A 72,089-nucleotide genomic window follows, 5' to 3' on the forward strand; every position below is an offset into this window, starting at 1 on the left:
TTAACACCTTAAGTAATGGTTAAGTGCCTCTGCTTGAAGTCACTGAGAACTTCTGGCGTTTATCGAGAACCGCGAAGCGGTTCGAGATCTTAAGTTAGAATTTCGAAGTGACTTCTGCACAGTCACTTAGCCATGCTTGAAACACGAAACGCCCACGTTCTAAAATGACGAAAGACAACGAAATTTAACTTCTGGCTAAGTGGCAACCTCTGGAACTGCAGACTTTTGGCATTTTAAAATGTGCACGTGGGTATTTTAATTAAACGTCTCCAAAACAGTTTCTGAGAATTGCATACTTGGAGACTAGTCAGCTGAAAAGCTTAATGCCCACTGGGCGCTACCTGCTTATCCCTTCAGCAGGAGCATAAAAACATGCAGAAAATTGTATGGATCTGTTCCTATTGTGATGTAGAAGGTACAACAGAGGACACATTTAAATAAAAACTTTTCAAGAGATTTGTGGATGACACGGTGTGAACTGTCAAGGGGAACTCTCTAAATTACCTTGAGTATGCAAATTCTCTTGACAAAAATTCACCATTCATTCTTGAGACACCCAATGGTGATGGAGACCTGACATTCTTGCAACCGAACGTAAACGTAACCGATGAAAAAAATTAAATGTCAATTTTGACCAAAAATTGTCTGATACCAGCATAATACAATTTGCCGTAGCTGTGCACCAAAACAACATAAAAAAATGTAAATCAGGGGACGGTACATAGGGTTTCAATGCAACAATTGACTGTAAATCCTCTGAACTAAATCTTAAGAAAAATCAAAATATCTGGACTGAAATACAGCATCCAACTGAGTGGTCTTCCATTATTTTAATGAGACGATAATTTAGTCACGAAGGACAAGGTTACACCAAAGCTCACAAAAAACAACACTTAACACAATAATAAATCTCAACAAAAATAAGTTTAAACAGAAGTTGGTTTTTCAATGCAGAGGAAACATCATTCAAATTTTTGAAAAAAACTGAAAAAATTTCGTGATATCCAAATCATTTTCAAAACAAGATAATTAAGAGTTTGCTTGCCCCCCTGAAATTCTCTTTTATTAAAAATATGAAATCGAATATGGTAAACAAAATTTTAAATGTAATCGTTTTAGTTGCTTCTATGCTGGCGAAACCAGCCGAAATTTTGTCACTAGAATTCTGGAGCACGAAAAGAAAATTTCCCCTGTGAGACAACACCTCGGTGATTGTTGTGGTAGCTCGCATATTTTTGAATGGGAGAATTTACGCGTGGTTGAAAAACAGATGAAAATAGAACCGATCAACATCAAAAAGCTGATGGAGCAACTAAATATGCGCCATTAGCACCGCGAACGGGAAATGACATCGAATTATAGTTCAAATGCAAACAACTTGACATTTGAAATTCAAAAATCATTCTTGTACATGTTAACTGAAGTTTTTGTCAAACCCAACAAATAAAGAGTAATAACAGATAAGATTGATTGTGAAAACTCCTTTTCTTGAATAGAAAACAGTACAACCGGGAATTCAGAAAACTCCCGAATAAAGACTGAAATAATTTTTGGGTAAAAATTGTTAATAAAATGTTGTAAATATGAGCTTAACTGCAAATATTTTCAAAAATTCGTCATCGTTTTAACACATCTCTGAGAATTCAATAGATAGAGTCAAAGACAATTTCATTTACTTTTTAAATCATTTTACTTGACTGCCAACCTGACGATGAACGCATAGTTCGAAAGCATTCATTTTTTTAACAAATTAATTTTTAAATGAAAAATTTTTTTCTCTGAACAATTCCTTCATCTAAAAACAAAAAAAAACTACTCTTTTTCTACAATTGAAACATAACTTAGTTTTCTTAACTGACAAAAATTTGTTTATAGGAAAACGAAGAGCAAAGAAAAGAAACGATTTCAATTATAGTTGTGGTAAAACTCCAGAATAAAATGAAAGTTGGTGAGACATCGGGGACTTGAAAGATTTTGGATTGTAATGGTGCTCTACTTTCCTTCTGTAAGATCATTTTACACAGTTTTCCATTACTTTGAGTTTTGAAACAGGAAAAACAGATAAAGCTCTGCGTGGATTAAATAGCAATATAGGTTCTTTTTTCCTAGATATAGCAGAAAATCTGAAAATTTTTTCGTCAATCTGATTATTTATTTGTCAGTCTTTTTTTTCAAGTTTTTTATTGGTTTTAAAAATTTACTGGAACGAAGTTTTGCACAAATTTTTTCATGCAGCGAATTAATCGACAAATCAATTGGGGAATTAAAGTTTGCTATATGAGAAGAAAGTTTGAGTGATCTACAGATCTCCTAGTAAAATCTGACATTTTGCCTGCAGAACTTTTAGTAAGCCAGATGAGTGTTTCAAAACTTAGGAATGATATTTCATTATTGAAATCAGACGGCACTGAGTGTTTTTTTCTAAGTGGTAATGTCTCAGTAAGGAACAACAGAACTGAACAGCTAATTCTCCTAAGGTCGAAAAATCGATCATTACAAAAAAGAAGCATCCAAAATGGAATAAACTTGATTGAAGTCCTGACTATAAGATCAAGCTCAAAGTTTAAACGCATGTTAAAACAGCAACAATTCAAACTTTTAACGTTGGAAAGGAACGTTGTTGGCTTTCAAAGTTATTTTTACCTTTCAAAAACGGAACCACTATTTTTGACTTTTAACAGTGTAGTAATTTTGTATATATGTGTAAGATATATATATATATATATATATATATATATATATATATATAAAGGTATTTATATATATATATATATATATATATATATATGTATATGTATATGTATGTATGTATATATATATATATATATATATATATATATATATTTATATATATATATATATATATATGTATATATATATATATATATATATATATATATATATATATAAATCCAGTTAATAAGTGCTTTATATAAGTCGATTGAGGATTTTTTGACAAAATAGTTCTTACATTAATTTTATTAATATATATATATATATATATATATATATATATATATACATATATATATATATATATATATATATATATATAAAACACTCGCAGCTTAAATTAATTAATCTTCGGCCTGTTGCGCAACTTCATTTGCTGCAACTGAGAGAAAGAAAAAGTTACTAAAGAAGTTTTGAATTAAAGCTCACGCCTTTTGTTGATGGCGAGCTAAAGGCAAAAATAAACTATTGTTAATAATGGACATTTCAAATCAAACTTTGCTCGGTTTCATTACTCTTGACATTTGAAAATAACGTAATAATTTTAAACTTGTAATATTTAACTCCTGGGTTATATTTTCAATTTACTTTTTTAAACAAAAGAAAAGATTTCTAATTGTTCCTCATTGTTTTCGAAAATTTCAATAAAACGAATATTTCCTCGTTCGACATTGAAGAGAGCAGCTCATTTAAACAAATCTCTGAGTTTTGATATGATAATAAAAATTGAGAAATTAAATCTCATTTAATTAAACTTCCGGGTTTGGATATGATAAAAAATACAAGAAAATGAACCGTGATAACTACTGAACAGAGATTTGATATGATAAAAAATACGAGTAAATGAAACGTGAACCTAACCGAAGAACGTCGGGCGAAATGCTCTCAAACGACCGTCCAGCGGTTGGTTTCGCGAGTAGCTAGCCACGGTGCATCGGGGGGCTATTGATTGGGAGGGGGCAACGGTGGGGTGGGGGGTACTTAACACCTTAAGTAATGGTTAAGTGCCTCTGCTTGAAGTCACTGAGAACTTCTGGCGTTTATCGAGAACCGCGAAGCGGTTCGAGATCTTAAGTTAGAATTTCGAAGTGACTTCTGCACAGTCACTTAGCCATGCTTGAAACACGAAACGCCCACGTTCTAAAATGACGAAAGACAACGAAATTTAACTTCTGGCTAAGTGGCAACCTCTGGAACTGCAGACTTTCGGCATTTTAAAATGTGCACGTGGGTATTTTAATTAAACGTCTCCAAAACAGTTTCTGTGAATTGCATACTTGGAGACTAGTCAGCTGAAAAGCTTAATGCGCACTGGGCGCTACCTGCTTATCCCTTCAGCAGGAGCATAAAAACATGCAGAAAATTGTATGGATCTGTTCCTATTGTGATGTAGAAGGTACAACAGAGGACACATTTAAATAAAAACTTTTCAAGAGATTTGTGGATGACACGGTGTGAACTGTCAAGGGGAACTCTCTAAATTAATTTGAGTATGCAAATTCTCTTGACAAAAATTCACCATTCATTCTTGAGACACCCAATGGTGATGGAGACCTGATACCAGCATAATACAATTTGCCGTAGCTGTGCGCCAAAACAGTATAAAAAAATGTAAATCAGGGGACGGTACATAGGGTTTCAATGCATCAATTGGCTGTAAATCGTCTGACGTAAATCTTAAGAAAAATCAAAATATCTGGACTGAAATACAGCATCCAACTGAGTGGTCTTCCATTACTTTAATGAGACGATAATTTAGTCACGAAGGACAAGGTTACACCAAAGCTCCCAAAAAAACAACATTTAACACAATAATAAATCTCAACAAAAATAAGCTTAAACAGAAGTTGGTTTTTCAATACAGAGGAAACATCATTCAAATTTTTGAAAGTAAACTGAAAAAATTTCGTGATATCCAAATCATTTTCAAAACAAGATAATTAAGAAGTTGCTTGCCCCCCTGAAATCCTCTTTTAATAAAAATATGAAATCGAATATGGTAAACAAAATTTTAAATGTAATCGTTGTAGTTGCTTCTATGCTGGCGAAACCTGCCGAAATTTTGTCACTAGAACTCTGGAGCACGAAAAGAAAATTTCCCCTGTGAGACAACACCTCGGTGAATGTTGTGGTAGCTCGCATATTATTGAATGGGAGAAATGACGCGTGGTTGAAAAACAGATGAAAATAGAACCGATCAACATCAAAAAGCTGATAGAGCAACTAAATATGCGCCATTAGCACCGCGGATGGGAAATAACATCGAATTATAGTTCAAATGCAAACAACTTGACATTTGAAATTCAAAAATCATTCTTGTACATGTTAACTGATATTTTTGTCAAACCCAACAAATAAAGAGTAATAACAGATAAGAATGATTGTAAAAACTCCTTTTCTTGAATAGAAAACAGTACAACCGGGAATTCAGAAAACTCCCAAATAAAGACTGAAATAATTTTTGGGTAAAAATTGTTAATAAAATGTTGTAAATATGAGCTTAACTGCAAATATTTTCAAAAATTCGTCATCGTTTTAACACATCTCTGAGAATTCAATAGATAGAGTCAAAGACAATTTCATTTACTTTTTAAATCATTTTACTTGACTGCCAAACCTGACGATGAACGCATAGTTCGAAAGCATTCACTTTTTTAACAAATTAATTTTTAAATGAAATTTTTTTTCTCTGAACAATTCCTACATCTAAAAACAAAAAAAAACTACTCTTTTTCTACAATTGAAACATAACTTAGTTTTCATAACTGACAAAAATTTGCTTTTTAGGAAAACAAAGAGCAAAGAAAAAAAACGATTTCAATTATAGTTGTGGTAAAACTCCAGAATAAAATGAAAGTTGGTGAGACATCGGGGCTTGAAAGATTTTGGATTGTAATGGTGCTCTACTTTCCTTCTGTAAGATAATTTTACACAATTTTCCATTACTTTGAGTTTTGAAACAGGAAAAACAGATAAAGCTCTGCGTGGATTAAATTGCAATATAGGTTCTTTTTTCCTAGATATAGCAGAAAATCTGAAAATTTTTTCGTCAATCTGATTATTTATTTGTCAGTCTTTTTTTTTCAAGTTTTTTATTGGTTTTAAAAATCTACTGGAACGAAGTTTTGCAAATATTTTTTCAATTAATTCAAAATTTTTGGTGCGTTTGGGCGTTTTAGGGTTTATCCAGCCCAAGGGGGCTATAAGACCTAATAGAGTGTTTTGCAATAGGTTTCTGCATAGTTTTCGGGTAATGGAATGGTTTTCAAGATTAAAAAAAAAGGAATTTCTGCCACTTTTCCTCGAATTGAGATTTTTCCAATTTCCAAAAAAATTACCATATTGCGAACTTATTTACCTTAAAGGGCCAGTTTGGCGAAAAAACACGACCAAATTTGAAATTGTTAAACATTGTTTTTTCGGTAGGGGACAAGAAAATAAACCCCAAAGTCTTTCCAGATAATTGGGTATAATGATTGATTCTAAATTATTTTTTCATGAACAACTCAACAATGTCCTATGAAATATGGCCACAGCGATTAGATCCATATACCTTTTACGTTATCAGTTACCTCCAGAAGCACGATTGATACTATTCAAATCCCAAGTCCTTTCTCATTTAACATTCAGTGCTCTATTTTTTTCAGAACCTGAATTTCTCTGCAATGCAGCGAATTAATCGACAAATCAATTGGGGAATTAAAGTTTGCTATATGAGAAGAAAGTTTGAGTGATCTACAGATCTCCTAGTAAAATCTGACATTTTGCCTGCAGAAGTTTTAATAAGCCAGATGAGTGTTTCAAAACTTAGGAATGATATTTCATTATTGAAATCAGACGGCACTGAGTGTTTTTTTTCTAAGTGGTAATGTCTCAGTAAAGAAAAACAACAGAACTGAACAGCTAATTCTCCTAAGGTCGAAAAGTCGATCATTACAAAAAAGAAGCATCCAAAAATGGAATAAACTTCCGCGTGAAGTCCTGTCCATAAGAACACGCTCAAAGTTTAAATGCATGTTAAAACAGCATTTGCTCCAACAATTCAAATTTGTACCGTTGGAAAGGAGCGTCGGTGGCTTCAAAAGTTGTTTTTACCTTTATAAAACGGAACCACTAATTTTGAATTTTAACATTGTAGTAATTTTGTATATATAAGTGTAAGATATATGTATATATATATATATGTATATATATATATATATATATATATATATATATATATATATTAACCATTTCCAAGATTTAAAACTATTCTTGCAACTCTGTTTTTGTGTCTGATTGGGCAATTATCTAACTTAGTCTCATTTCTTATAAATATTGTCATTTTTCACTGAACTGATCATACCCTTTCGTTGGTTATGTATTTTGACTAATATCTTTAGGACTTAAGCTCTCATAAGAAATTTTCTGAGTTTTCAATACTGGTCAATAATACATGATTTTTGTATTTTTTTCGTATAGCCTGATACACACTTACTTTTATAATGACTTTTTATAATAATTTTCAGAGTTGCTCCTCGGGTTGAGAAAAAAATGCAAAAATATGTAAGATAAGCGGTGAAAAGTTAGTTTTTTCACCGCAAATTTCGTACATAATTTTGCGGTGAAATGCGGTGAATGCGGTGAAATTATGTAAGTTCACCGCTAGACTAAGCGGTGATCTTACAAAAATTCACCACAATTCACCGCTAAAATATGTAATTTTATCGCCCTTACATGGGTCCGAACCTCTCACCTCCTGCATGTCATCCACTTCTTCTTCCACTGCGCCATCTCTCACCAAGTTCTATTCTTTTTTGTTTGAATATAAATCGAATTCACTCTACTTTCTGCAAAACATGCTCGGTGAATTTTTGTAAGATTTGCAATTTTTAGCGGTGAAATTACATATTTTAGCGGTGAAATGTGGTGAATTTTTGTAGGGTTCACCGCTTACTCTAGTGGTGAAATTACATAAATTCACCGCTTAGAAAAAGTGTCAAAAAGATGTAATATTAAGAGGTAGTTTTAGTGGGAAGGCAAATCTAACAATTCCTCCCATACTCACCATTAATTTCACCGCTTTCTTTGCTGATCTCAAACATCTTTAACAATTTTTTCTAAGCGGTGAATTTATGTAAGTTCACCATTAGGTTGAGCGATGAATTTATGTAATTTCACCGCATTCACCGCTTATCTTACATAATTTGGACACTTTTTTCGAAGCGGTGAATTTATGTAATTTCACCGCTAAATTCAGCGGTTAATTTATTTAATTTCAGCGCTACCAGCCGATAAAGTTTTTTTGACCGCATTCACCGCCTGATTTATGTAATTTCACCGCATTCACCGCTTATCTTACAAAAATTTCCGCATTAACCGCTTATCTTACATAATTGTGCGTTGAATGGCGGTGACACCTCGACCCGGGTCTGATGTATAATTGCCATCTCACTAGGATTTAGAAGAGATTTTGTGACAATTATATTTTCGTTACAATATAATTAGTTATTATCGGGCTATTATTTGAGCGTTTTTGGATGCAATTTTTTAATGCCTTCAATTTTTTAATGTGTACAAAAGCCAATTTTTATCATTATTTTCATTATTTTATAGTTTGGGAAAATACGCAAAAGATCCAATTCAATCTTTTTGAGTCCAATAAAATTAGCCCAAGTGAGAAATATATTTGAAAAATTGAGAAAGTTTCTTTGTTTTAGTTAATCGAGAGTATTCTCAACTGGTCACTGGCTTGCCCTCATTAGTTCTGATGGTCGATAATTCCGCAGTTTTTCCTCTATCTGTAGGCGACCTTGTCATATCAGCATATTTGCTATCTTTTATCAGCATAATTACTTCACCAAGTGTATAATTTTTCTTGTAGTATTTTCCAATTATACAAATTCGTCTTCACTAAAAATTGTATAAGAAGATACAATCCTAAATGGAAATAAACTTCTCAACATGGCCTTTAAACTTCTTAATTTCAGCATTTAAGACTATCATATACGGATATAAAGAAAACATCTCAAGAAAATTTGTGGCCCGAAAAAGGAGCATGAAATAGACCTTTTTCAAAGAGATTAAATGAGACCAAATCAAAAAACTGAAAAACTTCAGTATTCCATAGTTTTTAATGGTCTTTCAAAAGCGACCAACTTTATTGGCTTCAATACGGTGTTAAAATTGTGTGATAAAATTTGAGTTATGTCCGTGTTTATTTTTTTGCAGAGTTTTGACTTAATCTCACTTATATAAGGAGCAGTCGGAATCCTATGGAGATGCATAATATTTTGTTTTGAATTTTCCATTTCTACTAAAAAAACTGCCGTCCTGGGTTGAGACCGAGTGGTTAACTTTTAAGAACATACAAGTTTCTTGCAACGGATAGCTAAGTTGTAAGAAATTACAATTTCTCGCAAAAGATGGTTAACTTGTAAGATTTTGCACGTCTAATGGTTAAATTGTAAAAACTTTCAATTCTAAGGGATAACATAGATTACCTTCCTAGTGAAATTTCTAACTTGCAGTTGTCTTGCGAACTCTGTCGCATTGAACTCAACTCTTCTGGGTTAAATTTTTTAAATTTCAGCCATTTACTGTAGAAATCAAGTGGGAGTTAGTTGCTCATTTTCAATAACATAAAATAATGCAAGCTAAGTTTACAAAACGTATACTTTTTAATTTTATCAACTCAAGAGCTCCTACTCCAATTCAGTTAATAAATAGTAGATCTCTGTTACAAAACCTTCTATGCAATCTGCGACCTGATCGCGGCCTCCACGACAGTGCTGATAAGTGCGAACTCTGGTCCAAGGTGAATTTAGACAGACTTGATATAAGACCAGAACAAAATGATATTTAGGGTCTTGAGGTCCTCGGGGTTTTGTTAGGATACCAGAATTTTGTCTGTATGACTTTTAACGAAAAGATGGGGAAAACAATGAAAATTTCTGAACATTTGGACTACCTTGATGACCCTCTGTGCGCTTTAACTGTCGTACGCCACTGCAGTGACCCTCAAAAAACTGAGGTTTTCTTGCATTGCCAAAAGCCCATCAGTTCATCCAATAAATCCTGAAAAGAACTTGATGCCCAACAGCGAAAAAAAATGCGAATATGATCCGAGTTATTCTTCCAGAAGAATGTTTGACTCAAATATTCCTGGCCTTATCACTATCAGGGTTGTGTGTTGGCCAATGTCACTACAAGAAAAGGCATCATAAGTTGGGTTCTTTTCTCCTCTGAAGATGTTGTTTCAAAAATAAGCGGAAACCAAAAAAAATGCAATAATTTTTAGGAAATAATTCCAGTATAGCACAACTGGACATTCCAAACGTTTCGGAGAAGACAATCCAACATGCTTTAGGCAACCTCAAATTTTCAGGGTCTCAAACAATATCTAGCTTCTGGAAGAGAAACTTTCTCTTCCGACTTCCCTCGTTGTCTGTTTGGCATTCTGGAGCATGGTTGTCTGCTCCCGCTTTTCTAGCCCCTGGGCTAAACATTGCCTCAAATGTTTTTGAGGTTAAAGCAATTTACAAGTTGGATGTTCTTGTCCTCAATGCAGAAAGTAGGTGCCCGTTGTGTAAAGCAGAAATTGCAAGTCATGACAGAGTTCGAGAAAAATAATGTCTGCCTGCTCTTCTTTGAACCTCTTAAAAGTAGTGGAAATCAAGAACCTCATTCCCGAAAGCTAATCACGCTACGAAAACTTGCAGTATTTGATGTAAGTGTTACTTCGTCGCTGCAATACATCTCTCTCACTTATGCGCCTAAAAAGACACACACCTGATGCAGCAGATGAACAAAAATTTTGCCTCCACGAGAACTGCAGAAAATGGGAATCGCATTTCTTCCACAAGAAATTGAAGTCCTTGGAGGCACATCGGCTAATTTCAAAAAACACCCAGCAATTGGTTGTGTTTACCGATAGTCGTTCCTTCCAGGCGCAGGGTTTGTCTTTAGCATTCAGTAAACTCATTCAATTTTTATCAATCACCGCTCATCGGAGGTAAGCAACAATATTTTAGCACAGGCTTCCTTGTTGAGTATTTTATTTTTTAACTAATTGGCCCATCAGAGTGGAAATCGCTTGATCCATTGTAGGAATATTGACAATTTGCCCATACAGATGGGGGATTTTTTGATCCATTCCAGAGATATATATTCACAATTTTTACATAAACTTTTTGTCACCCAATGGGTGAGGAGTAAAAACTGAAGACTGAAGGAAAACACAACAGACAACAATCAAAAACAGTGGATAGATATAACAATCGTTAACTAATAATTTGGCTCGATTAAAACTCTGATAATTCTGCTGATCTTTGCAATAAAAATCTTCTAAAAACAAAAAAAATTTAAAAAATGTCTGGTCTGGGAGTATAAATAGATTTTCAGGAGTATTAGGGTTTTGCTGGTTTCATTGTGAATTTTGATAAAATTTAAATAAATATAGGCAGGAATTCAATTTTCAGGTGAGCATCTGAAAATTGCAATTAAGTGCTATATGGCAATACTTTGAGTACAATTACCCTGATATAAGCTTGAATGGGAAGCATCAAAGTGTTTCCATTTTTCGTAATAAAGGAAATTTCCTGGTAATTTTCCGCTCAAAGCCTCACAAAGACTGGTAAATAAGAACTAACTTCGTTTCACTTGAGATGCTTGAGTTCTCATACAATTTTAACACTGTTATCTGAGTGTTGCATTTATTTAAGTTCACCACTATGTTAAGAGGGGAAATTATGTAATTTCATCGCTTTCACCGCCTTACTTACTTATCTTACATAGCTTGGACACTTTTTTTCAAAGCGGTACATTTATGTAATTTCACCGATAAATTCAGTGGTGAAATTATGTAATTTCACAACTACCAAGCGATAAAAGATTTCTCATCGCATTCACCACCTGATTTGTTTAATTTTACCGCATTCACCTCTTATCAAAAATAATTTTGAGGTGACACCTCGACCCGGGTTATAATCCCTAATCAATACTTTACGTTTCCTATAAACTGAGAGAAGGTAAGGCTTTAGATATAATACAAAATATTCACGTATCCACATAACTAATGCTTTCTCTAAAACTCGTCGAAGAAATAATTTCTCTCAATGGACTTCTCAGACGAAGGTAATCCGGTATTTTGGAAGGACGTAATTTAAGGCTTTACAATAAGCAGTGGTTTCCTCAAAAGGAAAAGAAAGGTGCAATTGCCACCCGGGTTGAGGTGTCAACGCCATTCAACGCAAAATTATGTAAGATAAGCGGTGAATGCGGAAAATTTTGTAAGATAAGCGGTGAATGCGGTGAAATTACATAAATCAGGCGGTGAATGTGGTGAAAAACATTTTGTCGCCTGGTAGCGGTGAAATTACTGAATTTCACCGCTGAATTTAGCGGTAAAATTACATAAATTCACCGCTTTGAAAAAAATTGTCCCTATTATGTAAGATAAGCGGATAACGCGACAAAATTACATAAAAACACCTCTTACCTTAGTCGTGAAGTTACATTGTCCAAATTATGCGGATAATGCGGCGAAATTACATAAAAACACCTCTTACCTTAGTGGTGAAATTACATAAACTAAACACTTAAAAAAGTGTTAAAATTGTGTGAGATCAGCAGTCAATGCGATGAAATTACACAAATTCATCGCTTAACTTAGTGGTGAAATAACATAAATTCACCGCTTAGAAAACGCTACGATTTATCTATTTTTCAACGAAGTTAAGATACACTTTAGGAGGTGAGAGGTTCGAATCCATGCAAGGACGGTAAATTGTAGTAACCGGTGAAATGTGGTAATTTTTGAAAGCTCGCCGCTTACTCTAGCGGTGAACTTACATAATTTCACCGCACTCACACCATTTCATCGCAAAATTGTGCACGAAATTTGCGGTGAAAAAACCAACATTTCACCGCTTATCTTAGATGTTTTTCCTATTTTTTCTCGACCCGTGCATGAAATGCTTCATCTCTGCTCTTTTCCCTATTTGTTATAATACACGACAACAACAGGAAACAATGAACGCTTCCTTTTTAAAAATAAAATGATCTATTTTTTCCAGTTTGTTTTCTTAATTCGCATCCGGAGCCTGGAAAAAATGTGGTTAGTTGCGGTAAGAGAAAGGTTTCCCGGATTTTTATTGCAGTCTAAGATGTCGATTCGACGCTCTGCCAACTTCAAAAGGCATGATACAATCTTTACTAGTTTATACACTATAAAATTGGACCCTGAAAGATTTCACATGGTAAAAATTTTTGATCATGTTATTTTAATTGCCAATGAAATCAGTGCAAACGGGCTAATTCGTGTGACACTCCAATGTTGCGTGAAAGTTGTTGAAATTTTATAGCTTCGTGCGAGCGCAAAGCAAGTCAGCTTAAAAATTTTTCGGTCCGTAATGTACTTTTACAAATGTATGCTATGTTTGACGGTTTGTTACAGCAATTTTAGTCATAGGTCTGATTTATTCTCTAATTTCGGAGAAAACTTACCTGAATAGAACCAGAAATCACAAATGATGCCCAAAACTGATTTAATCAAATTGAGGTTTGGATATCTTTGTATCAAGCTAAATGTAATTTACACGTTAACAATTTTTGAAAAACTCCTCTTTTCCTAAGCAATAGAGATTACCGAGTGCGAACAATATCAAAACAACATTTAGGAGAATTAGTAGGTAGTATATAAATCAAAATGGCGTATAGACGGCGTTTCATCTTGATTGTAAGCATCCAATAATAAAACTCAAGGAAAGACTTTAAGGTTTTTTTTAAAATATCTTTCTTTTACATTTTACTTTTATGTTGTTATATTTTAATTCATTATATACCTCAATAGATTTAACAGATGTTAATTTAACTGTTTTTTAACTGTTTACTTGCATCTAGAACTAACCCGGAGATTAGTTCGAGAGCATTTCATTGCTCTTTCAAGGAAAGTAGTAACAAACCTATACACCCTGACTCACTTTTTGGCTGATTTTACCCAAACATGTTCGATCATGCGCGCGGATAGAAATTTCTTGGCAATTATTCCCTTTTAGTTTAGGATTGTTGCCTGAGAATTTAAAACACTTACCTGAAATCCAATTGAATGTGGAAGTTTATACGGAAAATTAACACACTGTGGAGAATACTGTTTGTATATCCGACAAATGCCTAAGGGCTATAAAACCAGTCTAAATTTGTCAAGAACACTTCTGCGCAGAAATCTGGGCGTCTAATGTGAATAAACTATATATTGGTATTGCGAATGCAGGCTTAATTCCTGCTTACGCAATTTTGAAGAACACAGATTTATAGGTTTATAATCAAGCGTTTACACTGTGGAGAATATTGTTTGTATACAAATGTCTGAGGGCTTTAAATCCAGTAAAAATTTTTGCGTAGAAATATCTGGGCTTCTAATGTGAATAAACTATATATTGATATATATTGGTATTGCACATGCGAATTACAATGTGACTACATGTGAAACGTCTGGGTAGGAAGCGTTCAACTTTCTGATGAACTTATTACCTAAGGGCTATTTTTAGAACACAAACTCAAACTCGAACTCGAACTCGTCTGGCTCAGACTGTTAATAGACTTCCCTTTCATTTATTACACAATAAGCCATATGATTCAGACGTATTACGTTTTGACGATATTCGTATCCGAAAACAACAAGTTCGAACACGATAAAAGGAAGTAAATGATTCTTCAATAGAATTTATTTAAAAAAGGAACCAAAAAGCATTCTGAAAGATAATAATTTACTGAAACTTTGACCTCATCAATTGTTGTTTTGTCCAGCAAAGACCAATTGACGGGGAAGACAATCTTCGATTAGAAAGAACACAAGTTGAGAGTAACTTCTACCCCCCGCAATTTAAATCAGGTTAATTCATCATTTGAAAAGAAATCATCGTTTGAAGTTATATTGAGAGTGAAGTCCTTGAGGAATCAGAAGGGTATAGAAGCATCTTGTTTTTAGTTTTGAAGGATCTATCAGAAAAACGAGTAATGTCAAGAAGAACAGTTGGGTTGAAAAACATCTTGTCACTTTGGTTGCAGAGAATACAAATACACAAAAGACGGAAAAAACCTTGTTTGAATTCCGAGCGCTTCAAAAACAAATCAGGAAGCAAAAAAGAACATCTGGAAACCAGAGAAAAAGCATTTTGTTTGTCTATCACCAGAGCGCATCCCTAAGCAAGAGGAGTGGTTCAAAACAGAAAACTTGTGCAAAGTAAGTTAAAAAAAACTTCTTTTGTCTTCATGTAGCTCCTCCATCATTTCAACCTATATAACTCATCCACGGATCAAAACAAGGTAGTCGGAAAACATCAATTTTGCTCACATAACATATGTATGAGTCATCAAAGGTCAATTGTACATCATTTTTTTCCTCTTAATGTACAAGTCCTAGAGAAAAATTTCTTAAGGAAAGATTGTTTCATTAGTGAAAACTAACACAAATATGCTTTAAAAAACATCAATTTTGCTCACATAACATATGTATGAGTCATCAAAGGTCAAATGTACATCATTTTTTTCCTCTTAATGTACAAGTCCTAGAGAAAATTTTCTTAAGGAAAGATTCTTTCATTAGTGAAAACTAACACAAATATGCTTTAAAAAGCATCAATTTTGCTCACATAACATATGTATGAGTCATCAAAGGTCAATTGTACATCATTTTTTTCCTCTTAATGTACAAGTCCTAGAGGAAAAATTCTTAAGGAAAAGTTGTTCCATTAGTGAAAACTAACACAAATATGCTTTAAAAAACATCAATTTTGCTCATATAACATATGTATGACTCATCAAAGGTCAATTGTACATCATTTTTTCCCTCTTAATGTACAAGTCCTAGAGAAAAATTTCTTAAGGAAAGATTGTTTCATTAGTGAAAACTAACACAAATATGCTTTAAAAAACATCAATTTTGCTCACATAACATATGTATGAGTCATCAAAGGTCAAATGTACATCATTTTTTTCCTCTTAATGTACAAGTCCTAGAGAAAATTTTCTTAAGGAAAGATTGTTTCATTAGTGAAAAAACACAAATATGCTTTAAAAACATCAATTTTGCTCACGTAACATTGTATGAGTCATCAAAGGTCAATTGTACATCATTTTTTTCCTCTTAATGTACAAGTCCTAGAGAAAAATTTCTTACGGAAAAGTTGTCCCATTAGTGAAAACTAACACAAATATACTTTAAAAACATCAATTTTGCTCACATAACATATGTATGAGTCATTCAAAGGTCAATTGTACATCATTTTTTCCTCTTAATGTACAAGTCCTACAGAAAAAATTCTTAAGGAAAAGTTGTCCCATTAGTGAAAACTAACACAAAACTACTCTGAAAAACATCAATTTCCCTCATATAACATATGTATGACTCATCAAAGGTCAATTGTACATCATTTTTTTCCTCTTAATGTACAAGTCCTAGAGAAAAATTTCTTAAGGAAAAGTTGTTTCATTAGTGAAAACTAACACAAATATGCTTTAAAAAACATCAATTTTGCTCACATAACATATGTATGAGTCATCAAAGGTCAAATGTACATCATTTTTTTCCTCTTAATGTACAAGTCCTAGAGAAAATTTTCTTAAGGAAAGATTGTTTCATTAGTGAAAAAACACAAATATACTTTAAAAAACATCAATTTTGCTCACATAACATATGTATGACTCATCAAAGGTCACTTGTACATCATTTTTTTCCTCTTAATGTACAAGTCCTAGAGAAAAATTTCTTAAGGAGAAGTTGTCCCATTAGTGAAAACTAACACAAATATGCTTTAAAAAACATCAATTTCGGTCACATAACATATGTATGAGTCATCAAAGGTCAATTGTACATCATTTTTTTCCTCTTAATGTACAATCCTAGAGAAAAATTTCTTAAGGAAAGATTGTTTCATTAGTGAAAACTAACACAAATATGCTTTAAAAAACATCAATTTTGCTCACATAACATATGTATGAGTCATCAAAGGTCAAATGTACATCATTTTTTTCCTCTTAATGTACAAGTCCTAGAGAAAATTTTCTTAAGGAAAGATTGTTTCATTAGTGAAAAAACACAAATATACTTTAAAAAACATCAATTTTGCTCACATAACATATGTATGACTCATCAAAGGTCACTTGTACATCATTTTTTTCCTCTTAATGTACAAGTCCTAGAGAAAAATTTCTTAAGGAGAAGTTGTCCCATTAGTGAAAACTAACACAAATATGCTTTAAAAAACATCAATTTCGGTCACATAACATATGTATGACTCATCAAAGGTCAATTGTACATCATTTTTTCCCTCTTAATGTACAAGTCCTAGAGAAAAATTTCTTAAGGAAAGATTGTTTCATTAGTGAAAACTAACACAAATATGCTTTAAAAAACATCAATTTTGCTCACATAACATATGTATGAGTCATCAAAGGTCAAATGTACATCATTTTTTTCCTCTTAATGTACAAGTCCTAGAGAAAATTTTCTTAAGGAAAGATTGTTTCATTAGTGAAAAAACACAAATATGCTTTAAAAACATCAATTTTGCTCACGTAACATTGTATGAGTCATCAAAGGTCAATTGTACATCATTTTTTTCCTCTTAATGTACAAGTCCTAGAGAAAAATTTCTTACGGAAAAGTTGTCCCATTAGTGAAAACTAACACAAATATACTTTAAAAACATCAATTTTGCTCACATAACATATGTATGAGTCATTCAAAGGTCAATTGTACATCATTTTTTCCTCTTAATGTACAAGTCCTACAGAAAAAATTCTTAAGGAAAAGTTGTCCCATTAGTGAAAACTAACACAAAACTACTCTGAAAAACATCAATTTCCCTCATATAACATATGTATGACTCATCAAAGGTCAATTGTACATCATTTTTTTCCTCTTAATGTACAAGTCCTAGAGAAAAATTTCTTAAGGAAAAGTTGTTTCATTAGTGAAAACTAACACAAATATGCTTTAAAAAACATCAATTTTGCTCACATAACATATGTATGAGTCATCAAAGGTCAAATGTACATCATTTTTTTCCTCTTAATGTACAAGTCCTAGAGAAAATTTTCTTAAGGAAAGATTGTTTCATTAGTGAAAAAACACAAATATACTTTAAAAAACATCAATTTTGCTCACATAACATATGTATGACTCATCAAAGGTCACTTGTACATCATTTTTTTCCTCTTAATGTACAAGTCCTAGAGAAAAATTTCTTAAGGAGAAGTTGTCCCATTAGTGAAAACTAACACAAATATACTTTAAAAAACATCAATTTTGCTCACATATCATATGTATGAGTCATCAAAGGTCAATTGTACATCATTTTTTTCCCTCTTAATGTACAAGTCCTACAGAAAAAATTCTTAAGGAAAAGTTGTCCCATTAGTAAAAACTAACACATAACTACTCTGAAAAACATCAATTTTGCTCACCTAGCATATGTATGAGTCATCAAAGGTCAATTGTACATCATTTTTTTCCTCTTAATGTACAAGTCCTAGAGAAAAATTTCTTAAGGAAAAGTTGTCCCATTAGTGAAAACTAACACAAATATACTTTAAAAAACATCAATTTTGCTCACATAACGTATGTATGAGTAATCAAAGTTCAATTGTACATCATTTTTTTTCCTCTTAATGTACAAGTCCTAGAGAAAAATTTCTTAAGGAAAAGTTGTCCCATTAGTGAAAACTAACACAAATATGTTTTAAAAAACATCAATTTTGCTCACATAACATATGTATGAGTCATCAAAGGTCAATTGTACATCATTTTTTTCCCTCTTAATGTACAAGTCCTACAGAAAAAATTCTTAAGGAAAAGTTGTCCCATTAGTAAAAACTAACACAAAACTACTCTGAAAAACATCAATTTTGCTCACATAGCATATGTATGAGTCTTCAAAGGTCAATTGTACATCATTTTTTTCCTCTTATTGTACAAGTCCCAGAGAAAAATTTCCTAAGAAAAGGTTGTTCCATTAGTGAAAACTAACACAAATATGCTTTAAAAAACATCAATTTTGCTCACATAACATATGTATGAGTCATCAAAGGTCAATTGTACATCATCTTTTTCCTCTTAATGTACAAGTCCTAGAGAAAAATTTCTTAAGGAAAAGTTGTCCCATTAGTGAAAACTAACACAAATATGCTTTAAAAAACATCAATTTCGGTCACATAACATATGTATGAGTCATCAAAGGTCAATTGTACATCATTTTTTTCCTCTTAATGTACAATCCTAGAGAAAAATTTCTTAAGGAAAAGTTGTCCCATTAGTGAAAACTAACACAAATATACTTAAAAAAACATCAATTTTGCTCACATAACATATGTATGAGTCATCAAAGTTCAATTGTACATCCTTTTTGTTCCTCTTAATGTACAAGTCCTAGAGAAAAAATTCTTAAGGAAAAGTTGTCCCATTAGTGAAAACTAACACAAATATACTTTAAAAAACATCAATTTTGCTCATATAACATATGTATGACTCATCAAAGGTCAATTGTACATCATTTTTTCCCTCTTAATGTACAAGTCCTAGAGAAAAATTTCTTAGGGAAAAGTTGTTCCATTAGTGAAAACTAACACAAATATGTTTTAAAAAACATCAATTTTGCTCATATAACATATGTATGACTCATCAAAGGTCAATTGTACATCATTTTTTTCCTCTTAATGTACAAGTCCTACAGAAAAAATTTCTTAAGGAAAAGTTGTCCCATTAGTAAAAACTAACACAAAACTACTCTGAAAAACATCAATTTTGCTCATATAGCATATGTATGAGTCATCAAAGGTCAATTGTACATCATTTTTTTCCTCTTATTGTACAAGTCCTAGAGAAAAATTTCTTAAGAAAAGGTTGTTCCATTAGTGAAAACTAACACAAATATGCTTTAAAAAACATCAATTTTGCTCACATAACATATGTATGAGTCATCAAAATTCAAATGTACATCATTTTTTTCCTCTTCAATTACAATTCCTAGAGAAAAATTTCCAAATTAAAAGTTGTCACAATAGGGAAGCAAAATTACTTTAAAAGATTTGTTGTCTTTACAAATTGTATATGAGTAATCAAAAGTCAACTGAACATTTTTAGTGCGTGTACGAGAAATACAAAACAGATTATTTATTGGAATTTTCCTTAGGTAAAAAATTATGCAGTTTTGAAAATTAGGTTGAAAAATTAACTCGCCAAAAAAATTCTCCAAAAGCACTTTTGTTCAATTTTCTCTCACTTCAAATCTGTGAAAAAAAAATGACATCAAAACTTTCCTACTTGAGATATATAAAGCAAATATTGAAATAAACCTGTCATTCAATCAAAGTTCTTCAACCATAGCAAAGATTTCTCGCTTAAACTTATTTAGGCTAAACGTCCATGGCAAACTTATTTAGGCTAAATGTCATTGTATTCAGGCTAAATGCGGGCTAATTGTCATTATACTTGATTAAAATAACGGTCCGAAAAACCACTATTGGCACTAATATAGTCTAATTTATTTATCGTTGGCCGTTTACAAACATTAATTGCAACCAAAATTTCAAGCCCAAAAAACATTTCTTGTAGATAATTTTTTTTATTAATCAACAAAGGATTTTAACAAAAATTTTCAAAATTCAGTAAAACCGCTATGCGCTTTTCTAGAGACTTTCACTATATTTAAACAAAACTAAACTTCTTCCTAGAGGCTCTACATTTGTGAAATTTATATGAGAACAAAAACATACCAAAGAGTTCATCTATTTAAATTTTAAGATTAAAGAAAGTTTGAGATAAAAATTTGTGAACATAAGCAAAAGTTTCTCATCAGTAAATAACTACTCATGATTTTTTGTTGAGGTTATCCTTCAAAACCATCCTTAAGCAGTTAATAAACGTTTCCAGCAGTCCGTAGAAGCAAACTAGTTCTTATTAGATGTCATAAACTAAGACATAGTTTCTTTAACTTTGTCTTTGAATGAAAAACTAAATTAAAAACGTTCAGACCATTTTGTTGAAGAAGCATTTGTTTTGCTGATTTGTTTGGCAGCACCAAAAAAGAAATTCAACAACATGAATTTTGTCAAAATTACAGTATGAACTTTGAACGATATGTACTACATATGTATCTGTAGTAACATTATTTTCAACCAATTTACAGAACCAAAAGAAATTTAGTGAGATAATAGTTGCATATTTTGTAATCAACGGAAAATTTGCGCATCTGTTTTACATTATATCATTCTGAGTACAAGGATCTGCAAGGATCTAAATTTTTGTTAAACTGACAAAATAAAAAGAACAGAAACAGAATGTTGATTGGTATGACAAAGATAAGCATGGTAAACTATGCTATGCGTTACCAAAAAAAAGCTAGTTTTTTCCCATGCTATAAAAAGCGGCGATGAAAAATCACAAAACTACAATCCAGAAATCCTTTCTCCTTCAGGAAACTATACAGCTCTTTTACAATCTACTCGAAATTTATGATAAACTTACCAAATGAAGCAAAACATTTGGTTTCTTGGAAAATAAATTGAGACAACTATATGGATTTCGACGCTTTCTTAATGTGTTCGTCAACTTTAGCTAAAATTCGTGATCCTGCAAAGTACGATAATAAATTAGTGTGCAATGAGACAATGTAAAACTTGATTTGCTCATCAGTTTTAACTTTTGGTTGACTGTTGAATTAATCGTGTTCGTCAACCACAAAAATGTTCTCAGTTGACTTGTGAGAAAATTCGAACACCAAGGTCACAATCTTCAATTTTGAAAATTCAGTCCATTTTTTCTGTCATATTGCATCTAGAGATTGCTTTTATCAAATTGTTTATTGAACTTCAAAAGCATTAAAAAGCAATCCAAATTACCAACGATTTGATTCTGTCACACTTTATTGATAACATATTTGTCTATAAAAGATTCGTGTGACAGTTTTAAAAGCAACCCAAAAAACATCAACAAAAAGTCAGTTAGAAATTTTAAGCAACTGTAGACCGAATTTCTAATCAGATATAAAACTCATTAATAGTAAAACGAGTTGCAAGTCAGTCATAAAAACATTAGGGCTTCATCTTAATTTTATCCAGTGTTCTCTGTGTCTACACAAATAGAGAAATCAATTCAACACAAAATTCAAACACATTTTATAGAGACAAGAGTACAATAAAAACTTTCCTTGCTTAAAAAATATTCATTTCGAAGCTTTCAACAACTACAGATCGGTCGTTCTTTTTTCTTTCTCTATGAATTAGTATTGACTTGTAAAAACTTAACAACAAAAATTTTATGGAAGTAAGCTTAATATTATATAATTGAATCTAGTTGTTGCAAGTGGTTGAAATATAATGAGTTTCCGATTTTTTTTCCTAAACTAAAGCAAACCACCTAATTTCGGAAAAGAAAACGGAGGACTACCAAGTTTTTGTTTTTCAATCTCCGATTATCTCATCAGTATAAGGCCAGTATTTTGAAGGTAATTTTTTGCCATACAAAACTGCATTCCCAACTAATATTTGCCAGAATTTAGGATCACCGGTAAAAAACTATGAAAAAGTTTTCAAACGGTAAAGTTTCCCCTTCATTGAAGAGGTTTACGCGTAACAAAAAAATTTGATACATGTAAATATTTAATGGAAAAAATTAGAAAGCAAACGAAAACTATAAAAGCAAGTTATTTAGTTAGATAAATCATTTTAAAGCATTCAACAACTGCAAACCAGTCGCTTTGATTGGAGTCAAGCAAATTGTTTTCCAAACTAATTTTTTGCAAAATATTTCAAACAAATTAGAAGTGTAAGTTTCTATTTTTCTCATTAAATTTTTCAACAGCAGTTTAAATATAGAAAAATACCAAGCGGAACGTCTAAATATATTCGCTTTTCCTTTTCATCTCTAAAAAAAAACTGGCTCATTTTTTCGGAATTTTTAAAATCAAGTGTACACTTATTGTTTCCATGATTCATTGTGTTAGTGAATTTCAATCAGGTCTTGTGAGCTCACAAAATTTAAAAACCACAAAAGCTTATACAAGGTCAAGATCATTGATTTCATAGATAGTATTTCTTAGGAATCTTAAGTGAATAAGTTAAGTGATTAAATTCCTTGTATGGCAAAAGTTACAATATATGATCCGTGGACGAGTCTTTTTAGAAAGTTTTTTCAAAGTGTTAATCAGTAATCAAATATTAATATACCTTTTTCTGTTTTAGATGAAGACTTTCAACTGTGACGAGTGCTCAAAGAAGTACAACAAGAAGCAGAAGCTATTGCAGCATATGGAGAAGGAGCATAACACAAAATTGGAAAAAGCAGCAAGCTATGAATGTGGACAAGGTAATAAGAAGTTCACTCAGAGCAGGAACTTGATTCAGCATTTGAAAACAGTTCATGGAAGTCAGACGTACACAAAGTGCAAGCATTGTACACAAATTTATGGCGACACTTCATCGTGTGCTAGACATGAGGAAGACGCTCATGGTACTCACAGAGAGGTTTCCGAGAAGACTGAATGCAATTTGGAGCTACAAGAGAAACAAGCTATTGGAAAGTTTTTTCAGACATTCAGGATACAAGCGGACAACCAAATTGATGTCTTTAATTTTGTTACGGAGCATCTCGAAGACCTTAAATTATTTATGAGAAACAAAATAGCAGAGCTTGGACCTTTGAAAATTCAGCTCTCTGTTTTTGTACAGATGTTGAAACCAACAGATGATACCAAAGTCGACTGTCATGCAAATACAAAGACAAAAGTTCTAACAACAGAACCATCAGATGATGAAATTTTTGAAATGGTTGACCAAATCAACAATTCAATCCAAATTTTTTCAACCGGTGGAAGTGGATTTGTTGTTCAGAAAATTGATCATTTGGATATTAACATTAACAAATTTAAACCTATCAGAGGAAGCAGTTACATTGCTACACCAGCTGCCCTAGTTGGAAACAATTTTCTCCTAAATATTCGAAACAATGACAACAAATGTTTTGCATACACAGTGCTTGCAGCAATGTTTCCAGAGAACAAGAACCGAGAGAGGCAAAACAAATACAAGCCAAATTTGCACAAACTGAATTTTGACAGCATTGAGTTCCCCATGTCTTTGACGGATGTTTCGAAGTTTGAGAAACAAAACAATATTGGAATTAATGTTTTTGGTTTCAATAAAAACAAAATTTTGCCATTTTACTTGTCTAAAATAAAAGCACAAAAAATTATTCCTTTGTTGCTGCTGACCGATGGACTGATCAGCCACTACTGTTTGATCACAAACTTTCACGCTTTCTATGGCTCGGCAGTTTGGAAAAAGGAATCATAACCGATATAAGTACTGCGAACGTTGCCTTCATGGACTTTGGAATTTAACGGCACTGGAGAAACATTTGGATTTATGTGGGGAGCATAAAGCTGTTCATATTACTATGCCAATGGAAGACTCAACAATTGAATTTAAAAACTGGCATAAAACGTTTTCAGTTCCCTTAGTGATTTATGCCGACACAGAGGCTGTCAGCCTTAAGCACGACACTTGTCGTCAAAATCCTGATAACAGCTACACCTTGAACAAAGAAACTCAGAATCCTTGTGCAATAGGTTTTTGTGCTGTTGATAAAACTGGTGGAAGTGATTATTATGGTTGTGAAGGTGAGAAATGCATCGAAGAGTTTTTTCAGTGGCTCAGAGAGAACGCCAAATCTATTTCTGAGAGAAAACAGAAGCATAGACGTCTCATAATATCTGATGAAGAACGAATGAGAATGATTGATCAGGGTAAAAGATGTGTTATTTGTCAGAGGAGTTTAAACGACGAAAAAGTAATCCATCATGATCACTTTACTGGTGAAATATACGGAGTTGCACACAACAGCTGCAATCTGAAGCTTCGTACGCAGACTTTTACGCCTATTTTTTTCCACAACCTTAGTAAATATGAAGCACATCATCTATTTAAATACATTGAAATCCAATCGGAAGAAAAATTGACAGTCATTCCTTGCAACAGTGAGACATACATCTCATTCTCGTTCTTTGTTCCTGTTGGTAAAAGCAAAGATGACAAGCTACTATATGAAGAATTTCGTTTCCTTGACAGCTATCGTTTTTTATCCGGGAGTCTTGACACTCTGGTTACAACACTCGAAACAAAGGACTATTGTCAATTATCTAAACATTTCCAAAAATATTGCGACATTTTGCAAAAGAAAGGAGTTTTCCCATATTCGTTTCTCGATAGCTTTGAGAAACTCTCTGAAAAATCGTTGCCTCAATATGGTGATCAGTGGATAAATTCATTGTCTGGTCAAATTGATGTTTCTGAGGAGGATGTTCAGCATGCTAACAAAGTTTGGAATATGTTTGGCTGCAAAAACTTTGGTGACTATCTCATGTTGTATCTCAAAACTGATGTCATTCTTCTGGCTGACGTGTTTGAAAAATGCCGAAGACTCTTTGATCAGGTATATGGATTAGACCCCTGTCATTACTATAGTGCACCTAATATTTCATGGGATGCAATGCTGAAAACAACTAAAGTGAAGTTGGACTTGCTCTCTGATATAGATATGCTGTTGTTTTGTGAGAGATCCATCCGTGGAGGATTGAATGGAATTGGCGAGAAACGGTACATGAAAGCTAACAACAAATACTTGAATGACTTTGATGAAGGCAAAGCAAGCACGTATGGACTTTTTCTGGATGTCGTTAACTTATATGGTGGAACAATGATGAAAAAACTGCCAACCGGAGGATTTGAATGGTCAGACATCAGTTTGGAAAAGATCATGCAAACATCTGACGAAAGTGATGTTGGGTACTTTGTAATGGTTGATTTGAATTATCCTAGCAACTTACATGACTGTCACAATGATTTCCCTCTGGCTGCTGAGAAGTTAAAAATCGATGCTGAGATGCTTTCCCAGTATCAGGTAGAATTGGGAAACAAGACCAGTCATATCCCAAAGCTTCTGGAAACGCTTCAGTCAAAGCAGAATTATGTATGTCATTATTCAGTTCTAAAGTTTTATTGTCAACAGGGGCTCCAAGTAACTAGACTACATAAGACTCTGAAGTTCAACCAGAGTGACTTCATGAAGTGCTATATTGAGCAGAATACAAAGTTGCGACAGCAACCCGGTATTAGCACTTTCGAAAAAACTTTTTCAAATTGTTGAACAATTCATGCTTCGGAAAGACGGTGGAAAATTTGAGATGTCGATACAAGATGGTATTTGTTGAAAATGAGGAGAAAGCAAAATTTTACTGCAACAAGTACAATTTTGAGAAGTTCACTATATTTCGAGAGAACCTTGTTGGGATCACTCTTAGCCAGAAAGAGATCAGGTGGAATAGACCAACTATTTTGGATCTGTCAAAACTACACCTGTACAGGTTTCATTATGAAGAAATGGGGCCTTTGTTTGACAAAAAAGCTCGAGTGATGTATCGTGACACTGATTCTCTCTTTTATGAAAATGATACGGATGACATTTACAAAGATCTCAAACAGCTGAAACACGTACTTGATTTGAGTGATTACCCCAAGGATCATCACTTACATAGTGAATTGAACAAAAAAGTGCCACTTAAATTATCAGATGAGCTGAATGGTGACATTGTGATGGAAGCAGTTTTTCTGAAACCAAAAGCTTACTCTGTAAAAACTTTGCAGAAAGTCAAACAAAGTGCCAAGGGTGTGAGCAAACATGTGAAAAAGACACTTCATCATGATAAGTTCAAAGAAGTGCTCAAATCAAAATCACCATTGAGAAAACTAGTAACATCTATAACTAGTGACAAACACACAGTCAACATAACAGAGTCTAACAAAATTGCTTTGAGTGCATTTGACGATAAACGTTATTATCTGAGTGACGGTATAAGCTCATACGCGTATGGACACTACAAAATTGGTCACAAGCGGAAACAGCCCTCGGAAAAACCTCAAAAGTCCTATATTGAGATCAGTGAATGTGAAACCGCCAGAGATTTAACTGAACAACTTGATACTGAGATTGAAGAAACCTTTTCACCACCTGATCCTGGGTTCTGGAAAACTTCTCAAATTGAATCCGATGAGGAAGAAATATTTGATTTCGATGCAGCTCCAAAAGAAAAGCCGTTCTCAAGATGTCCATATATCGATTTCGAAGCAGAGGAAGAGCCGCCTGCAAAGAAGCAACGCATGTCCAGCAAGCGTTAAACATTGACGATGCTGCCCAACTCCACCCCGGTTGGGAGTCTCAAGAAGTTTTGACGAGGAGATACAATAACCTGCGACTGCTCCGCGCAGGAGCTTCTTGTGACTATAACAGCTTTTATAGGGGATAGCTGCCCAACTCCACCCCGGTTGGGAGTCTCAAGAAGTATTGACGAGGAGATACAAAAACCTGCAACTGCTCCGCGCAGGAGCTTCTTGTGACAATAACAGCTTTTATAGGGGATAGCTGCCCAACTCCACCCCGGTTGGGAGTCTCAAGAAGTATTGACGAGGAGATACAAAAACCTGCGACTGCTCCGCGCAGGAGCTTCTTGTGACAATAACAGCTTTTATAGGGGATAGCTGCCCAACTCCACCCCGGTTGGGAGTCTCAAGAAGTATTGACGAGGAGATACAATAACCTGCGACTGCTCTGCGCAGGAGCTTCTTGTGACAATAACAGCTTTTATAGGGGATAGCTGCCCAACTCCACCCCGGTTGGGAGTCTCAAGAAGTATTGACGAGGAGATACAAAAACCTGCGACTGCTCCGCGCAGGAGCTTCTTGTGACAATAACAGCTTTTATAGGGGGTTACAAGCTTTTCCACATGTCCATACAACACAAATAGATGTTGAAGAAGATGCTGACGGAGAAGCAGTTTTGAATGGGTACAATTATAAAACTTAAAACAATGACTTAAAACTGAGAATTGTGTCTTAAATTTTTTATGATGCTTGTTATAAGTTGTTTATTGTTTGTTCTTAACATTGCTTTATTAATTTAATTTCTTAGTTTGTTTCATTTTTACAACTAAAGCAAAATAATAGTTCCAAGCTTCCTGTTAAAAGTACGGTTATTTTGTTTCCTCTGAGTCAATAATTCACTATCAAGAGACAAGATAATGCTTGAGTAATTAAACCATGAAAAAAGGTATCTCTCTATCTCAAAATGAAGTTCAGGTACGTCTATTACATATTCAGGCAACAATCCTAAACTAAAAGGGAATAATTGCCAAGAAATTTCCATCCGCGCGCATGATCGAACATGTTTGGGTAAAATCAGCCAAAAAGTGAGTCAGGGTGTATAGGTTTGTTACTACTAAGGAAAATGAAAGCCATACAGTGTTTGGCGGTTTTTATGTCTATGCTGAAAAATAAAATTCTCCCTTTCTCTGAGTTGAGATGATTATGGACTGCCATTTATCTGGGCAGGGCTGATATATAACAGCTTTCCATCTGCGTTAGGTTGATTAATAACTGCATTCCGTCTGGTTTGGACTAACTAACAACTGGCCTCATCAGGGCTTATTATCATATGCCTCCTATGAGGGCTGATTAATTGTCAGTAGAGAAAGAAGGACAATTTAAAATAACTTTAGATTACAACTAGTATGTAATTGTAACACTTCAACATATTTTTAAAATATATTATCTTCTATTCTTGTTTAAAATATTATAGAATATAATATAATATATTTTAATTTATTATATTATAGAAAAAAAACCTTTTTTTTTTAGATTTCTAGTCACTGGTAGATTGCTAGTCATGCTAACGTATAAACTACCAAAATCATGGGAATTGAAATCCAGCGAAAACAGCAACATTTTTGGATTTACGAATAGCATTTGATACAGCAACAATTTTGGATTTACGAAAAGCTTTTGATACTGTGAATCATAAGCACCTGTGATCTGGGCTTCAGAGGGCTGGTACAAGAACTGATGTCTTCCTAACTATCAAACAGAAGTCAGGAAGACAGGAGTTAGAACAGGTAATCAACTATCATCATGATAAACTGAAGTTGGAGATTCACAGAGATCAGTTCTGGAGCCTCTACTTTCCATTTTATATATAATTGAGATCACTCAATTTTTCAATGGTCTTGACATTAAAATGTTTTCCGATTCACACAGTTCTTCTGCATAATGAAATGAACAAAAATAAACATTATGAGGAACGCGTAAACGACGTTGTCGGTTGGTTGAATCACGAATCCCTGACAAGCAATTCTAAAAAAAAGTTGAATTTATTTTTAGTCTAAGTAACAGTAGTAATGAAGCTACCATTCCACCTACAAAATATATGATGAAACTTTTGAACGAAAACCTTATTGTAAAGTACCTTGTGGTTTTTATTGACAACCATTTGAAAGTTACCAAGCATGTTCAAAACATAATTGAAAAGTTGAACAATTTTATGGTGCTTTTAATGTTCGTTTTATGTTCGTGAATAAATTGCTGCCCTTTTCACAGTTATTGTTTTGATGTAAGTTTTATGTAATACCGATTGTTCGATATGATGTCTTTTTCATGGCACAGCGTTCATAACAGCCCTGGAGTCCCTGGAATCTTAACTGAATCATTTGGTTAGTTATATGCAGTTTGAGAATACTCGATTCAACTCGTACTGTGAGAGAACGCAATCAGAATCAAACCATAAAAGAACGGCTTTTGAAATAAATCGTGAATTTATTAGTTATTGTTTTGAGAAATGAGAGCCCGATTGAGGAAATTTAATCAATAATAACTGGTATTGAACTTGAGAAGCTATGAAAATCGAGAAGTAAATAGGGAACCAGCAAACCATCTAATAACGCAACCGGCTGTAGTTCTTAATCTATTGGCGTAAAGGTAAGAATATTACCCAACGTCATCTTAAGTAGAATCCCAGTTTTGCAAATGTATAAAAGCAAAAACCATAAACAAACTAGAAAAATTTATCTCAGTTTATCTCTTTGTGTGTCTAATGTCACATTCAAGGCAAGGCTAAACTCTTTTCAAAAATTTCTTGATCTTTATTTCTTTAAGCTTTTTGTTGTTTTTTATTTCCACTGTTTGTCAAATAGGGGAATTTTGCTATATTTTTAGAACAGTTTATGGCCAAGTACCTTTAAACTGCTTCAAGGCATCACAAGAATAGGCTTCTTTGAAGCCTATTGATGACCTGTTGGAACTGAGTGATGTGTTTTTGCTGTGTGGATAACATGTCCTTAGCTTCTGAAAATCAATCTAATAAATTAAATCAAGATCACAACTTGCCAGTGTCATCTAAAAACGCTTCCCGTCTCCCCGACATCAATTTACGCGGTGTGTAATCTGTCGTCGATACTAGCTGGCACATATAAAGTAAAGAATCTATAAAAACAAATATATTATTCCACCTTCTGAGGTAATTGCGGATTACACAATGTATCCTGAGACTTTACACCTGAAGCTACTTGGTGGAATCGAGAATTGATGGTCTCCCGTTGCTGGGTTAAGCAGCCAGGATTTCTTCGGGATCAAAAACTTAACCAGATGATTGAAAACTGTCGTCATATATCTCGTTTAATTGTTTTCCTCCTGGCTCCCAGTTTCAATATTACGAAATTGAAAAAAAATATTGTTTATCTTCTCTGAAATGTATCAGAGATGAATGCTATATCCGAGGAACTATCTTCGCTGATGTTTGGTGCAGTTTGATGACTAGTTTAGATAGGCGAAGGTTACAAAATTATGTTTCTCTCGCGTTTGTTTCAGATGCTTTTGATGTTAGTTTTGATTGACAGTTTCCTTTTTGAAATAATTCAGGCTAGTAGAATGCCGTTGTATTTTGAACTCAACGTACAGTGTCACGCTAACGAAAGCACAAAAATTGTGATTAAAGCTGTCCCATTTATCGGATTGAGAATAGTAATCAAGTTGAATATTTTAATTGTTTAGTTGTGGTCTGCTCAGCGCAGGTTGCAGCAAAACAAATAAAAGACTCAACTTGAGTACTCTTCATCAAGGGACTCCTTTGATCACAATTTGCGTGCTTTTCATTGCCGCGACAATATACGTTTAGTTGAAAAGACAACAACATACTGCTAACGGCACGCTCGCATCAAATAATTCAATTAATGTGGGCGACATTTAGTTTTACTGAAGGGATTTGATAACTAAACCCGCTCAGATGGAGGGCAAATATTCGGCTTAAAATGGCTGAAAAATGGCTGAAAACGGCCCATAACTACCTGAAAACTCAATAATGCAGCCTACTCTGAACCCCCGGGGTGCTAATTGATAGTACTGAATGGGTTTCGGGTGGTCTCAAAGCAGCCCGGGAAAGTGGCTAAAAATTAAATCAGAAAATTTTCGAAATTCGAAAATTGCACTCAAAACTTTTTGAAAAGTTGGTTGTTATTTGGGAATCAATTCCCAAGTGTTATCCAAGTCTTGGTTAAGACTTGCCAGACTTGTAAGACTTGTATTTAGACTTGTGGCTAAAAATTAAAAACGAAAATTTTCGAAATTCGAAAATTGCACTCAAAACTTTTTGAAAAGTTGGTTGTTATTTGGGAATCAATTCCCAAGTGTTATCCAAGTCTTGGTTAAGACTTGCCAGACTTGTAAGACTTGTATTTAGACTTGTCCAGTACTGGGAAACGAAATAGGACTTGGAATTAGGCTTGAACAGTACTGATATAGACCTGGAGTTCGGTCCGGGCATTCAATAAACAGCCCTTCACAGATGGAGGTCATTAAACATTTAGACCAGCTCGGATGGAGTGTTTTTGACAATTAGCCTTGCATTATTGAGGGCATTCTACTCAGATGGAGGGCATTCGATAATTAGCCCTACTCAGATGCAGGGCATTCATTAACTGCGCTGGCTCACTTGGAGGACGTTCAAAAATAAGTCTTCCTCAGAAGGAGGTTTTTCAATAATTAGCCCTGCTCAGATGGAGAGCATTTGATAACTAGTCTTGCTCGAGTGAAATGCTTTCGTTATTTAGCCTTGATTGATGGAGAACGCTCAATAATCAGCCGTGCTAAAATGGACGGCATTCACTAATTATCCATGCTCAGATGGGTATTAAATAATTAGCCCTCCAGAGATGAAGGGCATTCAATAATAAGTCATGCTCATATGGAGGGCATTAAGTAATTAGCCTGGCTCAGATGGAGGGTATTGAGTAGATGGATCTGCATGCCAGAGCGCCAACTTGTTCCCAATTAGAGCTCAGATAAAAGGCAGATTCAGGGTATTCAATCACTAGGGTGGCTCACATAGAGGGAATTCAAAAATTAGCCATCCTCAGATGGAGGTTCTTCAATAATTAGCCCTGCTCAGATGGAGAGCATTCGATAAATAGTCTTGCTCGAATGGAATGCTTTCGTTAATTAGCCTTGCTTGATGGAGAAAACTCAAAAATCAGCCATGATCAGGGTCATTCAATAAATAAACCTGCTCAGGTGGGGATATATTAAGTAATTAACTTTGCTCAGATGGAGGGCATTCGATAATAACTAATGCTCAGATGGAGGACATTAATTAATTAGTCTTGCTCAGATGGAGGGCAGTGGGTAGATGACTCTGCATGGCATAGAGCCAGCTTGCTCTAAATTAGTGCCCGGCAAAAGGCAGATGGATTGCAAATGCTCTCTTCTTTATCGCAATCTATTCATCCAAAAGTGTGACTTGAGTATAATAAGGGTCACGTCTTATCAGAATTATCACCTTGAAAGATCAAACTTTGGATCTCTTCCGTTTGTTCCCCCCCCCCTCCCCCCCAGCTTAGTGGGTGCATATTATTTGCAACCCCCAGACGCATGTGCTATATTTTTGTGCTATAATTGTTCGTGCTCCGTAACAGGGGCGCATAAGGTACGGGGTAGTGCACAAACGAAAAAGATCCCAAAATTTCATATGATTAAGCACCGATGTTATAAAAAAATTATAGTCAAAGATTTTTGAGTTAAAAGTTGAGGTGATTGTCATAATGGAGATTATCGTTACACGCTGGAAAATTTTAATAAATGCATATTCGACTTCAATTGAGTTTGCGCCCTTGAATTAACAAAATTTCAAGCAATTCTTGAAATCTAGATTGATCAAAATTGTCGAATTAAGTTTCAGCACCAAGATTTAAATTTTGATAGAATTGTTGATTTACCATTTAATTTGTGGCAAAGGCTGATTGATTTTTGTTATAATTATTTTTTAAAATTATTACTTTTTGGCAGGTTGAAATGAATAGTTAAGAATTTCTGAGAAGTGCATATTTTTCCTAGCGAAATTTCCTTTGTCCTATAATTCCTTTTCAGTTGGAGCGAAAACAGTTTTTGCATCCAATTTAACTGGAACGTAGAACAACTACTGCAACTTTTTCGCTTTTATTCAGCTAGGCTTTCTTTTTTTAGGTGGATCCAGATAAATTTTTCAACCCAAAATATTGTAAGAGATGGGGTGGGCTGTAAAGTAACAGCACTTACAGAACACGTTACAGCACTTTGCATACCTACACTTTCGATACCATTAAACACCTCAATTTAACCGATCAACTAAGATTTGTGTTACAGATGCATCGCTATCTCGTGTTAGTTAAAGCTAGCGTTTATCTTTATTAATTGTTTTTGATATCCATGAGGCGTTATGTCAAAGAATTTTAGCAAGTGAGAGTAAAGTTTATGCTTTGCAATCGCAAGTGTAACACTTTTTTGTCTGCCTTTGTGAGTCAGCCATGAGAGCTCTCATGACTGAGGTCCCAGACCAAAAGTTGATATGTCCAGATCAAAGTGAACGCACAAGAGAGGTGTCGTGCATTCAAAAAAGCACGATCTGGAAACACGAATGAACGCTCGATAATCTGGACATACGCAACTTTGAATGCACGACAGTCTGGACATAGGTAACTTTGAACGCATCGTAGACTGGACATCGGCTAACTTGAATGCACGAAAGTTTGGACCTATGCACGAAAGTCTTTGAACGAACGAAAGTCTGAACAAATTAACTCTGGAGCGCACAAAACTTTCTTGAAACAAGAATGCCAAAAACTGATGAGCCCGTGTTTGACTAAACACACTCTTAATTGAGTGCTCACTCAAATGGAAACTTTCTACGAAGAAAAACTAACTCCTTTGAGATCAACAATTTGATTTGCGATGGAAAATTTTACGTCTAGATTTATAGATCATTTCTGAAGTAGCAAAACAAAATCAATTTTTAATTACTGGTTGGCTGGCACCCCCTTGAACGAATATTTTCATCGAGCACCTTTTATTAATTTAAAATATACAAGCTGATGGGGCACTTCGTCGCAACCATCACCCTAAGATATCTGTACTTGAAATGATGCATTACCAAAATGTTTTCTATTTTTTATTTGAATAATAATGGCGATAAGTCTGGACATAAACGCACGAAAGTCTGGACATAGGTGTTTGGAACACACGAAAGTCTCGTTATATTTAATTTTGAGCACAGGAAACTCTGGACATAGGTAAGCTCGGTCTGGGCGGTCTAGACATATACATGTTTGTCTGGGACGGTCGGGACATATGAACTTATTTTTTCCGTAAATGGTCATACCTATCGGCTCTGTGAAATATGTAGAAGTAGTCTTGGTCATAGACAGCTACACTGGCTGGTTGTCCTATCACCCCACCAGTCCAGTCAATTTGAAAATATTCATCTCGAACAACTGATGACATTGGCTTCCAACTAGTAGTGTCTGCTCTCTTGTACGCTGACTTAGACGCAGAAGAGCCAGAGGATTGTGACAGAATGCTTCGCAACCACTTTTCCCAAGTTGTCTCTATGTTTGTCTAGAAAAGGTAAAAAAAATACTGGCAGTTTTTCAAAATAAATGGCGAGTAAATTTTCCGGTTGAAATCGTCCACAAAACAGAGGCGAGAGCATTTCAAACTGAATTTGAGTTTTTTTTCTCTGGTGATAAATTATGGCAATATAAAGATAATGAGAATGTTGCTCGCATGTATTGTAAAAGAAGAAACTGATCAGTGTGATCAACTCGACTGATGTACGGATTAAGAGAGTTAAGATGTATTTCAAAACGATTTTCCTTACTAAAACTCGTTACAATTGGCCATATCCCGAAAGTTGCCAATTTGCGCATGATAAATTTTTGAGCTCTATTGGTTTGCCAACCAGGATTATTTTTTTAATATAAATTGTATGGTACGCAGTTTTGTCCCGAGAAAAAAACCAAATCATGACCAGTAAAAAGTTCATGACCAGGCCCAAAGTCATCCATAGTTACAGATCAGTTTAAAATCTAGGATAAATTTTTGCAAGCAGTCGTGCGCGGGAATATGCTACTTGCACGATTTGAATTTGCCCAATACTAGGAATTCAAACAAAGTTCTAGTCCTAGGTTGAGGTGCCATCCGGAAGTTACCTCTGATCAAAAGGTGCCAGACAAAGTAACCTCTGATCAGACAATCCCAGGCCAAACTGTCCGCTGGTCCGACTCAAGTGCGCTTGAAACAACGTTTGCGCTCGGAAAGCGCTCGCATTTGTTTCTGACCAGACCTTGCCAGACGAAAATGAACCCTGATCAGACCCAAATTAGACTATTGTACAAACCATTGATCGAAAATCGGCCTAACCAAAACCTGATCATTGTGCAGACTATGTTGCGCTCAAAATTAATTCTGATCAGACTATTGTGCCTCTGATCAGACTCGTTCGAAATAGTCAGATCAGTGAATTGTTGTCACTTTCACAATGAACAAATCTTTCAAGTTTTGCTATAATAGCTTCATTTCATAATAATTGGTGTTTGCAATATTAAATTCATCTAAGGAAAAAAATATTTAGGGTACATTAGTTCATTTTTCTGACTCAATGGACGAATTTAGGCAGCTTTCTTCAAAAAACGTCGAGGTCTACAGTTAATCAAAACTTCCTCTTTAGGGGACCGTCATTTGCTGTCAGCTGGACCCCTTTGGTTCTCATCAGAGCTGTCAAACTCCAGATGTGTCTCTGATTAGAATAAAGTTTTTTGTCGCCTTCTGGCAGAACCAACATCTCGCAGTAAAAAAAATTGAAACACAAAAATGCGCTCGGAACGCGCTCTGATCACTCATAGGCCCAATTGCGCTCAAAGTCTTTTCTGATCAGACCAATACGCTCTTGAATCCGCCCCAGATAAGACCTGCCAAGACGGAAATGAGCTCTGATCAGACCATTACCATCCGGAAGTGACCTTTGATCAGACCATCCCCAGAACAAAGTGAACTCTGATCACACTATTGTGCGCTCGAACAAAATCCCAGACCCTGTAATTTGGTCTGGAAAAACACCGTGTCCGTTGGAAATGGGACCGATCAGAGGTCGCTTCCGTCTGGACATTGACTCCAAAATTGAACCCCTTTTGATTCAACTTAGAAGTAAAATTGTTCTCATTACAGGTTGCCCAGTGAAACCACGACAGATTATATTTTTTGGCGTATTTTGTGTTATTTTGCAAAAGAACGCAAAGACCTATTCGATAAAGTAAAGTACCATTCAGCAAGTAGATTTCACAGTGTTTTAATGTCGAAACTTGGAATAAGTTTTAGGCTTGACAAAAAATTTTAGGATATTATCCTGAGTGTTTCTACAAAATCATGCAAGTTCTGGCGTAATGACTCGTGGTCGTTTCAAAAAGGACTCTTTCCTTTTTCTTCGTAATTCTATGTTTCAATTACTGAGCTGAATTTTTACTTTCACATAATAACTAGAGAACTGAGTTCTGAATCAGTACATATGAAGTCCATTTATACGCATTTAGGAGAAGACAAATTCAGAAAATCTTTTCAAATCACTTTGTGTACTTGAGGGATTAAAACTTGATTTTTACCATGATCAGACAAAATTTGTGTGCAGTTGAAACTTTTGATCGTACCAAAAGAGACTGAGTAAGGAAAAATTGCATGAAAACTCGCGTCCCAAGATGTAAGGACGTTATCAGAATTGTGTGGACGATCGGTTGTGTGTACCAGAATATCTGGTTCTCTTGTTTCGCACCCCCAATCCGGAGCGCATTTTGCATAACATGCCATTACAAACTGAATAGATCCCTGGGATGGGGTTCAAAACTGAATGGTGTTTTTTTTTGGATTCTGGATGATTCCTGATTAAGAAATCATCTAGTTTTGTCACAATTTCCGTTGTTTCGCTTCCAAGTGAGATATAGTCATTATGAAAGACGTAAAAGTAGGATAAATTGAGCGAAAACATTGAATAGTTGAACTGAAAACTTTTTATGGACTAAATATTTTTTTATTGTTTATTGTAATTATCATATTAAATTCCGAGTGTTCAGCTTTATTCTGAGCATTTTTTCTGGTATATTTTTCTATTAAGAAGTTAAGCCACAGTGTATTGTTTTGATCTGTAGTTCAGAAAATAAATCAGAGAATCTAGGTTATACTGATTTTTTACTCTGATCAAAATAAATTCTGACGTGATCAAGATACTTGACAGATTAAATTACAGAACAAGATTTAGTATGATTTAGCTTTAAAAAATGTGAGTTCAGTGCTGGACCTGATATTTCAGGGCTATGCTGACACTCTCATTAGAAAAAAAAATTAAAATTAAAAAACACGTTTCACGCTTCATAATGATTTTTTTGTTGCGTAGCATAAACACAAAAAGGTCGAATTGACACATTTAAGAAGTGAATAAAATTGTTTAGTTTAGTAGTTTTTGTATTTTTCTAACCAAACGATTGAGCAAGTATTTCAATTATCGTGTAAGCTCAATTTTACGTCAAACACTACCAAAACAACCCGTCGGAAGCAGAACTCAATATTCCAGAATGTCCATTCGCTTGCGAAATTGGCTTACATCAGCAAAATCCGACACATGAGTGTATGCAGTTTGAGAGAGTCAAAAATGAAAATTGTTCTGAGAAAGTAAGTAAAGCCTGCAATTCATGCCAGTGGAATTTATGTTATGAGCTGAGGCGAATTCTGAGCCATCAGCAAAAGTTTTTTGCTAAGAAATCTAAATCTTGAATCTAAAATAAACAACACCTCATTCCCGGGTCGAGGTTTTGTCAAAAAATAATATAAGATTAGCGGTGAATAGAGGTGAAAAAAATTTTCACCGCAAAGCGCCCGCATCTTTTGTAAGATTTGTAAGGTTTGCGGTTTTTGTAAGATTTGCGATTTTTAGCGGTGAAAATTTTTTTTCACTGCATTCACCGGACTTCTCACAAGAAAGAATTGCCGTACACGGGTTCGAACCACTCACCTCCTGCGTGTCACCAACTTCTTATTCCACTCCGCCATCTGTCACTTACTTTCTTAATTATTCTTAAGAAATTAAGATAAGCGTTTGAAATTAGCGGTGAACATTTGTAAGGTTTGCAATTTTAGCGATGAAAAAATTTTTTCACCGCATTCTGCTGGTAGCGGTTAAAAATTATTTTTTTACAGATTTCTGGTAATAGCGCTGAAATTTTTTTCGCCGCATTCTGCTGGTAGCGGCGAAAAATTATTTTTCACCGCATTCTGCTGATAGCGATGAAAAAAATTTTTCACCGCATTCTGCTGGTAACGGTTAAAAATTATTTTTTTACCGATTTCTGGTGATAGCGCAGAAAATTTTTTTTCGCCGCATTCTGCTGGTAGCGGCGAAAAATTATTTTTCACCGCATTCTGCTGATAGCGCTGAAAAAATTTTTTTCACCGCATTCTGCTGGTGGTGGTGAAAATTTTTCTTTCACCAATAAAGCGGTGAAAAAAACATCTTTCACTGCTTAAATATTTTTTGGCACCGCATTCATCGCATTGAGCGCAAATCTTACATTTTTAATCAAGTTCACCGCAAATCTTACATCTTTTAGCGATTTTAAGCGGTGACATCTCGAACCGGGTTGAATTGAAAGTGGCCAATCGGCTCGGCTAAGCTAAACTGCTAGATAACAAAAATATAGCGAAGTGGCACGAATACTGAGATCGTCAATAATTTGACAGGTTATCAAAAAGAAACAAAATTAAATGTTACTCGCATTTGATTCAACTTTGAAGTAAAATTGTACTCGTTACAGGTTGCCCAGTGAAACCGCGACTGATTTTATTTCTTGCTGTATTTTGTGTTAGTTTGCAAAATAACGCAAAAACCTATTCGATAAAGTAAAGTACCATTCAGCAAGTAGATTTCACAGTGTTTTAATTTCGAAACTTGGAATAAGTTTTAGGCTTGACAAAAATTTTTAGAACATTATCCTGAGTGTTTGTACAAAATAATGCAATTTCTGGCGTAATGACTCGTGTCGTTTCAAAAAGGACTCTTTCCTTTTTCTTCATAATTCTATGTTTCTATTACTGAGCTGAATTTTTACTTTCACATAATAACTAGAGAAATGAGTTCTGAATCAGTACATATGAACTCCATTTATACGCATTTAGGAGAAGACAAATTCAGAAAATCTTTTCAAATCATTTTTTGTACATGAGGGACTAAAACTTGATTTTTACCATGATCAGACAAAATTTGTGTGCAGTTGAAGTTTTCGATCGAACCAAAAGAGACTGAGTATGGAAAAATTGCATGAAAACTCGCGTCCCAAGATGTAAGGACATTATCAGAATTGTGTGGACGATCGGTTGTGTTTACCAGAATATCTGGTTCTCTTGTTTCGCACCCCCAATCAGGAGCGCATTTTGCATAATATACCATTACAAACTGAATAGACCCCTGGATGGGGTTCAAAACTGAATGGTGTTTTTTTGGATTCTGGATGATTCCTGATAAAGGAATCATCTAGTTTTGTCACAATTTCCGTTGTTTCGCTTCCAAAAGAGATATAGTCATTATAAAAGACATAAAAGTAGGATAAATTGAGCGAAAACATTGAATAGTTGGACTGAAAACTTTTTATGGACTAAATATTTTTAATTGTTTATTGTAATTATCATATTAAATTCCGAGTGTTCAGCTTTATTCTGAGCACCTTTTCTAATATATTTGTCTATTAAGAAGTTAAGCCGCAGTGTATTGTTTTGATTTGTAGTTGAGAAAATAAATCAGAGAATCTAGGTTATACTGATTTTTTACTCTGTTCAAAATAATTTCTGACGTGATCAAGATACTTGACAGATTAAATTCCAGAACAATGTTTAGTATGATTTAGCCTGAAAAAATGTGAGTTCAGTGCGGGATTTGATATTTCAGGGCTATGATGACTCTCTCATTAAAAAAAATTAAAATTAAAAAACGCGTTTCATGCTTCATATTGATTTTTTTGTTGCGTAGCATAAACACAAAAAGGTCGAATTGGCACATTTAAGAAGTGAATAAAATTGTTTAGTTTAGTAATTTTTGTGTTTTTCTAACCAAACGATTGAGCAAGTATTTCAATTATCGTGTAAGCTGAATTTTACGTCAAACACTACCAAAACAACCCGTCGGAAGCAAAACTCAATATTCCAGAATGTCCACTCGCTTGCGAAATTGGCTAAAAAATCCGACACATCAGTGAATGCAGTTTGAGAGAGTCAAAAATGAAAATTGTTCTGAGAAAATATGTTAAGCCTGCAATTCATGCCAGCGGAATTTAAGTTATGAGCTGAGGCGAATTCTGAGCCATCAGCAAAAGTTTTTTGTTAAGAAATCAAAATCTTGAATCTAAACTAAACAACGCCTCATTCCCGGGTCGAGGTTTTGTCAAAAAATAATATAAGATTAGCGGTGAATAGCGGTGAAAAAAATTTTCACCGCAAAGTGCCCGCATCTTTTGTAAGATTTGTAAGGTTTGCGGTTTTTGTAAGATTTGCGATTTTTAGCGGTGAAAATTTTTTTTCACTGCATTCACCGGACTTCTCACAAGAAAGAATTGCCGTACACGGGTTCGAACCACTCACCTCCTGCGTGTCACCAACTTCTTATTCCACTCCGCCATCTGTCACTTACTTTCTTAATTATTCTTGTGAACTTAAGATAAGCGTTTGAAATTAGCGGTGAACATTTGTAAGGTTTGCGATTTTAGCGATGAAAAATTTTTTTTCGCCGCATTCTGCTGGTAGCGGCGAAAAATTATTTTTCACCGCATTCTGCTGATAGCGCTGAAAAAATTTTTTTCACCGCATTCTGCTGGTGGTGGTGAAAAATTTTCTTTCACCATTAAAGCGGTGAAAAAAACATCTTTCACTGCTTAAATATTTTTTGGCACCGCATTCATCGCATTGAGCGCAAATCTTACATTTTTAATCAAGTTCACCGCAAATCTTACATCTTTTAGCGATTTTAAGCGGTGACATCTCGAACCGGGTTGAATTGAAAGTGGCCGATCGGCTCGGGTAAGCTAAACTGCTAGATAACAAAAATATAGCGAAGTGGCACGAATACTGAGATCGTCAATAATTTGACAGGTTATCAAAAAGAAACAAAATTAAATGTTACTCGCATTTGATTCAACTTTGAAGTAAAATTGTACTCGTTACAGGTTGCCCAGTGAAACCGCGACTGATTTTATTTCTTGCTGTATTTTGTGTTAGTTTGCAAAATAACGCAAAAACCTATTCGATAAAGTAAAGTACCATTCAGCAAGTAGATTTCACAGTGTTTTAATTTCGAAACTTGGAATAAGTTTTAGGCTTGACAAAAATTTTTAGAACATTATCCTGAGTGTTTGTACAAAATCATGCAATTTCTGGCGTAATGACTCGTGTCGTTTCAAAAAGGACTCTTTCCTTTTTCTTCATAATTCTATGTTTCTATTACTGAGCTGAATTTTTACTTTCACATAATAACTAGAGAACTGAGTTCTGAATCAGTACATATGAACTCCATTTATACGCATTTAGGAGAAGACAAATTCAGAAAATCTTTTCAAATCATTTTTTGTACATGAGGGACTAAAACTTGATTTTTACCATGATCAGACAAAATTTGTGTGCAGTTGAAATTTTCGATCGAACCAAAAGAGACTGAGTATGGAAAAATTGCATGAAAACTCGCGTCCCAAGATGAAAGGACATTATCAGAATTGTGTGGACGATCGGTTGTGTTTACCAGAATATCTGGTTCTCTTGTTTCGCACCCCCAATCAGGAGCGCATTTTGCATAATATACCATTACAAACTGAATAGACCCCTGGATGGGGTTCAAAACTGAATGGTGTTTTTTTGGATTCTGGATGATTCCTGATAAAGGAATCATCTATTTTTGTCACAATTTCCGTTGTTTCGCTTCCAAAAGAGATATAGTCATTATAAAAGACGTAAAAGTAGGATAAATTGAGCGAAAACATTGAATAGTTGGACTGAAAACTTTTTATGGACTAAATATTTTTAATTGTTTATTGTAATTATCATATTAAATTCCGAGTGTTCAGCTTTATTCTGAGCACTTTTTCTAATATATTTGTCTATTAAGAAGTTAAGCCGCAGTGTATTGTTTTCATTTGTAGTTCAGAAAATAAATCAGAGAATCTAGGTTATACTGATTTTTTACTCTGTTCAAAATAATTTCTGACGTGATCAAGATACTTGACAGATTAAATTACAGAACAATGTTTAGTATGATTTAGCCTGAAAAAATGTGAGTTCAATGCGGGATTTGATATTTCAGGGCTATGATGACTCTCTCATTAAAAAAAAATTAAAATTAAAAAACACGTTTCATGCTTCATATTGATTTTTTTGTTGCGTAGCATAAACACAAAAAGGTCGAATTGGCACATTTAAGAAGTGAATAGAATTGTTTAGTTTAGTAATTTTTGTGTTTTTCTAACCAAACGATTGAGCAAGTATTTCAATTATCGTGTAAGCTGAATTTTACGTCAAACACTACCAAAACAACCCGTCGGAAGCAAAACTCAATATTCCAGAATGTCCACTCGCTTGCGAAATTGGCTAAAAAATCCGACACATCAGTGAATGCAGTTTGAGAGAGTCAAAAATGAAAATTGTTCTGAGAAAATATGTTAAACCTGCAATTCATGCCAGCGGAATTTAAGTTATGAGCTGAGGCGAATTCTGAGCCATCAGCAAAAGTTTTTTGTTAAGATATCAAAATCTTGAATCTAAACTAAACAACGCCTCATTCCCGGGTCGAGGTTTTGTCAAAAAATAATATAAGATTAGCGGTGAATAGCGGTGAAAAAAATTTTCACCGCAAAGTGCCCGCATCTTTTGTAAGATTTGTAAGGTTTGCGGTTTTTGTAAGATTTGCGATTTTTAGCGGTGAAAATTTTTTTTCACTGCATTCACCGGACTTCTCACAAGAAAGAATTGCCGTACACGGGTTCGAACCACTCACCTCCTGCGTGTCACCAACTTCTTATTCCACTCCGCCATCTGTCACTTACTTTCTTAATTATTCTTGTGAACTTAAGATAAGCGTTTGAAATTAGCGGTGAACATTTGTAAGGTTTGCGATTTTAGCGATGAAAAAATTTTTTTCACCGCATTCTGCTGGTAGCGCTGAAAAATTTTTTTCACCGCATTCTGCTGGTGGTGGTGAAAATTTTTCTTTCACCACTTAAGCGGTGAAAAAAACACCGCTTAAATATTTTTTGGCATCGCATTCATCGCATTGAGCGCAAATCTTACATTTTTACTCAAATTCACCGCAAATCTTACATCTTTTAGCGATTTTTAGCGGTGACATCTCGAACCGGGTTGAATTGAAAGTGGCCGATCGGCTCGGCTAAGCTAAACTGCGCGATAACAAAAACATAGCGAAGTGGCACGAATACTGAGATCCTCAATAATTTGACAGGTTACCAAAAAGAGACAAAACCAAATGTTACTCGCATGAATTGAAGAATTAAAATTACACGAACGACCATGACTAATTAAAAAAAAACATAGCTCAAAATGCATGTAAAAGTTACACAACGAAAATTTCTCTACAACTATGTAAAAATATTAAATCATTTTGAGGGTATTTTAAGTTCACGTCTACAATTTCACATCTTATTGGGGTTCATTTTAGCTAAGAAATTGCATCATAATAAAACTTTTCGAAAGTTGTTTATTTATAGAATAAAAATTCTTCGTCGGTTTAAATCCTCTTTTCTACTCGTTACCAGCATCAATGCGAAGCAATCGTCATAAAACACTCAATTTCTTGTCGACTAAGACCTTTTTTAGCGAGAATTCTCATCAACAAATTTTGTCTCAGGTTGTGCAGTCAATGCTCTAATCAGACAAGTCCGACATCAAGTGTTGCTCTAGTGCGATTTGATGCTGCAAATTTTTAATGGTCGGTATGCCGCTGTTTGGCGCATGCCAGAATGTCAGATTCCAGGAGGTCTACCCAAATTCCCACCTCATCCAACTCCCAATCCACCCCCCACCCCCCGTAGGACCGCTTAAGGTTACTGCTCACATGAAGTAAGCAAAAAAGTTTGAAACAAAAATACTGAAACTGAAACCCAACTTAAATTCGGTTTTCAATAACTGTTCAGGATATTATCGGTTTTTCAGATAGCTTGAAAATTTTTTAATTAAAACAATAAAGTAAAGTTGAATAGAGCGATATATTGAAACATTGATATCCAAAAGATCATTTAAAAAATTATATAATATAATATAATATAATTATAATATAATGTTATTATATAAAATTGTAATTTGAAAACAAAATGGCAAGTTATGAAAAATTTAGATAACCATTCCGCTAATTATTGAAAATTTGAGTTGAGAAAACACAATTTTTGAAAATTAAACAATAATGTTCCGAGGAGTAACACTTGCAAATTCTGAAAACGAATTCCGAAGTTTGAAATTGAGAAATTTTTGCTATTGCTAGGTTAGAATTCGCTTATTTTTTTGAGTTTTTTAATGAAATATTTTTATATTAATTTTGTTGTTCTCTAGCACACTGTAACTCTATTTTTATCCTCATCATTGATAGCTAACCCCAACTAAATCCCTGTTTTTTTCAGTGTTTTTGAACCGGTCGGTGTTTTGTGAGGTCGGCGAATCGATAAAAATGGAGCCAGATGAAAAAAATAGAGAACATTTTTTGAAAGTTTTTCTTGTCAAAACGTAAAAAGGCAATAATTCTAAAACAATTTACCCACGAGCCCAATGCTTTCCCAAAAGATAAAAATAAGATCCATTTAAATTATTAACTCTTTTCTGCAATGGGTATATGTCAAAACTTTTGATTGAGACCTATTAAAAATGCTAAAGGTTTCATCGCTTTTTGGATTCGATGCTTTAACATCGTCAAATTTTTAGTGACCAATCATCAGTTGGAAATTTTTGGTTTTATAGGCAAAAAAGGATCTCAGTTTCTCGTACACATTAATTTTTTTGGTTAAAAATAGCAATTATGAACAATTAAAAACTTACTTTATTTTCAGTATTTTTCCTTTCAAATTTCTTCAGACAAAGGAATGTTTAATGTTCATGGATTCAAACATCGCTAAAAACAACTTTTGAAAAATAATAATTGATCTTTTTTCTCGAGTACCTTTTAGTAACTTATATAATCTTAGATTTCTATAAAGATGTGGAATATTTGCAGTCTCAGATGTTTTACGCTCGAAAATGGTCGTTGGCTTTTAATTGACTTTTCTAACGTTTGGTTGCAAATGAAACTCTTATGCATTATTCTAAAGGACCTCTTTTAAGTGTAATTGCGAAAGACATATTTTTGCAACTCCCTGGCGCAAAAATACTATCAACATCTGAAAAATGAGCTATTTTCCCTGGATAAGGTCCGTAACCCAAAACAGGCATCCGTCTGGTTTTCGGTTTTTTGGATCTGTTTAATACCCAAATTTCTCTCCGCTCCGGTCCGACTCGTGAATACCCACATTTTTGTCTGCTCGGTCTGCTCAGTTCCCGCACATTGCTCTATTTTTGTCTGGTCAATACCCAATTTTCGGTGTGTTGGTTCTGCCCATTACCCACATTTCTTTCTGTTAGGTCAGGCCAATAACCCCATTTTAGTTTTGTCAGTCTATCCAATACCCATACGGAACCCGGGTCGAGGTTTGACGGTGAATTTTTGTAAGAAATGCGGTGAAATGTGGTGGAAAAAAAATAATTTTCACCGCGTATTTCTTACATCTTTTTGCGGTGACTGCGGTGAATCGCGGTGAATTTTTATTTTCACCGCGTCCTCAGTATTCTTACAAAAAAGAATCCTACCCACACGGGTTCGAACCTATGACCTCCTGCATGCCATCCACTGCTTAGTCCACTGCGCCGACTGTCACTTTCATCTTTAAAATTTCATGTGAATTTAAATCAGATTGAGTAAACTTTGGAAATCATATGCGGTGAATTTTTGTAAGAAATGCGGTGAAATGTGGTGAATTATTTTTTTTCACCGCATTCACCGCTTTCACCGCATTTCTTATATTATTTTGCCACAAAACTCGATGCGGTGAATTTTTCTAAGAAATGCGGTGAATTTTGCGGTGAATTTTTGTAAGAAATGCCGTGAAATGCGGTGAAATATTTATTTTAACCGCATTCACCGCAATCACCGCATTTCTTACAAAACTTCACCGCATTCACCGCATTTCTTACAAAAATTGACCCAAAATTCTCGATCCGGGAAAACCCAGAGGTTAAGCCGAAAAGGAGCCTGTATTCCACATAATGTACAAATGTGTGCTGAATTGACTGTTTTTGAAAATAACAGCCAATCATTTGTACCAAACACCTATATCTAGATGATTAGACTACTTCAATTTAGTTTCTGAATTTCGCAATGCTCTTGAAACTGACCGTTTTTGAACAAAAAATTTGAAAAAAAAAATCATTTTTCATTCTCGTACAAAAAAGTGAAACGAATAAATTATCGTTTCTATTGATTGATTCTACATGTTTCAGTGAGTCTAGCCAATGGTCTTGCCTAGCGACTGTTTGGTCTGGTCAATTGCCTGGCCACTGGTCTGGCGCAACAGCCTGACCTAAAATCTGACCATAGATTTGGAATGGCCTAAAGTCTGGCCTTAGGTCTGTTTGGCCTGTCTGAAAGTCTGGGCAAAGCCAGTTCAGTCTGGCCAATGGTGCCAAAGTCTGCTTGTTCTGGCCAAGGGCAACAATACATGTCTTGGGTCGCGGCAGTTAGGAGAAATTATTTCGCTTACCTCTCTCCGAAAAGAATCACTGACGGATGGATTGACCCCATTGACCTCAAAATGGAGCAGAATCAAGCAGAACGGAGTAAAGAACTGCATTTTCTACGTTAAGATCAAATCAAATTACAACTTATAACGAGTCAACGACTCACAACTAAAAGAACTGCTTTTTCATGTTTGATTCATTAAAGTATAATGACAAATGAGTTTGAATGAAGCAAAAGCAGATAAACTTTACTTATTTTTCAAAACTCGAACTTAATTAGTTGCATTTTTACTAAGAATACACACCAACGCATCTTAGGCATATATATTATACATTTTTTGTTTTGAACTTGTTTTGTTGTGAAAAATAATCGAAGATATTTCGATTTATATTTGATCTGACCATTAACGATCAGAGATAGGTAATAAAAGTTTAGGAAAAAAATGCCGCGTTCAATTTCAGTTAGCTACTGTTAATGCACTGTTAATGCACCGGTTTAAAACCAGAATAAAAAATAACACTGAACTCGTCATGCCAATTCGCATCCAATTAACGGGAAAAAACTTATTCATCTGTTTGATATCAAATTTTAAAATGGTCATAAGAGAATTTTTTTTCGAAAATTTTTGAGCTATAGCTCTACTATTGAAAACTTTGATGTCGAAGGCTGATGAGAACGTTTGTCAATTTTCTCCTTGATTTTAGCGTAAGAGAGCGCCTATGAAAGCTGTTTCTTGTTTTGCAGGTGGTAGGAACATGATTGTTTGATTGCTTGTTCCGCAATCAATACCACGTAATTTCGAAACCGAAAAAAAAACTCACTGCTTTTCATTCACTATGAGGATACAATAATACAATGTTCCCATTGTGATAATTGCTTATGACTTGTGGACAAAGGCCTCAATTAGTTAATTTGCCATTCTAACATAGACAACAGCCAGGATGAAGTCCGCGACCCAAGACAGGCATTGGCCAGACCGACCATACCCAAGACAGGCAATGGCCAGACCGACCATACCCAAAGATAGGTATTGGCCAGACCGAACAGACTTTGGCCACCCTTGGCCAGACCAAACAGACTTTGACCACCATTGGCCAGACTGAACATACTTTCTCCAGACCATTCGCCAGACCGAAAAGAACCATGGCCAGACCGTTGTCCAGACCGTCGGCCAGACCCTTGTACATACATTTGGCTAGACCGAACAGGCTTTTGGCCAGACCGTTGTCCAGACCATCGGCCAGACATTTGTGTCGATTTCACTAAATCTTTACGAGTGTCGTTTTTGTCAAACCATACAAAGCATCATAGCCTTCATGGCGGGAGAGGAATATCATTTGTGGTGTCATAATGAAGCTGAAATTTATTGTCATTTCTGCGTTTATATCTTCGCGCTATTTCCCATAATTTCGATGTTCAGTATACCGAACGTCGAAATTATGGGAAGCAGCGCAAAGATGTTCTGATGAATCAGTAATTGTGCGATAGTGACTCGACAAACTATTATGAATCGGAAGAGCGGTTCATAGTTCTGAAATAGCAGAATTATGAATCGAGTTAACGTGTAACTGTTCCAAAATGTCAGATCTATGAATCGAAGTACCGGGCCATCAATTTCTTCCGGGACAGTGTTTTTAACGACCCGGAATGACACCCCAGAAGACGCTTTGTCGAGTCATAATTCCGCGACCTCAACCCGGGTGTTCTATTATCTTTGTTCAAGTTGTTTAAGTACTTAACTGAATTGGATCATCTCTTGGATAACGCTAATCTAAAAATAAATTTGTTAGGTGTGACTAAACTTTTCTTGTCAAATAGATTCTAATTTGATATGATAAACCAATTTCATACAAATTTGATCACAATAATAGAGATGGGTTTATAATCCATCATTTGGGTCTTCTCTATTGAAATTAAGAAGTCAGAATTCAGCTGCGTGTAAACTTTGATAATTAAATTGATAAATTTTGTCTCCTCCCTTCTGAATAGTAAAAATACTGAACGACAAGCCGTCCTCAACATTAAATATATGGAGTGAAGAACATTTTTTTTTGTTTTTTTTTGTCAAGCTACAGTATATTAATACCGGGTTTTCTAGTTATCAGTGTATGGGTGCTGTCTCTATCCAACTACTGGTGTCACCGTTACGAACCCCCGAGACAGTTTTGTTTTTTTTGATAACTTTATCGCAATTTTTTTGAACGTCAAATTACCTGAATTTGGGTATTCTATACACATAAATTGGGCTGTATTCCATCTCGTCATCGGGTGACACCAAACCATTTACATCACATAATCTTTTATTCTATTTCAGGTACAATTTTTCCCCCATTTTTAAAAAAAAATGATGCTGTTATTATTCAACTAAAAGCAATACAAGATCATCATGTTTTCAAAAAAAGTCCTTGAAAAATGTAACAAAGAAGAACTAATTGCGAAACTTCTAGAAACCAGTGAAATAATAAATGAGAAGGATAGAATCATAAAATCTCTAGAAAACAATTTGGCACAGAAGGCATTGCAGAAACAGACAGTTAATTACCAGAAAAAGACAATAAATTGTGTGCAGAAAGATGTTGAATACTTCAAAGAACAAACATCCAACGTCATTGATAATTTGCTAGAAAAGCAGGATAATTCGCGTTTACTAAAAATATTGAAACACCAAATAAAAAATACCATCCGGAAGCGATACCGCGCTTTGCAAAGCAGCTCTTAATATCAGATAGCACATACCGCAAAGTCAATCAAAAAAACATCTCGCAGCAAACGGCAATGCATTCATATTCTTCAGCAACAATTAAAGATATTGGAAATGTTGTTGAAACATATTCTCCTGGGCTAAGGCGGAGACTTTAGTACTACACGCTGGACATAAGTCAATTGATAAAGGTTTATCTGGGCAAGATGCTGCAATGCAAATGAAAGATACAGTTGATAAGTGCATGCAAAAAGTTGAAACTACACCGTGTAGCTGTCTGCAAAATTTCACCTGTCAAGGACGGCTGTTATGGTCGAAGTAGTAATAATGAGGCAATTACAAAGTTCAATGAGCAACTTGAAAAGATATGTCTGGAACTGGTTGGTATGTATCCGTGGTCAAAAGTTGAATGTCTTGACAATGCTCTGACAGATAATGATATTTCCCATGACGGGGTTCACCCAAATATAAATAGAATCAAAAACCTTGTGAATAATATTCGTCACTATAATGTCTTGAACAATCTACCTGCAGCACAGAATGTTATCCAATCTCGAAAAATTCCAAACTATTGAAATTTTGCTTGAGTTGAATAATGTGAAAGATATGAGAATTTGTTTTTTAATATTAGTAAAAATCACTTCATAGTTAGTAGGAGCAGTTTAACTCAAGCAAAACATTCGTTATACAATATTGTGTACATATTCATGGTCATCTGGATTGAAAAAAATTTGCACCTCAAAGCTGTTCGTCTTCTTTGCAAATTGATTTTGAGAAAAGCATTACTCCTTTGTGGAGATGTTGAAAAAAATCCTGGACCCTTTGATAAATCGAACTTGTCGACTTTTGATAAAGTGCTAGTTCCATCCCAAAAGCGTTTGAAATTTTTTCTCATAAATTCGCGTAGCATACAAAATAAGTATGAAGACCTTTCGAACTTGCTTGAACAACTAGATTCGCAAACTATACTTATAGTAACCGAAACCGAATGGGTTTCCGAGCAACAGGACACTAATTTCTATATTAGTAATGAACATTTTTTTAACAAAAAGCTCGATCGAAACAAACGGGAGTCCAGCGAGGTGGGGGTGTTGGAGTTTGAATTCCCAGACACTTCAATGTTAAACGTAAGAAAGAATTTGAGATGGCTAATGCAAATTTTTTTGAATCAATGTGGCTCGAAAATAATGAACCTCTGAAAGATAAATGTTTGGTGAATATTTCGTACAATCCGAGTAAAATCTTTCCGATTTTTCGTTGAAAGAGTTGAGTGCTGAAGTATCAAATGCATATTCCTTAACAGACAATCTTCTTCTATTTGGGGACTACAACATTGACCAATTCAATACAAAAGAGAAAGAAATAATTGATAACTTTACATCTGGTCTGGAACTTAATCCAAGAAATGTGGACACTCCCACTTGCATCAGCAAAACTAATCAGTCCCTTATCGATCACTGCTTCATGACAAAAAACCAAATTGTAGAATGGAAAGTTTGTTTGCCGCCCATTGAGGTTGACCACAATATCATATTTTATCAGAGTAATTTAGTAATGATAGGGAGCAACGAAGATACAAATTTCTTTAGAAGGAACTTGAAATTTTTTTCGGGGGAAAAATTCAACAGGGACTTGGCTTTTGCGGACTGGCAACCTTTGTATCAAGAGGAAAATTGTGATGAAATGTTTACAAAATTTAATGAGATTTTTCAAAGTATACTTGATCAACATGCACCTATACAGATCCTTGATTCTTCACTAAAACAAAACAAACAAAATGAAAAACCATGGACATCCAAGGAACTCAAAAAATTAATAGCAGAAAAACATCATTTGTACAATCAATACAAATTCTCTCAAAACTACGATGTTTTCGACGAGTTCAAAAAATACCGTAACCGAAAGCTACGAGATGCACATCGCAAATATTCTGTTAATTTTTTTAAGCAATATGAAACATCGAAGCAGAAATGGAATTTCATCAATAAAAAATTAGGAAACCACAAACAAGGTATTAATGTGTCTGAAAATGAAATAGACTGAGCCAAGACCGTTGACAAAAATGCAATCTGCAGTGCATTTAATAAATCTTTTGCGGAAATGGGCAAATATTCTGGTGATTTTGTTCCTCTCAATATCCATAGGTTGTGCCACTGTTCTGAAAAATTCGATTTTAGTGTATTGACTTTAAAAGAAATCTACAAAACCATTGATAGTTTAGAAAACAGTAAATCACCGGGTCCAGGATTTGTTCATGCATGGGCTCTAAAGGCGGCGAAGTACGCAATTGGTACTCATCAATTTATTTGTAATGAATGTATTCAGAACAGCGTCTTTCCAACTGTTCTAAAACATGCATATGTCATACCAATTCGCAAAAAAGGATCAACAACACAAGTGTGTAACTTCGGACGAATTAGAACCAAAAGTTACTTCTAACGGAAATTTAATAAAATCTACTGAGAGTTGTCGTTATCTAGGAATACACCTTGACTCAAAATTGACTTTTGAAGCACATCTAAATGTAGTTTTAAAGAAAATGGCGGCCGCCATTCGCTCACTATATCTTGTAAGAAACCATATACATTTGGAAGTAAGGTTGCAAGTTTTCAAATCTTTAGTCCTGTCTCATTTTTCATTCAGTGGAGTTTATTTACAAACTTTGTCAGCAAAAAATGTACAGCGTATAAAACGACAGATTAATTGGGGCATAAAAGTGTGTTATATGCGTCGTAAATTCGATCATTGTTGTGATATCCTTCTCAAATCGCATGTCCTACCAGCTGAATTATTTATTTCAAAGTTTAGTATATTGAAACTCCACACAGACTTGAATCAGAGGACAGTATCAGAAACATTTAAAAAATGTGCAAACCGCCCACAGTTAAAACAGAACAAACGGACACAACAGCTGATAATAAGAACGCAAAACTATACTAAGCAGAGTAAAAGATCTTTGATTTTAAAGAGCATACAAAAATGGAATAAGTTACCCTCTAACGTAAGAGCTACGGAGAACAAAATTCTTGTCAAAAGAAATTTAACAGAGTTTTTGCAACGTCAGCGTGAAACTTTTTCCAATAGATAGACAGTTAGCATCATTCGTGTCTTATTTTTTTATATAGTAGAACGAACAGCTTAATGGGTAACATCAATTGATAACCAGAAGTTTGATGTATAATTTTGATTTTTTCAATAAATATTCGTGATTATTCTGAAGGCATGTAAACTTTAACATTTCGGTTATATTATTAATTTACATGTTTGGAAAAAAATAGAATTGTCGTTTGTGACACCGAAGTTTGGAACAAAACTTATATGAACGCATTTTTTTCCACAACATTGAGGTTTTTTTGCTTAGTCATCGCCCACATAATTCATCTTCAAAAGAATTGGCAAACATAATTCCAAAAATTTTCTGTGTCTTGGTTTTTGTCTCAGTCTTCTTTAGCAGTTTATTTACCAAGTGTAATAACGAATACAAGTTTTTTCAAAACGATACGTTAAAAAAACTTGTCTTTAAATCAAGTCTGGGCGCTTAATTAAGATACGTTAGTATTTGCAAGCGTCCATTCCTGATGAAACTTTGGATTTATGGATTTTTAATAGTGGATTCTGCTGTGTCCACAACTTCTGCGTGCTTTATAAATTAACAGGAGAAATTCAAATTCAAATTCAAATTCAAAATAAAACAATTGTTTATTAGACTTAGGGTACCTTTTCAACTCGCAAGGATTTGTTTGGAAGCATTCCGTATGCTGGTTATACTTACCGCTCTTCTAATGCTGATAATTAGGGTTTTAATAAATTTTCATTGCTAAGGTTGAGCGTTGAGGAGCCGACGCTTGCTTCTAGTAGATTTAGTTTTCAACTGTTTCCAAAATATTAGGTTATATCATTTGCTTTCTTTTTTTAGCAAAAGCTGCTTTTATACGTTTGAATTACCCACCACCGAAATTTCATACATGTCTGAATGCCTGACTTCAATCAATGCCTGTGATTTAGGCAGTTAGACAGCAAATGCTCAATTTTGCTGAACCCTTTTCAATCGCAAATGCCTCGTACATCAGATCTTTCAAATCTCGATTTAAATTGAATTTAACCGTAACTGTTTAATATTTAACTCTTTTGGCCGGGATTTCAATTCTTTCGATTTTTCATAAAGAGGCAGAGCATAGTTGGTGTGAAAAAAGCATCCAAACAATTGCTCTTACCTAAATTTATTTGTTGAGTATATAGTAATCAAAAAGTGGCTTGGTTTATCCGACGGTGGCTAGATTTTAGTGGTCTTTAGCTGCTGCCAACAGGTGTGGTCGCAAAACATTATATTTAATTTTCTTTCTTTGCTGGCTTTGTAATTAATATTGCAAATGCCGGATATTTTTTGGCCGTTTGAGGTAGCCTAACCCCTTTCGAGGAGATCATAAACTGTTTCAATGCAGTTATGCGGGCTATAGGCAAGACATACAACTATCGGTTTTCAGGCTTTTCCTACAGACTTATTCAATTGAAACCACCCCCCCCCCCCTGAAACAGGTCTGGTTTCACACAATCTCAGTTTTTTGCGCAAGTTGAGTTTTATCCGTCTCCATTGAATTTTTTTAGTCCTTGTTCTATACAAAAGTTTTGTGCGTCCCTTTTGGGAAGAGTGTACTAATTGCGAAAGCAATTTTTGACCAGCCAAGTTTAAATTAGAGAACTTAAGGAAATCTCATAGAAGAAGTTAACATGGACTCTACCTCCAAAAAATTGTTCTAAAACTGCGACAATAAGCAGGAAAAATTTAAGGCGATTTGCACCTTTTTCATCCAACTATTGCTGGGTTTTTTTATTGGACAAATCAGAACCGTAGCGCAATGTCTCCACCGAGCACTATCAGTATGTAGAAAAAAACATGACTTTTACAGAGATGTTTCCATTAATGTTAGTAACTAAATAAATCTAAGCGAGAATATTAACCAATCAGAATCGAGTATTTAAATTACGTATAGAATTGCGTCTAATTTACACAAAAAGTTCCGGAAAAGTTCGTATAACCTAATTTTAAGTAAATAATACCATGATATGTATCGAATAAGGCGGTTTTAGGCTTAATATTTTTAGGTTCTCTAGACGATTGTTGATCGATTATGAACTGATTCTGACGTCAATGACATCAGACAAAAAACCAGTAAAAGAGCATCAAAAAACCTTGCCGTCTAAACTCTCACTTGTTGCTATGATCGTACTGATGCTTATACGTTGTTGGATTGTACGTAGAATTGGCCGATAATACGTTTGAATAAATTGAAGCTTTGGTAGACTGTTTTAATAGATTTACAGCTACATTTTGGTGCCGCTTTTGAGTTCGAATCAAGGCGCAGTACAGCGGTGTATTTATTCGAATCAAGCACGCGCTCCTCTACCAGGAGTCCAAGGATGTCTGGATCCCCTTCCGTGCCTCAGGTGGAGAATTCCTGCTGAATAGTCGACAAGCTCAGAACACAGAAAAAGCGCTTGTTCAAGCACAATGGCTCTGTACACACTCAGGACATTGAGAGAGAATTGACGAATGTTGACATGGTCAATGTCAAGAACATAGATGGTGATTCCAAACATCCGTAGTCGGAATACCTCCCATCGCAATTGAGATACATTTTCAATTCTTCAAAACAAACCACCGGAAAGATAATGGTGTCCCATCAACCTAGTGCCTTCATTTGCACAGATTCAATGCAGGTTTGGGCGCAAAAGGAAGGCCTTCACATGTGAAGGATGGCAAAGATAGTCAAACAACAGAAGGAAGTGTGAGAGCCAACATTCATGTCTACAAAAAACTGTAAGAGGCAACCAGATAAAATTTCCATTGAAACCTTTTGATCTAAAGTTTAATATCTTGATTTAGACGGCAAGGAATCAATCCATTACCAAAGAAAAAAACTTAAAGTTACAATGGGGAGTTGCACTATATTTTCTATGAGGAAAAAATTGGGTTAAACATAGCGTCCGGTCACCATTTACCCCCCCCCCCCACAGTTGTATTTTTAAGAGACGAAAAAAACATCGATTTTGAAAATTTTTGGTCGAATTGTCGGAAATTTGTAAAATGTGATCAAGTCGGATCGTATATCAAAAATTACCTCTGATATAGAGAAAACAGAGAAAACATGCTAAATTATTCAATTTTGAAAATTTTTGGTCAATTTTGATGCAATTCTAAAACTTTAGAAAATCAATACCGAATATTGATAAACCTTTTTTTCAAGATTAAAACCGTCCAGTTTACTGGATTACCGTTACGTAATCAAGAATTTGAAAAAAAAATTGACCAAAAATTTGGAAAAAATTGGATAAAGCATAAATTTTTGACAAGGCAATATCAGTACTGGGCAAGTCTAATTCCAAGTCTAGATATCAGTACTGATTCAGAGCTATGATCATAACACATTTAAGACTTGTCAGACTTGGTCAAGACTTGGCAAGTCTTAATACTCGTGCGAAAACAAAATTCAGTACGGGAGATTCGTAAATTGAGTAAAACTCAATAAAAAACACAAGGTTGTGAAAATTTTAACAACCTCCGGCCTACAGAAAAAAAAATTGATCGAATCCCTATAACTTTTTCTCGTCGCTCTCTTATGTACCGTTCCGTCCGTGTCCCTTTCGCCCTTTAACTTTCCAATTCTCCGCGTTCCAATTTTTTTTTCAATAACGTCGCTCTCCCAAAACTTCGCTTCTCGTCTTCTTCGCTACTTTTCCGGATTCCGATGTAATATGTAATATGTGTTGTAGTATGTTGTTGCCTTTGCTGTAGTATGTTGAGTATGCTAGTATGCTGGTTTGTTGTTTAGGTCTTATAGCTTTCTAGGGTGTGACTTAAGTTTATTCTCGAGTTACGGCTGGATTGTCCTGGACTTTTTCAACTTTACTAATTTACTAGCCCCCCTGTTGTAGTATATTAGTTTTTGCTGCTGTATGTTTGCGTGTAACTGTAGGATTGTGAGTTGGTTTGGTTTGTTGCCTTCTAGGGTGTGACTTAAGTTCATTCTGGAGTTACGGCTAGATTGTTTCTTCACTTTTCCAGCTTTCATAGACTACAAAAGCGCTGCATATTAATTAACTTTTGCTGTAATTTGTTTAATATTATTGGTATGCTGATTGGTTGTTTAGGTTTGATTAATGCTAGGGTGTGACTTAAGTTTATTCTGGAGTTACGGCTAGTAAAATTCGTTGCTCTTTTCATCCATTTATTATACTACTGCTTTGCGGTAAATTAGTTCGTTATTTGTATATATTAAGCCCCATAATGACTTGTGCTAGTTTGCCTCTTGCAATTGCATCTCTCCTCCTTCCTAGGGTGTGACTTAAGTTTATTCTGGAGTTACGGCTAGTTTGTTTGGTTGAGTTTGTTGCTGTAGTCTGCTAGCATAGTACTTCCCGACCTCCCCGTTCGTTGCTTAATCGTCTCCCGCCCGTTCCTTTCCGTATTTCCGTTTCGTTGCGCGCTACTCGCTGAACGCCTCCGTTCTGTGCGTCTCGTTTCCCGTTTCTTCGTGCGTCGCTCGTTCAGCGTTTCCGTGCCGTCCGTTGCGTTACCCGTTTACTACCCGCGTTTTCTCCAGTTCCGTTCCGTTCCCTGTTGCGTTGCAAGCCATTCGCCCGTCCTTTCCGCCCCGTCCGCTTCGTTTCCCGTTTCGTCGTGCTTTTTCCACCCAGTCCTCTTTCCCCGGTTGCCTGTATTCCTGTTTTGTCTCACGTTGCTTTCAAGCACGTTAGACGCCCTCTCCACTTTGTTACTCACTTTCGCCGAGTAATTCATCACTCGGTAACTTCTTTTCTGCTCTTCGACGTCTTGATTATCAAGTCATCGTCATTTGGGTTCGGTATAATCCTCATTCCACGTGTTTGGTTGAAAGTTACTCTACATTGATAAATTAGCCATTTCAATATCATGGTCGAACAGCAAGAAAAATTGAAAAAGCTCTTTAATGCAAGATCTAATCTAGAATCTGAGTTATGTAACATCCATAAAGACAGCACAGATGCCATAGATCGTCAAGACAGGAGAGTTAAAGTTGAACGCTTGGTTTCTAAGATGAAGGATGTTTTCAGTAAACTAGTGCAGAAGAATGAAGAACTATTTGACTTAGCCAGTAAAGCGGAGAACCCAGATTCAATTTACCCTGTCCTTGAGCAATGGTTGGATGATGTAACCAAGAACAATGATAAATTCTTGCTTGCGGCTAGAAGTTATATTGACTCAGTTGCTGACCGAGACACCGTATGTGAGGGCGTTAATCCTCAAGGGCAATCCAAGAGAAGTTCACGCTGAACAACATTATCAATGTCTAGCCAGCGTAAACATGAATTTCTAATGGCAAAACTAAAACGCGAAGAGGCCGAGAAACAAGAACAAGCTGCCATGCGCCTCGCTAAGCAAAAACACGAAATTGCCATGAGGAAAAAGGAGCTTGAAATACAAATGGAGCAGATGGCACTTCAAGAATTAGAGGAAGACCACCGCCAGCGTGTTGCCGCAGCTAAATTAGATGAGGCTGAATTAATGGATAACCATTCATTGTTTAGTCACCACTCAAGTGAACTGAATTTGCTTAAAGATAGGGGATCAGATAGAAGTCAGAGACTTGTTCAGGATTGGGTAAATTTTTTTCCAGCAGGTAATTCATTGACTGCTGCAAGTGAGTTAATTTTTTCTCGTCCTGGTTCAGCAACCGCTGACCCTCCTTTTCAAGATACTGCCACTAATCCTCCAGAAATCACAAATAATGTTGCCGGTAACTTGAATCACCTTGAAATGCTTTCTCAGTACACACGGCCAGGAGTTGCGATTTCTGTTGCTCAGCAAGAAGCGTTGTATCGGGAATACCTCCAGGCTCAACTGCAGCAACAACTCACTGATCAAAGAGTCGAGCAGGCACATAGTCCCTCAGGCAGTGGTAAGGTGAACCAAGTGTCAGTCGACGTACAAAATGTTGCATTTCCACCACCTCAACCACATATGCAACCTCCCCGGCCACCAACACCCGTTATGGCACCAACGAACTCCATTTTTGTACCTGATCTTTCAACCAACCCACAAGTAAATCAATTCTGGGGTCCAAAATGCTCCAGTGTGCCTTGTCAATTACATATGTCGATGCCTCATGTTCCGCAACAACAGAATCCACCTCAAAATAATATTCCACACCAAACACAAGTCCCTATTGCCCATTCCTCTCATAATGTACCCCCACTTCTAAACCCACTCGTGAACCCGCCTCCTGTATTCCCGCCTCAACAATTATATAATCCTCAGCCTCCCATGGTTCCGTCGCCCATTCCAGCGAGCGCAACAGCATACTTACCCGTCCCCAACATTCCACAACAAAACATTGTCCATTCACCTCAAGCCCGCCTGTTACCATGCCCTACCGCACCCAAACTTCTCCTTAACCGTAACCCCGATTTAAATTTGTGGCGTTTCCCTCAGAATATTCTCCCAAACGTAAACCAGGCAAAAAATAATGCAACCGTCTATAACAACGTTCAATCTAACCTACCCCCAAGCACAGCTAACCCCACCATCAGCCATCCCATCTTGCAATTGAATGCATTACAAAATCCTAATAGCAACCACGCAGCAAACTGTAGCATCCCTGTTAACCCCTTTAGTACAACTACTAACGTCGCGCCACCTTTCGTCACGCCGGTTATACATCCAACATACGGGCATACTGCTCCGATACCATTGTGCTGGGGTGGTCCACCGCATCCCACGCCTCCAGCGCCAGCATCTGAAAATGCAAGCTTGATTAAGGCATTCACTGACGCCTTATCTGGCAAGAGGAATGACCCACTACCCGAATGGAAATTGTCACAATACAGTGGGGATTCTCTACAGTGGCAGGAATGGTATGGTCAGTTTAAAAGCGCAATTGACTCTCAGTCCTTAACTGATGATGTAAAATTGACATACCTTAAGACCTTCCTAACAGGTAAAGCTAAAACAGCTATAGCTGAGTTCGCCTACTGCGGCGCAATGTACAAAGACGCACTGAGGACCTTAGAACGTAAATTTGGCCAACCACAGGCGGTTGTAAGTGCACATTTGGACAAACTCAACAGCTTTCCACCACTGTAGTTGCACAATAGCGATAACATCATTAACTACTCGGGGTGCATTTCAAGTCTCGTCGGGGTATTTAAATCGCTGTCATATGATTCGGATTTAAAGAGTGTTGCGCTTCTCAACACTGCCGTACAGAAGCTACCACCCAATATGAAGGAGTCATGGTCACTCTTCACGGTCAAAAAGCATTGGGTGAAACCTACTCTTCTTGATTTCAACGATTGGTTAAAAGAGAAGGCCGAAGCGCACGATTTAATGAAGAATACCGCAATTGAAGCAAGGACTGAAGACACCATCAACTCAGTAACAAGATCAAAAGTTGCTTCGAAGGCATTTGCTGCAAATACGCAACACAAAAGTAACCTTTAGCCACAACAGAGATCTCCGTTAACATCAATCTCTAGTTGCATTGTATGCAGAGGCAGCCACTGGTTGTGGGAATGACGTGTCTTTAAGGAAAAGACCCCCACGCAGAGAGCCAAGGTCGTGGCTGAGGCAAAGCTCTGTTTCTCTTGTTTGCGTGATAAACACATGTTTAGGCAATGCCCAAGTCCCCGTAAATGTTGAAAAGATGGTTGCAACAGCTCCCATAACACTTTACTTCATGGAGCTGAAAGGGTTTTTCCAGCTAAACCCTCAACAAACAACAACATCGATACTTCGAAGTCGAACGCAGGTACAAGTAGGCCATCTACTGGTCAACAGCAACCAAGCAAAACAACCACTTTGTCTTCCGTGACGGATGTCAAAGGCCTCCTTCAGGTCACGGAACTGAAACTTACTAATTCTTCTGGCAATAGTACTACGGCGTTGGTTTTATGCGATACCGCTTGCAGTAACTCTTGGGTGTCCGATAGTCTCGCAGCTAGACTCGGTTTGCAGGGTACCGCATTAAAACTGACCGTCAAGGGCATAAACGCGGAAGAACTCATAGACACAAAGGTGGTTCAATTGATTGTAACACCTCATAAAGACCAAGACTTCGAAGCATTCACTGTGCGTCCCTACGTGAGGGAAACATTAAACGTTGGTTCCGACATCATTGACGTCAAGTCCATGCAAGAAACTTACCCCCATTTGGCAGTTCTAGATCCAGTAAGATATAGCTATGGAGAAATTGAGATGATACTTGGACAGGATGTCTACCATGCCATCCGCCCGTTAGAGTATTTTTCAGCCGACGAAAAGTGCTCACCGTTCGCTGTCCGCTTACCCATAGGTTGGGTTTTAAGTGGCCCACTCCCGTCAAGTTCAAGTTTAGTCTCGACGTGTTTCAAAGCCAATATTGAACAGGATTTTGAATTAGCTTGTCAGGTTAAATCTTGGTATGATATGGAATCGTACGGCGCGCTCAAGCAAGTTGACCCACGATCCGCAGCGGATGCTCGCGCGCAGGAAATACTTGAAACAACAACTTTCCATAACGGCCAAAGATACGATGTCGGTATGTTATGGGCTGATGACAACGTCCAGCTCCCGAATAACTACTTTTCATCACTGGTACAGCTCAAGTCTCTCGAAAAGCGGCTCTCGAGGGATACATCATTGAAAGAAAATTATGCTAATACCATCCGTGAAGGCTTGGAAAAAGGTTACTTGGTTACAGTCCCTGATGCTCACAAGGTTGAGCAGCGGTCGGATAAAGAGTGGTACCTACGACATCATCCCGTAATCAACCCGAACAAACCGGGGAAAGTGCGTAGGGTATTAAACGGTGCAGCAAAATTTCACGGTACTTCTTTGAATAATTCTTTGCTCACTGGCCCCGACCTGCTCCAAAACCTAATCCATGTACTACTTAGGTTCCGTCAACATCAATTTGCCGTGTCCGCAGACATCGAGGGTATGTTCCTCCAAGTGGGTGTCCCTGATTGGGACCAGCCATCACTGCGTTTTTTGTGGCGGGAGGACCCCACAACAAATCAATACACGCGCCATATATTCGGGGCTAAAGACTCGCCCACATGCGCTAACTATGCACTGAAACGCACGCCCCGAGACAATGTTAATCAGTACCCGGAAGCAACCAAAGCCGTCCCAGAAAACTTCTACATGGACGATTACTTGGATTCGGTGGAGTCACCTGAGAGGGCTCTCAAAAGATCGAAGGAGTTGGTACATCTTCTCCATCTAGGTGGGTTCAAGCTTACTAAGTTTGTAAGCAATGTACCAAATCTGGCTGATCGAATTGATGGGTCAACTCAGTCTACCGAACCAAAAGTAATTGCCTCATCTAAGGAGGATTCCTCGCACGTGCTTGGGTTGAAATGGGATCACAACAATGATACTCTAGTTGTGAGTCGGGGTACCTCCAGTACAGTAACTAAGTCTTTAACACAACGCTTGGTATTGAGCCTAGTGTCTAAGGTGTTTGATCCCATCGGCCTAGTGGCACCATTTACTGTTGGTGCCCGATTGTTACTGAAGGACATCTGGCGTGTCAGCGGGCAACACTGGGATGAAGAATTACCAAAAGAAACTGTTGAAAGGTTCCTCGAATGGAGTGTAGAACTACCCAAGCTTGCAGAAATCACTATACCTAGGAGCTACTTTTAGGGAAACTTTAAACACCTGGAACTACACATGTTTGGCGATAGTTCCCAAGAGGTCTTAAGCGCTGTTGCATTTGTCCGAGCTCAAGTAAACACTTCTAGTGGGCCAAAAACAGAGCTTACATTTGTCCTGGGCAAAGCTCGTGTAGCACCTATGAAGGTGATGACAATTCCAAAGCTAGAGCTGCAAGCTGCTTTACTGTCCGCTCGGTTGAAACAAGATATCTGTCGAGCCCTTACTGTGCATGTCAACAAAGTTTATACGTGGACCGACAGCACTACTGTCTTGCAGTGGCTCAACTCCACAAGCAAGCAGCCAATATTTGTTGCAAACCGCGTATGCGAGATTTTAGAACACACTAGCGTTGACGAATGGAACCACGTTGCCTCAAGCGATAATCCAGCAGATGCCGGTACTCGTGGAATGTCCGCTGAGGTTTTGCAATCAAGTAGCTGGCTGAGGGGTCCAGATTTCTTAAGAACCAAGGAATTCCCGTTCGAACCAAGCATCGAAGTAGTTAAAAACATCAAACTTGGTATAGTAACTAAGGAAACTGACGAAACCAATACATCATTGGCCGCATCCGTAACCAAGTCAACTAAGGAACCGCCCCCGCAACTAATTCCCTTCGATAAGTACAGTTCTTATCAGAAGTTGCTACGGATAACAGCGTACGCACTCCGCTTGTTACCTTCTCACGAATGTTTCCGTAACGTCGATGGTAGCATCATAGACCCCACGGAGCTTGACGAAGCCGAGCGTCATCTCCAGTATCTTGTGCAAGGGGAGTCATTCAATGCAGAGAGAAAAGATCTTCTCGAAAACAAACCCGTTAAACGTAGTAGCCGTATTGCCCCGTTTTCTCCCTTTATTGGGCCAAACCGTCTAATCCGATCGGCAGGCCGCATCAAGCGGTTGGTCGAAGTTGACTTTGATGTAAAACATCCTATCGTTCTGGACGCACGCCATGCATTTGTAAAATTGTTCCTCAGGCACACCCACGTTAAACATCATCATCAGGGTATTGATTACCTGCGGGCAAAAGTACAAGAACGTTATACCATCCTTAAATTACGCTCCTCACTACGTTCCATTAAATCTAACTGCCTTACGGGCAGGATGTTCCGCGCTGCCACTATTCAACCCATCATGGCTGACCTCCCAGTAGAAAGACTCGCATACCAGTCTCCTCCGTTCACGAACACCGGGGTCGACTACTTCGGCCCGTTTTACGTTACTGTACGTAGGACTACCGAGAAGAGGTGGGGTTTCCTCTTCACATGCCTAACTACTCGTGCCGTTTAGGTTGAAATCGTTCCGTCCATGGACGCCGGTGATTTGGTTTGGGTAGTTGAAGAGACCAACCCAAGGGGTTACTACCCCACTGCTCGGATTACTGAACTTCGTTACGGTTCCGACAGCGTCGCACGCTCCGCCGTATTGCGCACGTCCTCCGGATCGCTGGTTCGCCCGCTTGTAAAATTAGTACCAATTCTCCCAGCTTCTTCTGGGCCGGAGGATGTTAGTAACTAAATAAATCTAAGCGAGAATATTAGCCAATCAGAATCGAGTATTTAAATTATGTATAGAATTGCGTCTAATATACACAAAAAGTTCCGGAAAAGTTCGTATAACCTAATTTTAAGTAAATAATACCATGATATGTATCGAATAAGGCGGTTTTAGGCTTAATATTTTTAGGTTCTCTAGACGATTGTTGATCGATTATGAACTGATTCTGACGTCAATGACATCAGACAAAAAACCAGTAAAAGAGCATCAAAAAACCTTGCCGTCTAAACTCTCACTTGTTGCTATGATCGTACTGATGCTTATACGTTGTTGGATTGTACGTAGAATTGGCCGATAATACGTTTGAATAAATTGAAGCTTTGGTAGACTGTTTTAATAGATCTACAGCTACAATTAATCTTCATCATTTAAACGTGATTCACTGTGTTGGTTTTTGGTCACAGAGAAGTTGCTGTTTGTCTTTTCTGGGCAAAAAGATTTTTTCAAAAATCATTCTTTTTTCTGAAAAAAAAAACACTCAGAGCTTGCGAACAAGTTAACACTCAAATATGGAGAGTTTTTTGTTCCTAATATTCTGGGAGTCTGAATCGTTTGAGCTTGACATAGAAATGTTCCTACGGATGCTTGGAAAAAATTATCGGCACAATAGTCAATTGGTTGCCTAGATGTACCTGAATGCATGCTTTGAGAGACATTGCCGACACTAAGAGTCACTAGAACAAATAGCTGTACCTGAAACCATCAAACATAGTGGTGTGAGAGGGAAATGGAGTGTTTTTGAGGTGCGGAAGAAATTTTCTTGATTAGATTTGCGGATCCACTCATCAGAGTGTAGCTAGGTTAGATTGAATGGCAAAACATTTAGCTAAAAGCGTCAGAAGAATTCTCAGGAAGTAAAATGAGCAACTAATAACATAGAAGCAAAAAAGTAGTGATTTAAAAGAACTTGAATTATATGAACAAATTGAAAAAATTTAGGCATATATAAATTAGTTTAAGAAGCATGTATAACCAATATGGAAGTCATCAACTCGGATCCTTAATAACAAGTCCTTCTTAAAAATTCATTTCTTCAATTTAATCTGATGAATTCAATGATCATGTCACATTTAAAACTTTTCAGCATTGTTTTTCAGCATAAAATTTTGGCTTATGTAACGTAGTCTGGATGAGGCCTCTATGACTCAAGTCGAATCGAAAGCTACTACCGCCATTAGCAGTCCTATTGGAACTGCGGTGAAAAGCACCTCAATTTTAATTACAGCAGGCCGAAAAAACCCGCGTAAACAACGCACTTTAGATCAACTCGTTTATGAGCCCCACTTCAACTCCAATTTCATTTTCCGGACTGCGCACTCCGGTTGAAGATTTTTTGATTTCATACAAGGATCATATATGATTTCATGCTCTCCATATTTGATTTCTGAGTACGATTCGTGTATGGAACCAAAGAAATCATTTATGATCCTTGTGTGATTACCAAGAAATCATATATGATCCTAGTACGAACATCAAGAATCATATATCTATTTTTCGAAAATCTTACCATATATGTTTTTTTGTTTTTATTCGGCAGGGCATCACCTATATGATACCACGGCTTGACATTGTGATACGCCATAAGACCCTAACGTCCAATATCATTTGCAAAGTTGGGCACTAAATGAAAGAGTAAGTCCAAATAGATAACAAAGTTTTTGACATACTCTGAAGCCAGTTTATACTTAGAAATGCTCATTTATAAAAAAAAATTGAGAAAAAAATTGCATACAACAGCAAACTTATTATTTTAGCCTACACAAAGGATCAAATGTGGATTGCAAATGCGATATAATAATTTAAAGAGCCCTCTGACTACATTATACGAGAATTTTTGGCCCCAGTCAATGTTTTATGTGTCGTATATGACCTTGTATGATTTCCGAGAAATTATTTCAACTTCAATGGCAAATCAAAGTTATACAGCTTTTAGTCTTTGAATTTTTCAGTATGATCCCTGTATGATTTCTAGGAAATCATATTTGGTCCTTGTTTGACTACCAAGAATTCATACAAATCATTATGACCTAGTATGATTACTAAGAATCATACATGACCTAGTACGAAATCAAAGAAAGCTGTATGATCGTTGACCCGGCATCTAAACTTTGGCATCTAAAGACTCTCATCTAAAAACTAGTTTAAGAAGCATATATAATTAATATGGAAGTCATCAACTCTGATCCTTTATAACAAGATCTTCTTAAAATTAGTACTGAATCTTTGATTTCCATGTCCTCAATTTAATCTGATGAATTCTATGATCATGTCACATTTAAAACTTATCAGCATTGTTTTTCAGCATAAAATTTTGGCTTCTGTAACGTAGTCTGGATGAGGCCTCTATGACACAAGTCAAATCGAAAGCTACTACCGCCTTTAGCAGTCCTATTGGCACTGCGGTGAGAAGCTCCTCAATTTTAATTACAGCGAGCCGAAAACACCCGCGTGAACAACCCACTTTAGATCAACTTGTTTATGAGCTCCACTTCAACTCCACTTTCATGTTCCTGACTGCACATCAAGGAAATGTTTATTCTCTATTAATTATAATCAACAATATATTTGTTGACATGCAGGTGGATATGGTGACCACCAGTGTAGGAAAAATGCACGTTCATCACACGTGCTGGCCTAAAAAATGTATTCTAGAAGATAGACAAGCACTCTATCCACGCGAAGCAAGCCACGTAATTTTTTTCTGAAGATCATTAATAAAACTGTATATTTTACAGTCTTCAAATCTAATTATATTAATAGATTAAATTGTTTTGCAATACGATCGTAATTCGCAGGTTCAATTACTGATCTATGATGAGCAAATCTTATTTTCTGCATTCAATACCAGGTGTTTTTGCTCAATTTCTCTAACCATGTGGCTGTAATTGAAGTGAGTATAATGCCCAATTTTGGGCATAGATGGAGAACAACTGCAAAATCTGTAGCTGCATCATAAGGATACTCATCACTTGTTTTGTCGATCATCAACTCAAGTGCAGTCCACATTAGGGCGTGTGACATTACAAAACATTTGTCCTCGCAACAACATTTGGATGTCAGCTGCAAGCGCACAGGACATTGTGGAAGTAGTTATTAATTGTCCCGCTCTGGTTTTGATCACTGTTGATGACTGCGTCCCTGATCTCTTTAAACATCACAGATTTTCTGATGTGAGGAAAATCTTTGCAAAGATTTTATTTAACATATTTTTGAATATGACTTAACGAGATAATTCGATATCTGAAGATCAAGACGGACCAATATTACTGTGAATTTCTTGGCGGTTGCTGACGGCGGTGACGTAGATTGAGATGTATTCCGTCGCCTTTGTGTTTTCGTATTGGCATTCAGATCAGTCTTATTAGATTTTTAATCTTTTATATTGATTTGCTGCGCAAATATTACTGTAGATGATACAAATTAATTGCAGGCAGAAAGCAAATTATCATTCAAAAATTGGGTGCGTGCTCACTTGAAAAAGAACTTTTAAATGTTGCGGTGGAATTTTTTTGGCATAAAATTGTTTAGGAGGTTTTCAGAAGCGGATGACAGAGTTGTCTTTTATGCTGTTGAGTAGTTTTCTCTTCTTCATATACGGATTCGCTTTGTATTCCCACTTTTGTTTGAGTTAGGCTGAGGCTCAGTTTGACGTCCCAGACGGAAGCGAGTATGTCTAGATTGGAAAAAGGAACGCATAAGTGTGTGTGTGTGGGGGGGGGGGGGGTTCAAAATTACGTAGTCTGGAAACATCAAAAAACGCACAAAAGTCTGAACATGAACGCATGAAAGTCTGTACATGGGCCCTTTCCGTTTGGAACGGTTTGAACATAGGCACTTTTCGCTTGGGACGGTCTGGACATACTTCCTTTCGCCTGGCATCTCAACCTCGGTATTTGTCGAAAATTTTTCTAACGTTTAGGCTGCTAATATTTATCTATTTTTCATCTAAGAATGGTTTTAGTGTTGACCACTAAAAAGTGCTATTTTTACAGGCGATCTATCAAAATAATGCACAACTGGCAGTGACCTTTGTTAAAGGATTGTTTTTGGGAGATTTTATAGGTGTTGCCAATGCATACTCACTTTCCTCAGATGAATTCACAAAGCGGAAAAACTGATCAAAGTCTGGCTACGTTTCTTTTTCTCGTCGAAGCACTTAGCAAAATTAATTTACTAATTGAGTAGCTTGACACCGAAAATAACTTGAACTACTTCAATTTACCACGAAAACGAAAGATAAGGCTGAAGAGTAAAACTACACAAAAATGAACAAACGGAACGCATTAAGAGCGTCTACCGAACTATTAGTTTAATTTGAAAAATCAAATACGAAACAATTAATATTAGTCTACCATAAAATTATTGAAATTATTTCTTGCAAAACAGAAAAAATTATATTAATTAAGCAAAATTACGCGGATGGCGCTTCCGTCAAACATATTTTGCGGTGGAAAACAGTTTTCACTTTTCAACTTCCAGTTTAAACCATAAAAAATGACCAGAGTTTCCATATAGGGCACCACCTTTTCATCGGCGAAATTCCAAAGTATGCTTCACACGCACATTTTATTAATATAGGAAAACTGCAATCTGGTACTAAAAACGAGTACATTTACTCAATATTTTGATACCAGTAGAAGCCCGTAAATCAAACTTTGACAGTGTGCGTAACTCTTGAACGAAAGGTGAACTGAAGAAAAAAGAACATAATGAACTAAATGAATTATAAATGAGGGCAGTGATATTAGGATATATTTATTAGGTAACAGACACATGGTTCATTTTCATTTGCCAACTTTTGTTTGCTTCTGCTTTAGATCTTTATATTTCACAAAATTTTTCATCAGAAAAAATTATAATTTGAGGCCTCCCTTGAATATATGATGTTTTGATGCGGACTGTACTTACTTGTAGCAGGACTGCACTTTTTTTAATTTTGACAATTTTTTGCTATTGGATTTCTTATTAATTCTGTTTTCTTAAACTTCTAAAAATGTTCTCAAGATATCAAATGCTACTATATCTTCTCCTTTCAGTCAGTCATTTAAAACTTGCTTTACCTTTACTTGACATCTAATAATCAAATAATATTTGACTGCAAAAACTCGATTAACTAGAGAACAATTATAAAATACAATGTAATCGACGCAATTTCTCTTTTTATCTGATTCAATCAAAAAATCTACACGTGTTTTTTTTTCAAAAAGTTAACAAAAAGTTGCTAAGAATAGCTGACTCTCAATTAAAAATAATTTTTGAGTGTTGATCATACTTTGATCTGAACGCACTGATAATTTCTGAGATTGTTCTCATGTGAACATTTCAATTTTTAGTGAACTCTTTAGAGTTATATCACCGAAACAGTTTTCATTATTTTAGTTCTTACCATCTTCATCATAGATTCAGCACGCTATCTTCAACATCGATATAACTTAAAAATTCTTTTCTTTTATTCACTAAAAATACTGTCCTCTAAAAAACCCAATGGCAAAAGATTTGGCAGAGGTTTTCAATCGATTGTCACAGAGAGAAAAAAGATGAAATATTTTAGCAAGCTAGAGCGTATCCCACAAAACTGTTCTTCTTTAGAGAAAATAACAAACCCGCGTCAAGATTGTTTAAAACGATAACTAATTAACTGCGGTGTATGGCGGGCAAAAATATATTTCCCACCTGCAAACCGCTGGCATCCTTTTGCGAGAACGCAGTGAAAGTGTTTTTTTTTCTAAGATTTGCGGTTTTCAGCCCTGAAATTTTTATTTGCACCAAACTCACTACATTCACCGCATTCACCGCCAATCTTCTAATTTTTAGGGTTGGGCCCGGAAATCTTACAATATCAGTCTACTAGATAGTAACATATTTCTTTCTGAAAAGGAGTCCGCTTAAACTCAAATCGGTTCCCGCGCAAAAATTTATGGTACTTGCTTTAGCTGGTAATAACATTAAAAACTTGTAACTTGAAACTTGTAACATAGAAACTTGTAACTTGAAGACAGATTTTAATGAAAATTCCTTCCACCATAATCAGTTAAAGGTATTCAAACCGCCATGTCCTCTTGTTGTTTCTTGATTGCAACAATGTTGAACTCACAGGGATCCTCCTCTTCTATGCCATCGTGTGACTTCTGCATCTTCCGGATCTTTTTCTGGATATACTTGGGAACAGCCGGAGCAGTATCTACTGTCTGTTCCTCTACTTCTCTGCACTTCCAGGCAAACTCTGCCGTGTTTTTCATGCTCACTCCTTGCTTTGAGAGCATCAGTCTAATAAAATGTAACAAATCATTAAAATAATTTCTACAAAAATTACAGACGGAAATTTGGATAGCGAGCATGCTGAGCTCATCACTCGTCTCTCGGTTCGAGTTTTGCAGATAAATAGGGTAGATTTGCTGTGAATATTTTTTTCGGCCCAAATTTTTATCGATGCGGAGAAATTTTAAATGATTTGCTGTTTTTAGCAACGTCAATTTTAATGAGAATTAGGGTTTTAAGCGGTGAAATGTTTTTTCTTCCACCGCTTTCCCTGAAAATTATATGGAAATGGTCTCCGTCACCAGCGTCTGCACGTGTAGCCTGATGTATGTCAGTTTTTTCCCACTTCGCCACCCTAGTGATGAGCGGATTCAAATCTTGCAAGAATCTAGCTTTCAATTTCTTATTGTAGATTTGGTTGTTGGTATACTCAATCACTCAACATTATTCCAGTTCATTTGAAAAGATCCGAACCAGTAATTTGGGTTGACTATTGGAGTGCAACTAAAATTTTGTTGTCTCCGCCCATAAGGATGTACAATAAGCTAATGTCAAACCAGGTTTGGCTAAATTTAGCTATTTTGGCTAAGTTTGAAATATTATAATAGCAATTAATTAATTAATTATTATAATGTTTCAAACATACCTCTTGGAGACAATTTCTCCGAAAGAAGTTGAAATTGATTGACTTTTTTCTTAAGCTCTTTTGTAAAACTAGTTAAATAATTTTTGAACAATTTTTTATTTAATTTCAAAGTTTCAAATTTCAAACCAGTTGAGCATTGATGGGAATTCAGTTCTTTGAATCACAATCTCTGAATCAAGATATTAACATCTGACATCAAGTAAATAGTCATTTAATTATGATTTCCTCTGGTTTAACACCGACTATGCCGACGGTTTCTTACGTTTAAAAGCAAACATTCTCAACCTAAGGAACCGAATATACCGAATAAAGAATCATCTTGCGTTTGAAACTGAACATACCAACGATTCATAAAGTCCAAAAGCCGAATATACCAATGACATTTGTAATTTTACAAGCGATGATTCCTGAACAAGGGTGTAAACAAATTTTTTTACCTGTAGCTGGTTTCAGAGCCCAATTTGCGGTACAGTTGGTGTGCCTCGTAGCACTTGGAGCTTTCACTTTCCCATTGCAGAGTCAACTGAAGTCCTACAAGTCACACGACCACAAGTTAAACTATTCAAGCTCATTATGAAACTACTCTGTAAATGGCAGATAACTTCCTTTACACTGTGTACTTAGGTCGCCCACTTGAGACTAAACTTTCAAAGCTTACTAAGATTTATACCGTGGAGTAGAAAACTTAAGAAAAACTTAAGGTGCCGTACTAAAATCGGCAAAAACTTGGTGGGGTATTCTTCTAAATCATAAACAGTGCATTACTACGCTATCACCAAGTTTTCTAAGTTCGAGAAACCCGGGGATCTACAATTTGAAACAAAATTTAGAGGTTTCCATTTCTCAATATTATCCTCTTTTTACAAAAGACATCGTCATACAATACCTGTCAAGATAGACACGACAGTGGACACCTTGATGACCAGCAATGACATCTGGCTCTGAGTGTCACCATCATTCCCAATTATGACAGAGGTCAAAATGGTATTGAGAGTTCCCAGTATCAACAGAGGAGAATAGAACCAAGCCAGATTCAACGTGTAGTAGTATTTAGCAGTTCTCCCGTAGAGCCATTTAAGGTTGCGATATCGCATCAAAAGAGCGTTGAGGAGTACTTGTGTTTTCACGTTGTTGTCGTTCTCACGGAGAAACTTTTCCACTGATAGTTGGGAAAGGGTTCGAGACAAGCTATGTGTCATTTCATTCAGGCTTGCGCCAATTTTCGCAAGCTGATGTTTACCTAGAGTCACACTTGTATTCGTTTTTTCCAATTTAAAAAAACGAATTTTAAATTTTCGTCACCTTTTAGTAACATTGAAAAAACCGAAAAAATGAAAATGGCTTTTAATGAACCGAGCCAATTTTTCTAGGTTTGGCAATGATGCCTTTATTGAATGTCTCCACAGAAGATGGAAGATAACTGACTAAAAACGCACGCACTCTTAATTTCTCTTACCAAATTTATGGGGGGGGGGGTGGGTGGGATTAGAATAACTGGTTAGAAAAAGTT

The 72,089-nt window shown here is 35.8% G+C and overlaps 2 protein-coding genes across 2 annotated transcripts in view; both read right to left on the minus strand.

The window, feature by feature from the left end:
• Positions 1-29,930: 29,930 nt before the first annotated feature.
• LOC142356011 (uncharacterized) lies at positions 29,931-46,935 on the minus strand. The gene is made up of 3 exons (XM_075408006.1): positions 46,764-46,935; positions 34,277-34,512; positions 29,931-29,937 (listed from the first exon to the last, which is right to left on the minus strand). Exons 1-3 carry the CDS (start codon positions 46,851-46,853, stop codon positions 29,931-29,933), a joined length of 333 nt encoding a protein of 110 aa, XP_075264121.1. The 5' UTR covers positions 46,854-46,935.
• Positions 46,936-69,716: 22,781 nt separating this feature from the next.
• Positions 69,717-72,089, minus strand: part of LOC142356012 (uncharacterized) — a gene marked incomplete at its 5' end in the record, with an annotated part of 8,502 nt that continues 6,129 nt past the window's right edge. The window contains 3 exons of the mRNA XM_075408007.1: positions 69,717-69,942; positions 71,017-71,110; positions 71,466-71,819. Of these exons, the coding sequence (XP_075264122.1) occupies positions 69,717-69,942; positions 71,017-71,110; positions 71,466-71,819 (674 nt within the window). The remainder of the gene's footprint in view (positions 69,943-71,016; positions 71,111-71,465; positions 71,820-72,089) is intronic.

Source organism: Convolutriloba macropyga, unplaced genomic scaffold (assembly GCF_964194025.1).
Source record: "Convolutriloba macropyga unplaced genomic scaffold, txConMacr16.3 SCAFFOLD_820, whole genome shotgun sequence".
In the NCBI taxonomy this organism is placed as follows: domain Eukaryota; kingdom Metazoa; phylum Xenacoelomorpha; order Acoela; family Convolutidae; genus Convolutriloba; species Convolutriloba macropyga.

Excerpts from the sequence above, each read along its gene's own strand:
- LOC142356011 (XM_075408006.1), bottom strand. The coding sequence starts at position 46,853 with ATGCAGTTCTTTACTCCGTTCTGCTTGATTCTGCTCCATTTTGAGGTC. Across the intron at positions 34,513-46,763 it reads GTGATTCTTTTCGGAGAGAG|ACAAACATAGAGACAACTTG; the intron begins GTAAGCGAAATA and ends TACCTTTTCTAG.